The sequence below is a fragment of the Sus scrofa genome, chromosome 8 (assembly GCF_054392235.1).
Source record: "Sus scrofa isolate SSC_HxYL_T2T_F1_AM1 chromosome 8, Sscrofa_HxYL_maternal_Yorkshire_Landrace_v2.0, whole genome shotgun sequence".
In the NCBI taxonomy this organism is placed as follows: Eukaryota; Metazoa; Chordata; class Mammalia; order Artiodactyla; family Suidae; genus Sus; species Sus scrofa.
Genome location: NC_139390.1, coordinates 61,426,840 through 61,482,076, shown reverse-complemented (window position 1 = coordinate 61,482,076; position 55,237 = coordinate 61,426,840). Strand labels below are relative to the sequence as shown.

General features: G+C 42.1%; 1 protein-coding gene and 1 pseudogene across 1 annotated transcript; both read right to left on the bottom strand.

The window, feature by feature from the left end:
• Nucleotides 1-19,267: 19,267 nt before the first annotated feature.
• EXOC1L (exocyst complex component 1 like) lies at nt 19,268-36,016 on the bottom strand. The gene is made up of 3 exons (XM_013978738.3): nt 35,747-36,016; nt 26,282-26,412; nt 19,268-19,534 (listed from the first exon to the last, which is right to left on the bottom strand). The coding sequence occupies exons 1-3, from the start codon at nt 35,865-35,867 to the stop codon at nt 19,268-19,270; spliced, it is 519 nt and encodes a 172-aa protein (XP_013834192.1). The 5' UTR covers nt 35,868-36,016.
• A 15,467-nt stretch (nt 36,017-51,483) lies between these two features.
• LOC146400811 (U6 spliceosomal RNA) lies at nt 51,484-51,584 on the bottom strand (annotated as a pseudogene).
• Nucleotides 51,585-55,237: the final 3,653 nt, after the last annotated feature.

Here is a 55,237-nt window from a genome sequence, read left to right as displayed (position 1 = left end):
TAGAGTGAGGGGAAGAGAGGGATTGAGCTGACAGCCTTCCCTGGAGCCATCTTACAAAATGCTGAGATGGGGGAGAAATGGCAACAGATAAAAGGGGAGCAAACAGAACCACAAGCACAACACAAAGTTGAGGGTGATGGGGTTTGCCATCTCTGCCATTCAGTGGGAAGAATGCTGGAGAAGAGAAGCCCAGAAGCCTCTCCCTCCTTTCTCACAGCCTCAAGGCTCTATGCTCCACCCAGACAGGCAAAGGAGTTCTGCATCACACCTGCCTTCTCTTCCCACGGGTCTGGGCAAGAGCCAGTAAGGCAACAACAGCTCCTGTCAGTGCCACACCCCAAGCCTGCCTTTCCCAGTCCCCTGTGGAATGTGTCCTCTAGCTGTAAGAAAGGGAGTAGCTGTGAGGGGTTCACGATCAGGTGACCAGGGGGCAGGCCCATCTCTGGCAGGCAATACATTAAAAAGCAACTAAAGCCCTTGTCAGTTGCATCATTTGAAACTATTTTCTCCCATTCTGTAAGTTGTCTTTTTGTTTTCTTTCTGGTTTCCTTTGCTGTGCAAAAGCTTGTCAGTTTGATTAGATCCCATTGGTTTGTTTTTGCTCTTATTTCTGTTGCTTTGGGAGACTGACCTGAGGAAACATTCATAAGGGTGATGTCAGAGAATGTTTTGCCTATGTTCTCTTCTAGGAGTTTGATGGGGTCTTGTCTTATGTTTAAGTCTTTCAGCCATTTTGAGTTTATTTTCGTGTATGGTGTGGGGGTGTGTTCTAGTTTCATTGATTTACATGCAGTTGTCCAGGTTTCCCAGCAATGATTGCTGAAGAGACTTTCTTTTTCCCATTTTATGTTCTTGCCTCCTTTGTCAAAGATTAATTGACCAAAGGTTTCTGGGTTTATTTCTGGGTTCTCTGTTCTGTTCCATTGGTCTGTATGTCCGTTTTGGTACCAGTACCACACTGTCTTGATGACTGTGGCTTTTTGCCTTAAGTCTGGGAGAGTTATGCCTCCTGCTTGGTTTTTGTTCTTCAGAATCGATGCAACTGACAAGGGCTTAATCTCTAAACTATACAAGCAACTTATACAACTCAACAGCAAAAAAGCCAACCACCCAATGGAAAAATGGGCAAAAGACCTGAATAGACATTTTTCCAAGGAACATGTACAGATAGCCAATGAGCACATGAAAAAATGCTCAACATCCCTGATTATTAGAGAAATGCAAATCGAAACTACCATGAGGTACCACCTCACACCAGGCAGAAACAGCCATCATTAATAAGTCCACAAATAACAAATGCTGGAGGGGGTGTGGAGAAAAGGGAACCTTCCTGCACTGTTGGTGGGAATGCAAGCTGGTTCAACCACTGTGGAGATCAGTATGGAGATACCTTAGAAATCTATACATAGAACTACCATATGACCCAGCAATCCCACTCTTGGGCATATATCCGGACAAAACTTTCCTTAAAAAAAGACACATGCACCGCATGTTCATTGCAGCTCTATTCACAATAGCCAAGACATGGGAACAACCAAACATCCATCAACAGATGATTGGATTAGGAAGATGTGGTATATATACACAATTGAACACTACTCAGCCATATAAAAGAATGACATGATGCCATTTGCAGCAACATGGATGGAACTAGACACTCTCATACTGAGTGAAGTAAGTCAGAAAGAAAGACAAATACCATATGATATCACTCATATCTGGAATCTAACATAAGGCACAAACGAATCTTTCTCCAGAAAGGAAAATCAGGGACTTGCAGAATAGACTTGTGGTTGCCAAGGGGGAGAGGGAGGGAGTGGGTTGGTTGGGGAGCTTGGGGTTAAGAGATGCAGACTATTGCCTTTGGAATGGATTAGCAATGAGATCCTGCTGTGTAGCACTGGGAACTATGTCTAGTCACTTATGACGGAGCATGATAATGTGTGAAAATAGAATGTGTACATGTATGTGTAACTGGGTCACCATGCTGTACAGTAGAAAAAAAATTGTATTGGGGAAATAACTATTAAAAAATAATAAAAAAATAAAAATAAAAAGGAACTAAAAACAAAGCCCAGTGCAGGACTCTAGCTGAGAGGAAAGAGAACAGCTAGATCACTGAACAGAGAAGATACAAAGACTAGTGGGGGGAGCTCCCAGCATGGCAGCAGTTAGTGAATCTGACTAGGATCCCTGAGGACATGGGTTTGATCCCTGGCCTTGCTCAGTGGGTTAAGGATCTGGCATTGCCATGGCTGTGGTGTAGGTCGGCAGCTGTAGCTCTGATTCGACCCCTAGCCTGGGAACCTCCATGTGCTGTGAGTGCGGCCCTAAAAAGACAAAAGACCAAAAAAAAAAAAAAAAAAAAAAAAAGAAGAAGAATAGCAGGGGAAGAGAGAAGCAAAAAGCATCCAGGCTCTGGACTGATTTTAGTGCCATGGCAATGAGGGTTCTGCCACCTCCCCAACCCACAGGCTGTGGCAGGGACCCTTTCATCCAGGAGAAATAATGAGGTATCAGGGCTCTGCGCCATTTCAAGTTTTCCTTCAGTCAAGTCTGGCAGGCAGGGAAATCAGGGCCCTCAAAGTTGAAGACCAGCGCTGAGAATAAAGTCCAACCCGTGGGCAAGGGCAAAGGTGGTCTGGGCTTCCAGGACAGGCCCAAGGTCAAATGCGGTCTGGGCTTCCAGGACAGGCTCAAGGTCAAATATCCTGGGCTGGCAGGAGGCCTCGCACAGAATGGCATCTCTGCCTTAGCTCACCACACTCTGACAGGCACCAGATGGTACACCAGGCCGGGCGGGGGGGGGGGGGGGCGGGCCCTGAGCCCCACCTACCTTGCCAGGGGGTGCCAGACTACTGGCATCCGGGGTGCCCCCATCGCATCCATTGCTGTTTGGGGGAAAACTGGCCGGTTTCCCATTAAGAGCAGCAGGTGGAGCTCCAGAGTAGAGCTCCTGGGGAAAAGCAGTGGGAGCAGGTGGATTTAAGGGCGTCCCCCCACCCCCACCACCAGGACCAGGAAAGCCAGGGTCATGAGGGAGGGTGGGAACAGGACTTGTGCTGGGGGGCAGGCCAGGACTCTGGAGAGGAGAAGGGCCAAAAGCTGCCCCTGCCGTGTCCCCCTGTACGTGAAAGCCCCCAAGGGAGCAGGACAGTCAAGGATGGAGAGGCTGCGATCCCTCCCCACCCCCACCCCCCCACCCCCGCCCCATAAGGGGCTCTGAAATCATCCTCAGAAGGCTTGGAGGCAACCAGGTGGTGCAAACCCAGTGGGCTGTGAGGGGAGGACCCTGAGTACTTGACTTCCTTCTTTCTCTCCTTTTCTGGCCTCTTCCTTTGCAGCCGGGCCTCTTCCTTTGCACCCGGTGCTGGGCGGTGCCGTTGGGCCTCGGGAGTGGACCGGGGTCAGCGGGGGACCCCGGCTCAGAAGCGGAGGCATGGGTGGCGCGGGCCCCGCGGGGCAGCAGGCCGGGGGCACAGCAAGGAGGGAGCGCGCTCGCGCAGCGTCACTGCCTCGGGAGTGTCACTTTCATTGACCAAAACCTGAACTTGTTACCCGTTTACCGTCTGGCAAACGCATGAGCTGTATGGATAGGTTTTTATTAGTTGGAGAGGCCATGCGAGCCTTGGCATGAGATGTATAAGATTTTTCCAGCACACCGTCCTTTCAACTGCCTGCCTCAGTGCAAGGTTCTTTGGCCTGAGGTCCTAACTAGAGGGCATTTCCATTTTTAGAACTAGATAGCGACAAGCAGCAACTCATTTTCCCGCCGTTTGATGCTGGCCTTCTTCATCTTTTAGCTACTTCATAGAAATCAACTCAAAAAGGTCTTAATTTTTTTTTAAAAATTAATCTCCCAGAGCAATTGTAGAGATAGTAGAGAGATCCCGCACGCTCTCTGCCCAGCTCGCCCCAGTGCTACCATCTTGCATAACCGTAACTCACTTAGCAAAACTGAGAAATGACCTTTAGTGTAATAGCGCTAACGAAATTACAGATCGTCTTCAGATTTCTCCAGTTTTTCTACCAGTATCCTCCTTATGTTGTAAGCGCTAGTCCAGGATCCCACATTGCATTTAGTTGTCATGGAGCCTTAAGTGGCCTCATCTCTGTCCTGAGTGCAGTGAAATTGTTCCTACCTTGTGCGTCCCCTGCCGGCCCCAGTTCATATGTTAAAAGTCCTTGCCGCCAGTATCTCAGAAATGGTACCTTACTTGGAGATAGGATCTTTATAGAGGTAATCGAATTAAAATGAGGTCATGAGAGTGGCTCAAACCCAGGATGACTGTTGTCTTCATAAAAAGGGGAAATTGGTCGCAGAGACAGGCCCAGAGGGCAGCTAAGGTGATGAAGCCAGGAGAAGGCAGCCTGTACAGGCCAAGGAGAAGGGTCTGGAAGAGAGTCTTCCCTCCCAGCTCTGGGCGGATAATTAAAAAGGTCAATTAACAGAAGAAATCATAAAAAATATACACACCTTAAAGGTTTTATTTCTTTGCTTCCCTTCCCTTCCTCCGGCTCATGCTTAATTTTTTTTTTCAATTTTTATTTACTTAAGAGAGAGACACACACATAAAGAGACAGAGAGAAACAGTCAGTGAGAGAGAGGCAGAAAGACCCAAGAGTTCTTTATTTTTAATTTAATTTTTATTTTTTTGGTTGTACCTGTGGCATGTGGGAGTTCCAGAGCCAGGAGTCAAACCTGCACCACAGCAGCGACTCAAACCACAGCAGTGACAACACTGGATCCTTAACCCACTGAGCCACCAGGGAGCTCCTATTTTTTCTTTTTACCTCTGACCCCCTTCACCTGCTCTCCCACCACCAGCCACCCCTTTGCCACTGTCATCCACCAGTCTATTCTCTGTATCTGTGAGATTTTTTTCTTCCTTTTTAAAAAACTGATTCCACATATAAAAGAGACCACCTGGTATTTGTCTTTCTCTGTCTGATATTTTTGCTTAGCCTAAGGCTCTCAAAATCCTTCCATGTTGTAGCAAATGTCAAGTTTTTTTTCTTTTTTTTTCCCCAATATTCCTCTGTATGTGTGGCATTTTCTTTATCCATTCATCTATTGATGGACACTTACGCACTTAGAGTTGTTTCCTTATCCTGGCTATTCTTTTTTTTTGTCTTTTTGCCTTTTCTAGGGCCGCTCCTGTGGCATGTGGAAGTTCTCAGGCTAGAGGGTCTAATTGGAGTTGTAGCTGCCAGCCACAGCCACAGCCACAGCAACCTGGGATCCAAATCGTGTCTGCAACCCACACCACAGCTCACAGCAATGCTGGATCCTCAACCCACTGAGCAAGGCCAGGGATCGAACCCACAACCTCATGGTTCCTAGTCGGATTCGTTAACCACTGCGCACGACAGGAACTCCCTATCCTGGCTATTCTAAATAATGCTGCTGTCGCCATGGGGGTATGTATATCTTTTTGAATTACATATAATTCAAATATATAAATTTGAATTTCATTTTCTTTAGATAAATATCCAGAAGTGAAATTACTAGATAATATGTTTGTTCTATTTTTGGCTTTTTGAGGAACTTCCATACTGTTTGCACCAATTTGCATTCCCACCAGCAGTGTATAAGTGCTCTTTCTGGGCATCTTCTCCCACTCTTGCTATTTCTTGTCTTTTTAGTAACAGCCATCTAACTGGTGCAAGGTGTTATCTCATTGTGGTTTTGATTTACATTTCTCTGATGATTACTAATGTTGAGCATCTTTTCATGTACCCGTTGGCCATCTGTATGTCCTCTATGGAAAAATGTCTATTTAGATCTTCTGCCCATTTTTTAATTGGATTGTTTATTTTTTGCTATTGAATTGTATGAGTTCTTTATTTATTTTGGATATTAGCCTCTTATCAGATGTATGATTTACAAATATATTCTACCATTTAGTATGTCGCCTGTTCATTTTGTTATGGCATCAATTTTGCTATGTTTGAAGAGTGGTAACTGATAGAATATCCCTCAATTTGGATTTGTCTGATGTTTCCTCATGGTTAGACAAAGGTTCTGGATTGATGGGGCAAATAGTCAGAGGGGATGTGCCTTTCTCTGTGCATCATTTCAGGGAGGCACAACACAAATATGTCCCATTGCTACTGGTGACATTAACCTTGATCATGTTTGAGGAGGCGTCTATCAGGCTCTTACATACTATTTTTTTCCCCTTTTCATCAACAAATATTGTAAGAGAGACACTTTGAGGCTATAAAATATTCTATTTCTCCCTAAACTTTCATTCACTTTATTATTACTATGGTGTTTTTATTTTCCATTTCTCTCTTTTTCCCTATTCCTATTAGTTTTCTATATTTATTAATTTTCCTCATTCCTTCTAGCTTTATTATTATACTTTGTAGCTTTTTTATTATACTTAAGAAAGAGTTGTCCTGTTGCCCTTTATTCATTCATTTTTATCAGTATAGACTCAGATCTTACATTATTCTTTGAGTTATGTTCCAAATACTTTCTTTTTAACACATTTTTATTACTCAATGAATTTATTAAATTTATAATTGTACAATGATCATCACAACCCAATTTTATAGCATTTCCATCCCACAACCCCAGTGCATCCCTCCACCCTCAAACTGTCTCCTTTGGAAAACATAAGTTTTTCAAAGTCTGTGAGTCAGTATCTGTTCTGCAAAGAAGTTCATTGTGTCCTTTTTTCAGATTCCACATGTCAGTGAAAGCATTTGATGTTGGTGTCTCATTGTCTGACTGACTTCACTTAGCATAATAATTTCTAGGTCCATCCATGTTGCTAAAAATGCCGGTATTTTGTTCCTTTTAATGGCTGAGTGATATTCCATTGTGTATATGTACCACTTCTTCTTGATCCACTTCTCTGTCGATGGACATTTAGGTTGTTTCCATGTCTTGGCTATTGAAAAGAGTGCTGCAATGAACATTGGAGTACATGTGTCTTTGCAAGTCATGGTTTTCTCTGGATAGATGCCCAGGAGTGGGATTGCCAGATCAAATGGTAGTTCTATGTTTAGTTTTCTGAGGACTCTCCATACTGCTTTCCACAGTAGTTGCACCAACTCACAATCCCACAACAGTGTACTAGGGTTCCTTTTTCCTCCACACCCTCTCCAGCACTTCTTGTTTGTAGACTTTTGGATGATGGCCATTCTGGCTGATGTAAGGTAGTACCTCATTGTGGTTTTGATTTGATTTGCATTTCTCTAATGATGAGTGATGAGTGATCTTTTCATGTGTTTTTTGGCCATCTGTATGTCTTCTTTGGAGAACTGTCTGTTTAAATCTTCTGCCCATTTTTTGATGGGGTTGTTTGTTTTTTTGGTATGGAGCTGCAGAAGGTGTTTATAAATTTTGGAAATTAATCCCTTGTCAGTTGATTCACTTGCAAAGATTTTCTCCCATTCTGTGGGTTGTCTTTTCGTTTTGTTTAGGGTTTCCTTTTCTGTGCAGAAACTTTTAAGTTTGATTAGGTCCCATTTGTTTATTTTTGTTCTTATTGTCAATACTCTAAGAGGTGGATCTGAGAAGATGCTGCTGTCATTAATGTCAGAGAGTGTTTGGCCCATGTTTTCTTCTAAGAATTTTATAGTGTCTGGTCTTATATCTAGGTCTTTAATTCACTTGGAGTTTATTTTTGTGTATGATGTCTGGGAGTGTTCTAATTTCATTCTTTTCCATGTGGCTGTCCAGTTATCCTAGCACCGCTTATTGAACAAGCTGTCCTTTCTCCATTGTATATTCTTGCCTCCTTTGTCATAGATGAGTTGGCTGTAGGTGTGTGGATAGAATTCTGGGCTTTCTATCCTGTTCCACTGATGTATATTTCTGTCTTTGTGCCAGTACCATACAGTTTTGATGACTGTTGCTTTGTAATATAGTCTGAAGTCCAGAAGCCTGATTCCTCCAGCTCCATTTTTCTTTTTCAGGATGTCTTTGGCTATTCTGGGTCTTTTGTGCTTCCAAATAAACTTTAAAATATTTTGTTCGAGTTCTGTGAAAAATGTCCTTGGTAATTTGATAGGGACTGCATTGAATCTGTATATTGCCTTAGGTATTATAGTCATTTTGATAATATTAACTCTTCCAATCCACGAGCATGGTGTATCTTTCCATCTATTTGTGTCATCTTTGGTTTCTTTCATTAGTGTCTCATAATTTTCAGAGTACAGGTCTTTTGTCTCTTTTGGTAGGTTTACTCCTAGGTATTTTATTCTTTTGGATGTGATGGTAAATGGGATTGCTTCCCTAATTTCTCTTTCTGCTCTTTTATTGTTAGTGTATAGAAATGCCATTGATTTATGTGTATTAATTTTGTATCCTGTGACTTTGCCAAATTCATGGATGAGCTCTAACAGTTTTCTGGTAGAGTCTTTAGGATTCTCTAGGTATAGTATCATGTCATCTGCAAATAGGGATAGTTTTACTTCTTCCTTTCCAATTTGGATTCCTTTGATTTCTTTTACTTCTCTGATTGCTGTGTCTAGGACTTCCAGAACTATGTTGAAGAGTAGTGGCAAGAGCAGAGAACCTTGTCTTGTTCCAGATCTCAGTGGGAATTCTTTCAGCTTTTCACCATTGAGAATGATGTTCCCTGTGGGTTTGTCATATACGGCCTTTATCATGTTGAGGTAGGTTCCTGCTGTGCCCACTTCTAAGGGTTTTTATCAGAAATGGGTGTTGGATTTTGTCAAAGGCTTTTTCCGTGTCTATTGAGAGGATCATATGGTTTTTATTCTTCAGTTTGTTAATGTGGTGTATCATACTGATGGATTTGCAGATATTGAAGAACGCTTGCACCCCTGGGATAAATCCTGCTTGATCATGATGTACAGTCCTTTTAATGTACTGTTGGATGCGGTTTACTAGCATTTTGTTGAGGGTTTTTGCATTGATGTTCATCAATGAGATTGGCCTGTAGTTTTCTTTTTTTGTGGTATTTTTGTCTGGTTTTGGTACCAGGGTGATGGTGGCCTCATAGAATGAGTTTGGGAGTATCCCTTCCTCTGCAATTTTTTGATAGTTTCATAAGAATAGGTGTTAGCTCTTCTCTAAAAGTTTGATAGAATTTGCCTGTGAAGCCATCTGGTCCCGGACTTTTTTTGTTGGAAGTTAATCACAGTTTCAATTTCAGTTCTTGTGATTGGTCCATTCATCTTTTCTATTTCATCTTGGTTTAGTCTTGGAAGATTATATTTTTCTAAGAATTTGTCCGTTTCTTCTAGGTTTTCCATTTTATTGGCGTATAGTTGCATATAGTAGTCTCTTATGATCCTTTGTATTTCTGTGATGTCCATTTGTTACTTCTCCTTTCTAATTTTATTTTATTTTTTTAATTTCTAATTTTATTGATTTGAGTCATCTCTTTTTTGCTTGATGCATCTGGCTAAGGGTTTATCAATTTTCTTCCTCTTTTCAAAGAACCAGCTTTTCATTTAATTGATCTTTGCTATGGTTTTCTTTGTTTCTATTTCATTGATTTCTGCTCTGATCTTTCCTTCTACTAACTTTAGGTCTTGTCTGTTCTTCTCTTTTGAGCTGCTTGAGATGTAAAGTTAGCTTGTTTATTTGAGCTTTTTCTGGTTTCCTGAGGTGGGCTTGGATTGCTATAAACTTTCCTCTTAGAACAGCTTTTGCTGCATCCCATACGTTTTGGAGTGTTGTATCTTTGCTGTCATTTGCTGCTAGGTATTTTTAAATTTCCTCTTGGATTTCTTCTGTGATCCATTGGTTGTTTAGTAGCATGTTGTTGAGTCTTCACGTGTTTGTGTTTTTTGCAGTTTTTTTCTTGTTGTTGATTTCCAGTCATATAGTGTTGTGGTCAAAAAAGATGCTTGATATGATTTCAATTTTCTTAAAGTTATAGGTTGGATTTGTAGCCCAGGATGTGGTCAGTCTTAGAGAATGTTCCATGTGCACTTGAGAAGAATGTGTATTCTGTTGCTTTTGGATGGAATGTCCTATAAATATCTATTAAGTCCATCTGGTTTAATGCATCCTTCAAGGCCTGTGTTTCCTTATTGATTTTCTGTCTGGTTGATCTGTCCATTGCTGTAAATGGGGTGTTAAAGTCCCCCAGTATAATTGTGTTATTGTTGATTTCTCCTTTTAAGGTTGTTAGCAGTTGCCTTATATATTGCAGTGAACCTATGTTGGGTGTGTAGATATTTAAAATTGTTATATCTTCTTCTTAAATTGATCCTTTGATCATTATGTAGTGTCCTTCCTTGTCCTTTAAAATATTCTTCATTTTAAATTCTATTTTGTCTGATACGAGTATTGCTACTCCAGCTTTCTTTTGATCCCCGTTTGCATGAAATATTTATTTCCATCCTCTCACTTTCAGTTTGTATGTGTCCCTAGAAGTTAAGTGGGTCTCTTGAAGACAGCATATATATAGGTCTTGTTTTTGTATCCATTCACCAGTCTATGTCTTTTGGTTGGGACGTTTAGTCCATTAACATTTAAGTTAATTATTGATATGTATGTTCTTATTGCCATTTTATTAGTTGCTTTGGATTTGTTTTTGTTGCCCTTTTTTTCTTCCCTTATTCTCTTGTTCTCTCCTCTTGTGGTTTGATGACTATTTTTAGTGTTGTATTTGAGTTGATTTTTTCTTATTGTTTGTGTATCAATTGTAGATTTTTGGTTTGCAGTTATTCTGAGGTTTTGATATGACTGTATATATATATATATATAAGATTGTTTTAAGTTGTTGTTCTCTTAATTGCAAGTGCATCTCCAGTGTCCTGCATTTGTACCCTCCTCTTCTCATGATTTCTGATTTTGGTGGCATAATTTTGCATGGATGATTTTGTATCTTTATTGTATGTATACCTTACTGGTGAGCCTTGTCATTTGTGGAATTTTTGTTTCCTGTTGCTGTCTTTTCTTTTCTGCCTAGAGAAGTTCCTTTAGTATTAGTTGTAAGGCTGGTTTAGTGTTGCTGAATTCTCTTAGCTTTTGTTTATCTGTGAAGCTTTTGATTTCTCCTTTAAATCTGAATGAGAGCCTTGCTGGGTAACATAATCTTGGTTGGAGGTTTTTTTTCCTTTCATCATGTTAAGTATATCATGCCATTCCCTTCTGGCCTGCAGAGCTTCTGCTGAAAAATCTGCTGATAACCTTGTTGGGGTACCCTTGTATGTTATTTGTTTCTTTTCCTTAGCTGCTTTCAGTATTTTCTCTTTGTCTTTATTTTTGGTCAGTTTGATTAATATGTGTCTTTGTGTAGTCCTCCTTGGGTTTATTTTATATGGTACTTGTTGCACTTCCTGGATTTGTGTGCATGGTTCTTTTCCCATGTTAGGGAATTTTTGGGCTATTATCTCTCCGAATATTTTTTCTGTCCCCTTCTCTCCCTCTTCTCCTTCTGGCACCCCTATAAGACGGATGTTGGTGCATTTAACGTTGTCCCAGAGTTCTCTGAGACTCTTCATTTCTTTTCAATCTTTTTTCCCTTTTCTGTTCTGCATCCATAATTTCCACTAATCTGTCCCCCACCTCACTGATTCATTCTTCTTCCTCCTGTATTCTGCTGTTGGCTGCTTCTAGTGAATTTTTTATTTCAGTTATTGTATTTTGCATCTCTGCTTGCTTAGGTTTTATATCTTGTATTTCTTTGCTCAGTGTTTCCTGTAAGTTATCCATCTTTGCCTCCAGTTTATTTCCAATGTCTTGCATCATCTTCAGCATCCACAGTCTAAAGTCTTTTTCCTGGAGGCTGAGAATCTCCTGATCACTTAGCTGTTTTTCTGTTTTTTTTTTTTTTTTTTCTTTCTCTCTCATCTGAGTTATAGTTCTCTGTCTTTTTTATAGGTTTTTGGTGTGGTGACCTTTTTATAGATACTAGAGTTGTAGCCTCTCTCACTTCTGGTGTCTGCCCCCCTTGTGGCTGAAGTTGGTATGGGGGCTTGCTGTAGGCTTCTTCATGGAAGGGACTGATGCCTGCCCACTGGTAGGTGGAGGTGATTCTAATCCCTCTGGTGGGTGGGGCTTTGTATCTAGGTGAGATTAGAGGCAGCTGTGTGCCTGGGGGTCTTCAGGCAGCCAGTTTACTGATGGGCAGGACCTGTGATCCCACCAGGATTGTTGTTTGGCCTGGGGCTTCTCAGTGCTGATGAGTGGGGCCAGATTTTCCCAAAATGGCCACCTGCAGAGAAATGCACCCTGAAGAATATTCCCAAGAGCTTTGCTTCCAATGTCCTTTTCCCCACAATAAGCCACATTCACCCCTGCTTTCCCAGGAGGTCCTCCCAGAACTGCAGCCAGGTCTGACCCATATTCTCACAGAGACCCTGCTTTGCCCTGGGACCCAGTGCATGTGAAAGTCTGTGTGCACCTTTGAAGAATGGGGTCTGCTTCCCCCAGTCCTGTAGAGTTCCTGTGCCCAAGCCCCACCGGCCTTCAATGCCAGATGCTCTGGGGGCTCTTTCTCCCAGTGCCAGATCCCCACACATGGGGGTTTGAAAGTGGGGCTCAGAACTCTCACTCCTGTAGTTGAGTCTCTGTGATAGTTACTTTCCATTCTGTGGGGACTTCCCATCTGGGAGGTATGGGGTTGCTTATATCAATTAATCACCCTTTGTACCTCTTGATGTGGCCTCCTTTTTGTCTTCTGGAGTAGGATATCTTTTAGAAAGTTTCCATTCCATTTGGTTGAAGATTGCTCAGCATTTGCTTGTAAATTTTGTTGTTTTTAGGAGAGAAGTTGAGCTCCAGTCCTTCTATTCCACCATCTTGATCCCATCCTCCCCCAAATACTTTCATTATTTGTTTTGTTCAAATTTTTCCAGCACTCTTTCAAGTTGTCTCCTGTGTCTTTTTGCCCTCAATACCTTTTTTTTTCCTTCCCTCTTGAGCATTTCCTCATCATCTGGTACTTAAAAGTTCTGGGCTCATTTAGCAGTTTCTTGCCCCAGCCATTCTCACGGAATGCTAGCTCTTTTTATAAGAGAGCATTCACCAACTTTTGTCTCAGAATTATTGGTATAAGTATTTTAATTTTTTTCTTATGGAGTCCCCTGTGGCCTAGAGGCTAAATATTCAGCATTGTCATTGCTGTGGCTTGGGTTCAATACCTGGTTCTGGAACTTTTGTGAGCCTTGAGTGCAGCCCAAAAAATTTTTATTATGAGAATTTAAAAACATACACAAAAGTGGAAAGATTGTTGTAATAAGCTCCCATGGATTCATCATCCAGTTTCAATAATAGTCATACCATGGAGAACAGATTTGTGGTTGCCAAGGGGGAGGGGGAGGGAGTGGGATGGATTGGGAATTTGGGGTTAATAGATGCAAACTATTGCCTTTGGAATGGATAAGCAATGAGATCCTGCTATATAGCACTGAGAACTATGTCTAGTCACTTATGATGGAACATGATAATGTGAGAAAATAGAATGTATTCATGTATGTGTGACTGGGTCACCTTGCTATACAGTAGAAAATTGACAGAACACTGTAAACCAGCTATAATGGAAAAAATAAAAATCATTATAAGTGAAAAAAAGATTTTAAAAAGCTTTAAAAAATGTCATACCGCTCCTATTTTTAATTTTTCTGTTTTTAATTCCTTTAACTTATGAAATAAGATAATAATAAACAGGTTTCCTCCCTGCTTCCCCTGTACTGCCTGACTGTATATGTGTGTCATTTAGCTTAGTCCTTTCCCCCCATATTTCTTAAAGCTCAGAAGCTAAACCTAGAAGACTGACTAGATTCCCCTTCATTTTTTAGCTGAAACCCCTTTGTTGGAGTGCTGTGTACTCTTCCCACATCCCATCACAAGTATTTAAGGCTGGCTGACCCCGTTCAATGGTACTAAGATTGCTCACAGGGCTCAGGTGGAATCAGCCTGCTCCCTCCACTGTAAAGTTCCCAATAACCAGCCACCTGATGGTTTTTTAACATTCATTGGCAATTATCTCCTAGATCCATTATTTCATTGGAGATTGAAAATGTAATTTTCTTGTTCTATCATTCATACAGCATTCACTATTTGAATTCTTTAAAACTTCCCCTTATCTGTTATCTGAAATACAGTTCCCACAGAAAAGGCAGGATGTGTGCTTGAGTCTTTCCTTTATCAATTTTCAAATGTTCCAATGACAGAAAATTTTATATATATATATATTTTTTTTTTGAGTGTTGTGACATTCATGGACCTAAACATATTTGTTGTGTTTCATTCTATTACAGTTGTTTTCCTTATGATGCTCAACCTCTCCCGTCTTAGGCTGGTGGGAGCTACTTCATGTTGGCTCCTGTGTCCTTGGACTTACCCCAGTTATTTGATAGCTTCCTTTCTTCCTGGTACTTCAAGATGTCTCCTGTTCATCTTGTACATTTTCTGTCCCAGGCCCGGAATCAGTAATTTCTTTCAGTAGTCTTCATTCTTTTCAGTAGGAAGTGGTGTTCAGTGTGCATGCTGAGATGCTCGTTGCTCAGTGTCTTTGTTTCAATGCCTCAGTGGGCAAATCTAGGGAATAAGTGCTTTTTTTTTTTTTTTTTTTTTTTTTTTAGGAGGAGTTTATATTAAGATTTACAGTTAAATTTACTGTTACAGAGTTTTAATTTCTTTGTTTTGTACTTGTATATTCCCTCTGTTAAGCTTAAAAAAATCTCAGTTTCTGGAGTTCCCATTGTGGCACAGCGGGAATGAATCTGACTAGGAACTATGATGTTGTGGGTTCGATCCCTGGCCTCGCTCAGTGGGTTAAGGATCTGGCATTGCCATGAGCTGTGATGTAGGTCGCAGATGTGGCTCAGATCTGGCATTGCTGTGGCTCTGGTGTAGGCCGGTGGCTACAGCTCTGATTAGACCTGGGAACCTCCATCTGCCATGAGTGTGGCCCTAAAAAGGACAAAAGACAAAAAAAAAAAAAAATCTGTTTCTAATAACATTAACATGATAACATGTGCTAAATCTTACAGCACTCAATACTCCTGTGATAGTGTCAACATTACTTCCAGTATTACTAATAATTAGACTTGTGAATATGGTTTTAGGTTCCATGAATTTTGACAAGTGTATATAGTCAATTACCACTACAATTAAGATATTCCTGAATATGCAAATGGGCAATGGCCAGACTATATATAAAAATAGAACTCTGGGGAGTTCCCTGGTGGTCTAGTGGTTAGAACTCAGAACTTTCACAGCTGTGGCCCAGGCTAAATTCCTGGTCTGGGAACTGAGATTCCACATCAAGTCACTGCATGCAATGTCCCCACCCCCGCCAAATAGAACACTCACAACCTGCAGCATCCAGCCCAAGAAACCAACCTGGTATGTGCAGTGACCAGCCCAGAGAGTCAAACCACCTTAAAAAGCCAAATAACCCCTACAAGTAATGGCCCCAAATGACCAGGAGTTGATTAATAACCCACCTTCCCTAATTTTGGCCCCTACTTTCAATGGAGGACCAACCAGCAAAAGTCACATATGCACCTGTAAACCGTCAGCTCCATGCCCAGCTTCTAGCTAGCTCCCCCGCCTCCCCCAGGCCACTGGCCTCCAATCCGGACAAATCCTAGCCTTCTCTGTTGTCCATCTGGTACTGCTGCAGGGCCCTGTATAGTGTGTTTGCTCCCTATCAGCCCAACCTTTAATGATGGTTATTTGGGCTATTTGAAATATTTCACTCTTATACACATAATTCTGTATCTTTGCCAAGATATCTTTGGGATAGAGTCCTAGAAGTAACATCAAATTGCCGGGTTAAAGAGTAAATCTGTGTGTGGTTCTACAAGATACTGTCCAGTTCCTCTCCTATGGGATTTGTGCTCTCTTGCATTTCCAACAACAATGAATGAAAGTTAACAGTTTTCTCATTTCTAGTGGAACAGTGTCAAAGTTTTGGATTTTTTCCAATTTGATAGGTGAAAAACAGGATCACACTGCATATTTAATTTAAATTTATCTTATTATCGGCAAGGTTGAGCATCTTTTCATGTTTAAGTGTCATTTACAATTCTTTTTCTATATGTGTACTTCTGCTAATTTAAATTATAGTTGGTCTTTTTAGCTTCTCAATTTGGGGAGCACTCTATATATGAACAATATAAGTGTATTGTTACATAACTTGTGTTTTTTTCCAATTTGTCACTTGTTGTCTGATTAATTATAGTTTTTTTCATGCAAAGTCTTCTTATATTTATGTTAAGTTAAATTAATCGTTTTTCTTTATTGTTTATAGTAGTAATTGGGAGTTTTCTCCACTGTCAGTTTGTAAAAAAATTCACCCATGTTTTCTTCTAATAGACCTAAAGTAGTCCTTTTTTCCTTTTTAACAGTTTTATTGATATGTAATTCATACACCATACAAATCACACATTTAAAGTGTACAATTCAATTATTTTTAGCATATTACATTATTTTAAAAGATTATGGTGTAACATATATATAACATTAAATATGCCATTTTAACCATTACAAATATACAATTCAGCAGCATTAATTATATGTATAGTGTTGTGCTACCATCACTACCACTTATTTCCAAAACTTTTTCATTGTCCCAAACAGAAGCCCTGTAAGCATTCAGTAATAACTCTGATTTCTTTCCTCCTTCTAGCCCCTAGTAACCTCTAATCTACTTTCTGTCTCTGATTTGGTCTATTCTAGACATTTTCTGTAAGTGGAATCATACAATATCTGTCCTTTTGTGTCTGGCTTATTTCATTTCACATATTTTCAATGTTCATCCATGTTGTAGCATGTATTAGAACTTCATTGCTTTTCATGGAAGAATAATATTCCCGTGTGTGGCCATACCACATTTTGTTTATCCATTCGTCTTCTAAAAGACCCTTGGGTTGGTTCTATCTTTTGGCTACTGTGAATAATGCTGCAGTGAACATCGGTGCAAACATCTATTCAAGTCCCTGCTGTTGTTTCCTCTGGGTCTACACCTAGGAGTGTAATTGCTAGGTTGTGTGGTAATTCTGTGTTTACCTTTTAGAGGATGAGGCAAACTGTTTTCCAAAGTGGCTGTACCACTTTGCATTCCCACAAGAAATGTATTTTTTTTTTTTTTTTTAATGGCCATCCTAGTAGGTGTGAAGTGGTATCTCATTTTGGTTTTGATTTGCATTTCCCTAATGACTAAAGATGTTGAGATTCTTTTCTTATGCTTATTATTATTATTACTGCTTTTCAGGGCTGCACTTGTGGCATATGAAGGTTCCCAAACTATGGGTTGAATTGGAGCTGCAGCTGCCAGCCTACACTACAGCCACAGAATGTCGGATCTGAGCCACATCTGCAAACTACACCACATCTGAAGGCAACGCCAGATCCTTAACCCACTGAGTGAGGCCAGGGATTGAACTTGCAACCTTATGATTCATAGTCGGATCTGCTTCCACTGTGCCACAATGGGAACTCCTCTTATGCTTGTTGTATAGCTTCTTTGCAGGGATGTCTATTCAAGTTTCTTGTCCATTTTTTAATTGGGTTTAATTTTTAATTGTATTTTTGTTACTGATTTGTAGGAATTCTTTATGGTGAAGCCTTATCATATGTATAATCTGCAAATATTTTCTTTTATTCTGTAGGTTTGTCTTTCACTTTCTTGATAGTGTTCTTTGATGTAAAATAACTCTGTTGAAGTCCAATTTATCTATTTTTTCTTTTGTCGCTCTTGTTTTGATGTCATAAAAAAATCCATTGCCAAATCCAAGGTCCTGAAGATTCGCCCCTATGTCTTCTCCTAGGAGTTTTATGCTTTTAGTTTTATATTCACACCTATTTTAAGGATATTCATGTGGTGCAAGATAAGGGTTCAACTTCACTCTTTTGCATGTAGACATCCAGTTGCCCTGTCGCAAGACATGTTTCTACAATATTTTCTTATCCTCTCTGAAAACTTGGGACCATCTTGTCCTGCTTTACTTTACTCCATCTTCCTGCTTGAAAAACAGTCACAGTGATGGTAAATGACTTAAGCTTAAGAACAAAGACCTAAAGGCATAAGTTATTCATAGGGTCAGCTGAATGAAGACATAATGTGTTGGTCTAGGCATGCTGGACCTGTGCAGATTGGCATGCCATTTGCACAAACATGATATGTCCTCTAAAGAATAAGAGAAAGAAGAACCTCATGGCCCCAAGTGGTTTATGAGTGGTTGTTAGCTGAATATGCATTAGCAAAGAGAACCAAGGTGCAAACCTAGGCACCTGGGTTTCCACAGATAGGCATGCTGTTTGTGGAAGCACAGTGAGGATTCTCTGAAATGCTATGCATAGATAGCTGACGCCAAGCTTCCTCAAATGCTAATGATTGTTAAATGCCTAAAGGTCAGAATAAAAGCTTAATCAGCAACAGGCTATGTGACTTTTAAAATAACTTAAAAAAACTATATCCTGAACCTGCAACTCCCTCCTCACTTGATGTAATCCTAAAGAGTACAGTAAAGAGTGTGGTTTCTTGAGGTGGGCGCTCTTGGTCCCTGAGACCTTGAGTCCCTGGTTCCCACTTTTACTTAAGATAAATGTCTCTGTGTCTTGTTTTATGTTAACTCTTTTCCTTAAGTTTCATAGCACCCGTTCTTCAGCCCCATCCTGCTGAGCTGGTCTTGGCATTGTCCCAGCACAATTTGCTGAAGAGATTTTTTTTTTTCTCTTTGAATGAACTTGGCATCCCTGTCAAAAAATCTGTTGACCATAGATGTATGAGTTTATTTCTGAACTCTCAATTCTATTCTCTTTGTCCTTATATGTTGTCTATCCCTATGCCAGTAGGATACTGCTTTGCAGTAAGTTTTGAACTTGGGAGGTGTGAGGCCTCCCACTTGGTCCTTCTTTTTCAGTTGTTTGGCTACGTGGGGGCACCTGCAAGTCCATATGAGTTTGAGGAGTCACTTCATTTCTGCAGGAAAAAAAAAAGCCATTGGAATTTTGATGGGGATTACATTGGTCTGTAGATTGCTTTGGGTAGTATTTTCATCTTGAGAATATGAAATCTTCCTGAACATGAACAAGGAATGTATTTCTACTTATTTAGACCTTCTAAGACACTGCTTGGTACTCTTGAGTAGAATACTCATTTAGGCAAAACCATCTAACTCCTGCCAAAGAACACATAGGCAAAAGTCCCAAATATTGAATGATTGCATTAAACACATTTCACTGCAGTTCACAAGGTATCACTTTATTTCATATAAATAACGGTCACTGATGAAGGGAAAAAAATCATGACTCTCAACATTTACTTAGGGAACATTTTCACAATACACCGAGGAAGGAATGTGGTATACATATTCAGAGTGGCAGGGGACACAGGGACAGACACACTAGATTGAAAGCATAAAAGCATATTCGCATAAGGACCAAGCAGTCCTTGTTGTTGGAGGACCAGATAGAATCATCATTAATGTAGGTAGAATCAAAGTTCACAATTTGTAAGTCTTTCTTAAGATATGCATGATTGAGCTTGTTTACAGTTCGAGCAAAGGCATATTTAGAAGCACAACTGTAGGCTTCCAAACTGTACACTTTCTTGAAGTGCAGATCAAAAAATGGATTGTCCTAGAAGAGAAAAAGAGAGACATGATTTTGTTTGTTGCCAGCAAAGTAGCTGGATTTCCTTCATTCTCTCATATTCTCTTGTATATATTTATTGCTTTTAGAGTGTTAGTACCACACATAATTCCAAAATCTACAAATGAGCTTTCCAAAGCTACCGGCTTCAAACATACTGTTTCTAAAATGAACAATAAGAAAGAATATTTTTGGAGCATCTTTTTTTTTTTTTTTTTTTTTGTCTTTTTAGGGCCATACCTGTGGCATATGAAAGTTCCCAGGCCAGGGATAGAACTGGAACTGCAGCTGCCAGCCTACACCACAGCCATAGCACTGTGGGATCTGAGCCATGTCTGCGACCTACACCACAGCTCATAGCCACACCGGATTCTTAACCCACTGAGCGAGGCTAGGGATTGAACCTGTGTCCTCACAGAGAAAATGTTGGGTCCTTAACCCTCTGAGCCCCAAGGGGAACTCTGCATCTGTGATTTTTCAGTTATGCCCGTAAAATGTGTGTCAGAATGTGCAGTTATCAAGCCTTCTCAGGGCAGTAAATTTGAGAGGATGGATCGGGATGGAAAAAGAGAATAAACCCACTTATAGACTTCCACCGGGAGAAAAGGTTTCTCTTTTCTCTACTAGGAAGTTGGTCCCTCGTGCTATTTCAGTAGTAGAAGGGGGAAATACAGAATGGCTACTTAGCTTTTGGAATCAATAGATCACCAACTTGCTGACTGTAAAGTTAATAGCAAGAAATTACTTTTAAATTTGAAGGCAGGAGCTCCTGTCATGGCTCAGCGGCAACGAATCTGACTAGCATCCATGAGGACTCAGGTTTGATCCTTGACTTCACTCAGTGGGTTAAGGATTTGGCATTGCCATGAGCTGTGGTGTAGGTCACAGATGAGACTTGGATCTGGCATTGCTGTGGCTGTGGTGTAGGCCGGCAGCTGTAGCTCTGATTGGACCCCTAGCCTGGGAACCTCCACTTTTGTGGGTGTGGCCCTAAAAAGACAAACAAACAAAAAGAATCAAAGGCAAGGATCATTAAATCATTTGGCCCAAACTGACAAATTACTAAAGACTGACTCATTGGATTGCTTCAGGCTCTGTGCTTCTAGTGGAGATGTTTGAGGGGGAAAGAGTAGGCATTATATCTGATCTTGGTCCTACCTGTTAAAATAATAATAATCACTACTGTTACTAATAGCAGTAATAACAATGACTTGCGTTAGAAAGTGGTTTTCAGTTTACAAAATGCGTTCACATTCATTATCTAACTTCTAACTCTGTTTGAGGGCAGAGGTTTTGAATTATTTATCTTTTGTGTTCTTGGTGCTTATCTGTGGTAAATACTAAGTTCTCAACAAATGTGTGTTGAACTGATCTGAATTCTTCCAATAAAAAGAGAAGTGGAGGTAAATGTTGCCCTAAATGGTAAGGAGGCAGAGAGAGACCAAAACACGTATTTGTTACCATGTGGTGTGTAAAGTTTACATACAAACAACTTACATGCTTGCAATTTCTTTTTTAAATAGGAAAGTTCTTGCAAGATGCAGGAAAAAGAACTAGGGTTTTGAAGTCGGACAACTGTTTTGACTCTGATGTAGTGGTGGGCAAAGTGTTTATCGGATTTGGCTCTCACATCTTAGATAGGGTTGCTATGAAGTTTGCATGAGATGAATCACATAAACTGTGATACTGGTGTGGAGCTTAATGAATGACATTTCTCGTTCCAAAATCTGCCCTCAAAGACTGTGATACTGGTGTTAATACAAGCTTGCTTTACACTGTTAAACTTGTTTCTAAACAAAACAACACATTTAAAAAAGAATAGACAAGGGTGATGTGATTTTAAGTGCAGTGTTCCCCTAGTCACACCTTAAAAATATTTCCCAGCTGTCACAATTGCAGATGCGAAGACATGGCTGAGGAAAATCTCAGTAAAAGGAAATCACACCCGTTTGATCACCAGACACCAGTCACTCTCTCTATGTACCTTCCCCACCAAACCACTGACTTCTTATCATGTAGACAGTATCCTTCTTGCTTTTGAGATGTTTGGAGAGGCTTAGGTTTTGCTGTTAGCCTGATAATTGAAGCCTCAGCAGGCATGAGCATAGACTAAAGTCTGTCCGTCTGTCTGTCCCTCACTGCTTCCCTTTCTTCCTTCCTTCCTCTTTCTCCCCCTCCTCTCTCTCTCTTTTGATAGAGCTAAAAGAGAACCTCACAGTTCATTCAGTAACCTCCTGTTTATAACAGATTAGAATGTAATGTAATGTGATGGTGAATAATAGCTTCCAGAGGGGTGAAGCCCAGGTCACACGTGAAGTGATTAGCAGAGCCACTGCAAGAATCATGCTCTCCATCGGCCCAGCCCTCTTTCTTGCCACGTCATCCTGTCTCCTGTTGCACCCTGTCAGTCTCTAAATCCCCAGTCATTTTGATTTCTGCTTCATAAAGTGCCTTCAATCTCAATTCCCTTCCATTTGAAAGTTGACAATTTTCTGGCTTGAAATAGATCTATTTAAAACTGTATCATTGCTACTGAAAAAAAAAAAAATACATGCTGACTCCTGAGGATTTGGTTATAAGAGGGAGGAGAAGTGGAAATTCCCAGAACAACTGAGATATTTTTACTTCACCCACAGAAATGTTTAGAAGAACAACTCTTTGGTTTTTATAGGTTTTCTTCAGACAATTTAATATTTTAGGTCCTAAAGTGATGAGAAAAATAGAAATACTCAATTTCTCTTTTGTATCTGGTTCACCATCAAAGATAATGATCTTCAAATGGGAAAGAGAAGAATTAAAGCCCGGAAAGGTGAGGGGAAAATAAGAGCAGAGTTAGCCGCCTGCCATGAATGCAGCTGACGGCTTTCTCACCCCCAGGTACCGACCGAACTTGTAGAAAGTAATATGACATCAGTAATGTCTGAGAAATTGAGTAAAAAATAACAAAATGGTTAAAAAAAAAAGAGGTGGGATGTTTAATTCCTTAAAATACAGATCAGGAAACTTGACATTGATTTCTGATAAAATTTAATGCAGTATAGAAATTTTGGCAGATACATAAAAGTATATGGAAGAAAAGAATTAAAAAATTTGTAATCCTATCAAACTGAGATAATTATCATTAAAGTACTTGTTTGTTTCTTATCTAATATACACATACCTATATATATAATACTTACATATAAGCATATATATGTATTAAAATTTAAGATTCAGCTTTCATTTTCTAATACTATGATAGATTATGCAAAATGATGTAATATTATAGAAGTTTTGAATTCAGCTAACTTTTTTTTTTTTTGTCTTTTGTCTTTTTAGGGCCACGCCTGAGACATATGGAGGTTCCCAGGTTAGGGCTTTACTAGGAGCTGTAGCTGCCGGCCTACACCACAGCCACAGCAACGTGGGGTCAATGTCTGCAACCTAAGCCACAGCTCACGGCAACGAGGGATCCTTAACCCACTGAACAAGGCCAGGGATCAAACCCGCGTCCTCATGGATACTAGTTGGGTTCATTAACTACTGATGGGAACTCCTCAGCTAACTTTTTTTTTTTTGTCTTTTTGCCATATGTCGCGGGCCACTCCCGCGACATATGGGAGGTTCCCAGGCTAGGGGTCTAATCGGAGCTGTAGCCACCAGCCTACACCAGAGCCACAGCAATGCAGGATCTGAGCCGCATCTGCGACCTACACCCCAGCTCATGGCAACGCTGGATTATTAACCCACTGAGCAAGGGCAGGGATTTAACCCTCAACCTCATGGTTCCTAGTTGGATTTGTTAACCACTGCGCCACGACGGGAACTCCCTCCTCAGCTAACTTTTTAAAAATTTATTAAATGATGAAAAATTTTGTTCTGAGGTATTCTTTTGATTTTTAATGGTGGTATAATGTTCCAGCATATTGAGATGCAAAAATATATTTATTTCCTAAGTGTCGAACATTGAGGTAGAATCTATTATCAGAAAAATGCTCTGTGTGGTTACTTAGGAAAGAAAACAATGAAATCCAGCATATGTTTTCACCAGGAAGTCATGCCAAACTCCCCAGGTTTTAAAAACAGGATTCCTAGTTAATAAGACAATAGCAGATAATATATGTTGATTCCAATAATGATCTTAAGGGCAAAATTTAGATATTCAGACTGACACAGCCTGGGGCCTGGGACTCTCCACTGCAGTGGCTGCAGTGCTGACACCTGGACAAACACTTCCTCCAGCAGCCAAGTGCAGAGAACTGTAAGGCACCAAACAAACAAACAAGCTGTGTGCATGCAGTTTGGGCAAATTATGTACAACAGGATACACAAACCCTCAAAAAGACCACTTCTGAAGAGCTGAGAGCTAAAGTGGGGGACTTGCACCCCCCTGCATGCAACCAGGGGAGGGGGGCAGACCACTGAGGCCACCCCTCCAGCCCCCCTCAATATAAGGAACCAGCTTGTCCCCATGGAGCAGGCAAGGGAAGCTGCTGCTTGTGGTCATGTCCCAACGGAGCAGGGGCCTCAAAATAAAGCCTTGCCTGACTTTGTTGTTTGGCCTCTTAGCAGTTTCTACTGATTAAGGAAGGCCAAAACCCAGGTCGTTAACAAGATTAGATAAGTAAGTCCGTAAGGCAGAATTAAGTGCTTATATCCACGTAACACCACTGTGTCCTCAGAGCCTGGCGGGCCTGGCATGCCGTACGTTCTCAGTAAATGACTAAATACATGAAGCTGTGAGATGGTAAACCACCAGGCCAAAGAAGACAAATTAACAGATTTCTAGGTAAAGTGTAGCTTCATCGCTGAATAGTTGTTTGACCTTGGGCAAATCAGTTAATCTCTTTAAGTCTCATTTTCCTCATCTGTAAATCAGGAGTTCTAACAAAGTTTTGTGATAATTATGTAAAATTATATATGGAAAGAACTTTGTGTGGTTTCTGGCACCTGAAAAGAATTTCCTGAGTGTGAACTGGTAGCAGGTACACTAGTAGTGGTAGGTATAGTGGTAGTAATGATAACTTGTCAATTACCTAGAGGCGTGCACGTAGTCCTGCCTGCTTCATCGTCTTTTATTATTGACCGGTGCTCATTTAATCTGCATCTGACTGCAGTGAACAATAAAAAATCAAAATGTAGATTTGGTAGCTAGGAGCAACAGGCCAAACTATGGCATTTAGTAGGATTACGTATAAATGAGTTTTGGAGTTCCCTGATGGCCTTGTGGTTAAGGATCCAGTATTGTCACTGCTGTGGTGTGGGTCACTGCTTTGGCATGGGTTCGATCCCTGGGGAACTTCTACATGCCATGGGTGTGGCCAAAATAATAAGTGAGTTTAAATTCTAATTCATCCAACAGTAACAGAAATATTTATCGAGCGCCTGATATCTATCAGGCAGAAGGCTGCAGTAAAAGATGAAAAGTCATTGTTGCAGGTTTTTAGGAGCTGTCCATCCAGATGGAGACAGAGTAAGCCAACATTGGCAGTTTGTGGAGTACTTACTCCACGATGCAGTAGGGCCGTGGGGCAGAGGACACCAGAGGACTTTAGCCCTGGGGGTGGGGGTGGGGGCTGGGAGTGGGGGCAGGGCTGGGGGCTGGGGTGGTCAGGCATTCTGAGCCCCAAGAGTCAGTAGTGAAGCACTGTGGCTGCGTGAAGTTTAAGGAGGAATGACCAGAGATAAAGGAGTCGGCTCCCCTGGGCCTTTATTTGGATTTTATTCTGTGTCCATAAAAGGAATGTGGCAGATCTGGTTAAACGTCATTTTATGCCCCAAAGACCTGAGGTCTGAGTTAAGTGTTTAGTAGAAATAAGGAATTCAGATCAAGGAAATACAAACTGGCCACAGTATAGTATACTAAAGTATAGTATATAATTCTGAAAAAAAAAAAAAAAAAACCCAAAGCATCTCCAAGGAGAGAAAATGGCAATTAGAGAAGGGTGTGGAAGGAACATAGGAGAAATTGCAGCAGTGTTTCAATTGTCCGGTCCTGTCATCTTATTGGGCCTTGGGGTGAATGCTGTTTAAAGAATGAAATGGGTACACTTAACCTAGAAAAGAACAAACTTGAGGGGACATTATATTGTCTTCAAACATTGGAAGGGCTGCTATGTGAAAGGAGGGTTTGCTCCAAATGGCAGAGCTAAGATGGATGGGTGGGTGTCGTGGTGAAGCAGAGTCTGGTTAAACAGAGATAGGAAATGTGAAAATAAAGGGTGGCAATCCACAGATGGAATGGATTTCCTCACGTGGTAATGAGCTCCCTACCAGGAGGAGAGTTCAAGTTTATGTGGAGAGATAAACGTATACACCCTTCTCCCACCTTCTACACTGACTGTAGGACTTCCAGGAGGTTTGGATCCTTCTGGAAGGTCAGCTGTTTAACTGACAGTAAAATTTGAAGATGAAGGAAGGAATCCCCACAACTGGAAGAAGAAATTGGGCTTCAGAGTGAGGACTGGTAGGAAAGTCAGCTGTTTAAAGTTTCAGACCTGACTGTACAATTGTGTTTCACCTGCTAAGAAGCTCTTGGGAAAGATGCTTTTAAATCTAATAGGTGAAATTCAAATTTAAACTCATAAAAACAGGACAAACAAACCAGCAGGTTGTCCTGGCAGATTAAACCATACCACTTAAGAACAATATGTCATCTTCACACTTAGCACGTGCCAGAAATACATGAAGTAGGATATTGAAAATAAGGCCTCCAGCATATTGATCCCACAGCTCCCTTATAAAAATGACACTTACTGTATCTGCTTCTTTTCCATCGATCATCTGCAGATCGTTCAAAGACCACTTTTTCGTTACTTCGTATTTTTCATCTAAACCTACTCTGTAGTGTTTCACCATAATGATTTTTACTTCTTCATTTTTGGTCACTGTAGGACAGAAGAACACTTAGTTTACATAGACTTTTAGAAGATAATCAATTATTCATCAAGTCATACTTTTCAGTATTTATGCACCTCCTTCTCGTATAGTGAGCTTGAGCATACTTTATACGTACACTCCAGGTGTGAACCCTGAGGTATCTGAACCTTCAGTAAGTATCCCCTCCAATCTGCTCAGTGTGTGAACTTTATTTTTGCTACAGTTGTGGTCATGTACAGCCGCAGTGATGTCTGTCAGATGGAACCCCGAGCTATGTGCTTTCAGCTATGAGCTTTGTGGTGGAAAATGGAGTTCAGCTCAGGGCAGGAAATAAGAGGCTTAGTGTTAGCATACAACCAGTGCCAAAGTGTTTACCAGAACAAATTGGAATTTTAATTTATGACAATAGAAGAAAATGAGGTCAGGCAAGTAAACAGTTCTGCTCACACAGCAAATCAGTGTTGAGGCACCATTCAAATACTACTGTGCACTTTCTCCTAAAGCTGCTGTGAGATTTTTGATGTAGAAGTGCTTGCAACACAGCTACTGTTGATCCATGTAGTGGTGTTGAAGATTTTTAATCCTCTCTAGTGTGTCTCCAAAATCCTGGTATTCAAAATGTGCTCTTGAGACAAAACTTTTAGTATTATACTTCAAAAGGTGTGGGAAAATCATTGCTTATTTTCTGTTAACAAAATGAGGGAAATAATTTCCTAGCCTTAAAATCATTGTCTTTGGTCTCATATGAACACATTGGAAGGATTAACATTGGAAGTTCCGTGGCTCAGTGGTAACAAACCCAACTAGTTAGTATCCATGAGGACGCAGGTTCAGTCTCTGGTCTTGCTCAGTGGGTTAAGGATCTGGCGTTGCTGTGAGCTGGGGTGTAGGCCAGCAGCTGTAGCTCTGATTTGACCCCTAGTCTGGGAACTTCCACATGCCACAGGTGTAGCCCTAAAAAAAAAAAAAAAAAAAAAGGAAGGATTAACATTAATGTTAGAGCTCCTGAACTGAAAGTTATTACTGAGTTAAGGAGAATTTCCTGGGTATCCACAATTTGCCTGACAGAACTGTTACAAATGCCTCAGAGGTACAAGTATGAGACATAGTCCCTGCCCTGTAGAAACTTATGGTTTTTTTGAAAAGACAAGCCTAATACATATGTGTCATATAAAATATACATTTTAAATGTATACAGGTGTATTGTAAAGAGTTGGCAGTGGCCACTGAATATCTTAAACTTTCTTTCAAGATGGATGATGTTGGAGTTCTTGCTGTAGTGCAATGGGATCGTCAGCTTCTTTGCAGCACCAAGGATGCAGGTTCAGTCCCCGGGGCCAGCTCAGTGTGTTCAAGGATCCAGCATTATCACAGCTGCAGTGTGGGTTGCAATTGCAACTTGGATCTGCTCCCTGGCCCAGAAATTCCACAGGCTGCAGGGCGGCCAAAAAAAAGGTGGATGATATCACTTGGAGATGTTGTCAGCTTGTTCTGCCTTCTAAGAGCAAGACTGGGGTTTTAGAAAGTACCACTTTGGCTTGCCCTCCTAGTTAATATTAAAACAATGTTATTACACTATAACCATAGAGATAGAAAAGCGATATGGAGCAGACTCTCTGTCCACCAAGAGTTCGGAGAAGGGAGAGGCCTGGAATAATTAAGGAATTATACATGAAGAAGAATTTGAGATAGAGCTTCAGAGTTAGTCCAGTTAGGAAAGGCAGGGATGATTGAAGGTGTTCCAAGAAAAAGGGGCACATGATGAAATTAGTGGAAACTAGAAGCTGGGCTTCCCCAGGTAGGATTAGGGAAAGTGGACCGAGTGTATAGACTGATTGGTATTAGGATCCGGTGGACAATAAGATCAACCAGGGTGTGCAAATATTATGAAAAGTGACAGAAACCACTGTGGACTCGTGGTGTCTAAGCCGCTCTCTGGTGGGGGACTGGGAGTCCGGCCTGGACAGTGAGGGCTCCAGAGCTGGGGCTGGCTGAGGGGTAGCATCCTCTGAAACATGGCTGATACTTAGATGAAGGCAACCTGGGGAACCAAGAGCTCGATGGATCTGAGTTGTCTCCTAGAGAAGGGGTCTGAGCAGGCACACGGATCTAAGAGAGCGCTGTGGCCGGGTTTGGTGAAAGCTCGCGCAGTCCTAGGCAGCAAGTCTCTCTCCCCCTTGAACAGGAGGGTAATACAGTGGTGCCCTGCTAGAGGAGGGTTTTTCTGGAATCACTGGTGCCCAGGATAGTTGAAGAAGGAAAGAAAGAGGAGCTGGAGGCCCTAGAAGAGGCAGTGCATCTTAGTGGGCTCTGGCATTAGACATTCTGGACTCAAAGCATGACGCCACTGCCTGCAGTGTGGTCTGAGCTAGTTATGTCATCGCTGGAGAGTTAAAGCTCAGTTTTCTTCCATTGTAAAGTGGACATCAGAGTGATACAGCACATAGGGTGTCAAGATTCAAGATAAATTATATAAATGACTTAGGATATTATTATTTTTTGGGCTGCACCTGTGTCATATGGATGTTCCCCAGCTAGGAGTCGAATTGGAGCTGCAGCTGCCAGCCTACACCACAGCCACAGCAATGTGGGATCCAAGCCACACCTATGACCTACACCAACAGCTCACCACAACACCAAATCCTTAACCATTCAGTGAGGCCAGGGATCAAACTCACATCCTCATGGATACTAGTTGGGTTTGTTTCCTCTAAGCCACAACAGGAATTCCCTAAATGACTTAGGATAGTGCCTGGTTTAGAGTAATTGTTTTTGGTTTGCTTTGCTTTGTTTTATGAGGCTGTTCTTGGAATCCAGGCATAGGATGTGGGCAATGGAAACAGAAATGATAAATCTAAGTAAGATTTCAAACGAGGCATTGACAACACTGGATAGAAACGACGCTGGATGGAAACCAAAATAGGCAGGTCTGGAGGGGGAGCTGGGTGGATGGAAGAGGGAGTTTAGCTTTTGACATACAGATGAGGTCCATAAACGATCTCAGAAGAGGAGGAGATGGAAGTTTACAGTTTAGGAGAGGAGATAAGACTTGGGGCTTTTCTGTGTGAATGGGTTTCCAAGACTCGGTTTATTGGAGAAGCGCAGAGGGAAGAGGTGAGACAGAGTGGAGGGAAAAAAGGTGCCAGCCTAGAAGTCTGAGCAGCGGCTGTCAGAAAAGAGCCGAGGAAATGCAAAGCCCAGAGAATTTCTGAAATTTGGAGACAATCCCATGGCATGCTTTGCTGGGTAATGATTCAAGTCAGTCCAGACTCCGACTTGGGCAGAGCAGTGATTTCTTTACTGAGGCACCTTCTTCAGACGGGGGAGGCAGAAGACTGGCCGAGGGCCCCTTCCTGGACTAGCTAGTACTGGGGGCCAACCGGGGGCCACTTCCTGCGTTAAGTGTGGCTCAGGAAAGAAATAGGAAGAGAATAAAGGCTATGATTTAGATCACAAATTCCAGGAGCTTGGAGGAGGAGGGGTTGCACCTTTCTGAGGACAAAAGGTGTGTCCTGGAGGGACCTAGTGGGGATGGTCTTAACTTGGGAAAGAAAACTGGTTCGGAGTCTGTGAGTCTCCTGACATTCTGCAAAAGTTGGTGGGGTTCTGCCCATGGACAAGCTTCTCCAGCCCTAAAAAAAGATCTACTTCCACTGGTCTAGATGTTAGCTTTGGGAAGAGGAAGAGGAAGAAGAAAGAGAAGAGAAGCCATCAGGCTGGGCTGTTGAAGTGGACGCGTGGTTAATTCTGTCACACTTAGGAAGGCCGGGATATTGGAGGCAGTTCCTTCTGCTAGTGGACAGTGGTCTGCCCAGACCATTCTGGCGCTGGCTACTTAGAAGTGGGAGCAGATGGGGAGGAGGAAACTGACTACAGTGTAAAAATGTAATTCCAAGCAACTCGTCCTCCTCAGCTAGTTAGGACAAGCAGCTAATTGGCTGCATTCCCACTGGTTTGTTTCACTAATCTAATAAATATGTGCGTGCCCCTTTGGCGCAAAGCCCTGCGCTAGGCAGTGAAAACGTGAATCCCATGGGGCACCGTTCCTGCGCTCGCAGAGACTCGAGTTGGGACTTGAGAAGGAAAGTGCCTGTGGCAGAGGGTGGACAGTGTATAATAGGAATGTGGAAAGGGCCAGCTTCAGCCCACTAGGGTCAGAGGAGCTTCTGGAAGGAGGTTATCTGAGTGGTAGAGGGTTGGGGAGTTAGCAGTACAAAGAAAGGCGTCAAGGTTCTTTGAGAACAGCGCGCATTGGACGCATAAACGCTGGCATCTCTCTTCCATGTCCTGCCGCGTTAGCATCCTCTGCGTGAGGTCTGCGGGTGAAGGGATGGCAGGAAGCGGGCTCGGCAGGGCTAGAGGTCCTGAGGGGCCTAGAAGGCTAGACGAAGGGGTTCAGAGATTATCCTGAAAGCCGCGTGTGGGGAAGTTTATGGAGGGGGGAAGGGGTGTCACCGAAGGACTTTGAGTGAACGGTCAGGCTTACATTTCAGAAAGTTTTCTCTGGGGGTTCTGTAAAAGAAGTGTGGGAGGGAGGGAGTAGAGAACCAGATGTCAAGATGGTCACATCTACAAGCTATCAAGTTTTCTTACATTAATGGTCACTGGTCCACCAACAACAAAATAAGAAAATAAAAAAGCATGCTTTAAAAGTCAATCTTTTGATACCATGATGCAGCACAGAGACAGTGCAGCCTCCTGAATTTGGCAAAACAGTCTCCTCTGTAGCTAAAGAGGTTCCAAGAATTGTCTTTAGCCAAGAGTCAAAGAAATCTGTTCAGGCTGGAGTTGACCCAATCTGTAATTTCCATGCTTGAATTCTGCTGCCAGCTAAAATTAAATGGCCATATCCACATTAATGCAGTGGCAAAGTGGAAACTTATCCCATTGTTTTAAAACAGAAATATGTTTATACAGTTGAAATGTTAGCGTTGGTTTCAGTAACATCAGATGTGCCACTGATTTAGTGATAACTAGACACTCGGGGAATTTCAGAATGAACCTGCTCCAGTTTCACTATTTCAGTTAGTGATGACAATCTTAACTTCATATCAGCCATTTATTCTCACTTTTAATTTCAAGATAAACATTGTCATTATAACTCCCTCTCTTATCATGGTAAAATAGTCACTATTATTCATGAGGCTAAGTGGGGAGATTGGCCAATTGAACCAATATAATTTGGCAAAAGTGGAAAAATAGCTCACAAGTAAAAGGCACAGAAATACTTTAAATAAATAAACTACTGTCATTTTTACAATCCTGGTGTTATATAATTGTTTTTATCATTGAAATTAAATAATAGGGAAAAATTCCCATGAGATATCAAAGATAAGAACTCTCAGTGAGAAGTTACCACTGTGGCTCTGTGGATTAAAAAAGGGTCCGGGGTGGCCACAGCTGTGTTATAGTTGCACCTGCAGCTTGGATTCAGTCCTTGGCCTGGGAACTTCCATATGCTGTGGGTGTGGCCGTTTAAAAAGGAAAAAGGTCTCAGTGAAAATGTTTTAATGTGTTAGTGATGTCTTGGGGCCATTGAGAATGCTATTGTTGATTTTATCAAAAAAGTAACTTTGAAAAAATTTTCTAGAAATATTTTTTATGAAATGCATTTTGGGACTATACTGGGGACTATAGGTTTGATGTCTGTGTCCCCCTCCCCCAAATTCTATGTGGAAATCCTAACCCGCAAGGTTACTCCTCAGGAGCTGAGGTCTATGGGAGGTGATTGGGTTGTGGGGGCTTTTGGGAATGATAGCCGTGTCCTTATAAGAGACCCTGGGGAGGTGCCTTTCTTTTCTGCCTGCAAGGTTAGGTGACCTCAGGGAGGCCGATCCCCACCACGGACTCTACACGCACCAACACCTTGGTCGCCCAGCCTCCAGAAGTGTGAGGGGTTAGCGCCTGTGGTTTAGACACCACCTAGTCTCTAGTGTTTGGTTTCTTTTTCTTGTTAACACTCTTATTGTTAACATTTTTCTTCCTTATTTAACACTCTTATTGTTATAAGTGATTTGACAAAACTATTCGGTTCTATGGTTCACAGAGAAGTTCTCTGTTGGCATCAAAATGTAATACGTAGAGAGAATTTATGCATACTATTTTCATAATTTTAGCAAATGCCATTTATTTTCAAATTAACTTCTATGAATGGGGAGTGTTTTTCTAAACATGAGAATACTTAAAAAACCTGTATCCTTTCTGAATATGTATACAACTTTTATTTCTAAAATATATAATATATAAATATACATACTTCTATGTTTACTTATATTTTTGAGATATTTATTTCAGTATATACTATTTATATATATATACTTTAGCATATATTTTCACAATAGATACATTTTTTCTGTGTATTTTAGCGATGCAATCCTACCTTTATCTATTTGGAGTGGAGTTTATCAGGTCTGTTTTTTCCTAGTTAGGATCTGGCAGGAGAGTGCTAGGTACAGATGTAGGTGTTAGTATTTCTGTCTCAGAGGGTCCACACCGAGGCCAGACTGCTGTCCCATATCTCACAGCTAGTGGGTGGGTGAGGACAAATTGCTTCACAACAGAGGCCTGACTGTTAGCACTCCGAGGGCCGTTACAGCACGCCTGCTTCCTCCTGCCACTTATGGCCAACGCCTCCTATGCGGTTTCAAATCCTTGAGAATTTCTTTAGCTCACCTGCGTTTTCATCATCGCACAAGTGACTTGTCCCTTTCTTGTTCCCGCACATAATACAGCCCCTCCTTCTTCATAAGAAGATGCTACTGTTAACTGCCAGGGACAGTGGTGCCCTGGGCTCAGGGAAGCTACTTCCAAGGGGAAATGACCGTGTAAACCTGGAGGTTGGAGGGGATTGAGGTGCCAGGAAGTCCCCAGTGTACATCCTAGCAAACTGCAGAGCGTGGACCATAGAGCAGCAAGGTGACAGGAATCCCAGTTGTCTGCGTGTGAGACCCCACAGCTCTGCTCAGATAAACTCAAGGTTTAACTTTAAACATGTGTTCATTAGTCTGAAAAATGCATGATGGGGTTTGACTACTCTAGACTCTTGATTCTCACAAACTGAGAATGGCTGGGTTGTGGGAGATAAAGAGGAGACCATAGCTGTGCCTGTTTACTCCCAGAGGGTGGCCACCACTCAGACGGTGGCCACCACCTACCTCCAGAACTTCGAGGTGGCCTGTTTGTTCCCGGCAAGGGAACTTTTCTGAGTAAAACAGCTGGAGTCAGACATGGCAGGCCTCACATGGACATTATTTTCAAGTCTTTCTGTCTGAATGCATTTGAAATGGTCATAAGGAGATGCAGCAGGAGCTCCCTGTTCCAGGGGGTTCAGTGGCGTCATTGCTGTGGTGCAGGTTTCAGCCTTGGCCCAGGAACTTCTGCATGCCACGGGTGTGGCCAAAAAAACAAAAACAAAAACAAACAAACAAACAAAAAAAAAAACAAAAAAAAGAAAAGATGCTGCTTGGGGGAAAAGTGCTCTCAAATTGACAGGATATGAAGCTAGTCAGTGACATAGCTTATAAGTGTAACCTCTACCTCGAGTATCACAATCTGGTCTTCTCATGTCTGAGAAAACTTGTTTTTTCCTTGCTTCTTACCTGACAGAACCATTGAATTTTACTAATGAAAGAGATCACTTCCTTTACTTGGTTGTTTTCCAGGTGAGAACCCTGAACCCTAAAGAGGTTGTTTTCACACACGTGGATAATATCCCAACCCCTTGACATTACAATCCTAGTTAAAAGGGTTCCTGCCATTTAGGAAAAAAGACAGCAAGTGACCTCAGCCCAGGGTGGCTTTCTTGGAACTTGAGGATGCTGGGGAAAAAAAAACACACTCCTTTACAAAAATTTAATTCTGGGAGCTCCCCCCCCGATGCTAGATAGGACAAGTTTATTTAATTATATGATTGGAGGGTGCGTTAATAAACGTATGATAAATTAGATATAAATAATCCCTGGTAAATAATATGCATTATTGTGATTATTTTATTTTTCATAAGTTTTTCTTTAAAAAGACTTATACACTAATGTTATGTGATGAATAATTGGCTTTATAAAGTAGGATTTTAATAGGCATAAAATTATTAGATTTTTAACGTTGGAATAAGCACATTCTCTAATATCTTAAGTCAAAATACTTTAAGATACAGTGATTTGATGGTTTAAATATAATACAGTTTATAAAACTGTTTCTTTTTGCCTTTTTCTGTAATTTGATTTTTCCCTTGCTGATATGCCAAGCTGATATGCCACTTATAATTTAGACAGCAAAATACACTAGGTAAAGTTTAGATAAATGTTGCTATTCTTATTAAGTAGCTATTAGCATACTTAATAGGAATTATAGAATTTTAAAGAATTCTTAGCACTTTACTTAAAGATATTCTACTTTCCTTCCAGTCCTCCCTCTTGACAACTTTTAAAAGTTCTTCTAAGCAAATTAACGGGAAGGGGATTATAACAACTTTTCTGACCATGGTGAATGGTGTGCCTTAGGAAGCAAAGTCTGCAATGAAAACTTAGAATTTCTAAGCTCCTTTCTCCTAAGCCCCTGAAAACTATGAAAAAACATGGATTGGGAAAAGCAAATGCTGTCTCTTCAATTCAATAATGGCACAAGCATGTCTGTCTAAATTCAGCACAAAAGTTACAGGTTAGGTAAACCATGGGCCAATTTCATGAATTTTTAAATTTTAAAATATGAGTGAAAATCTTTATTTTAGTTAAATACTTCAGAGAACATTTCTTTATCCTTAAACTTCCATCTTCATGAACTAATTTCTACCATTAAAATATCATTTCTGTGAGAAAGAATTTTTAAAAGATCATTTCTCTTTTCAAAACAAGCCACCAGGAAGTCTAATTAAGCCTCGGATACAAATCTCAGGTCTTTTTTTCCTTCCTAGCATGAAAAGAAAGAACCCTGGTTGTCCAGAACGTCTGGAAATAGAGCTGTATAGCTCAATTATCCAATATGTTTAAAAATATACAGAGAGCTAGCTCTCTGTTGAATTTTTTAAAACGAGCTCTTAACGCAATAAAATTGCATACCATGCAAGTGAATTAAATAAAAGATTGGAGACTAAATAATCAAATCAGGAAAAGTACGTGCCCAGTTTCATTTCTGAACAATTAACCAAAACATTCTAAATACAAGAATTTTTTGTCTTCCCTTTTAGTACTTGAATCCAAATTCTCAATCGTGGCAGAATTCCATCACAAGATGATAACCTGTGCCGTCACTGCAAAGGAAAAGAAATACCCCAAAATGTCCCTCTACCACCCAAGCCTCTTGGGGTTATTTACATTTTGAAATATTAACAGAAAAAAAACAGATTACCTGACACACAGAGGTAATACCTATCCTGGACTGAAAACTCTATTTCGATAAATTCGTACAGATTCTGCGAGAGTGGCTTAAACAGTTTCTTCTCCAGGTCCTCCTTTACCAGTGATGACATCTCCTCCAGTGCCACCTGGCCTGAGGTCTTGGCTCCAGCTCACACTTTCTCTCCTCCTCTGCCTGGATTTTTTGTTTTGGTTTGCAGCTTCTTGCGAGTCCTGCCACCTCCCAGCCCTCACTCTCCGCTTCTCATCCCTAGCCAGACCCAGGCTCCTGAGAGCACTTGGTGCGGTCAGACCCCTGGCTGCGTATCTGCCCAGTGGCAGTGACGGCGGCGGCGGCAGCAGCACCACCGCCACTCTCCAGCATCCGGGCTGGGGCGGCTGCTCACGGAGCTTTCCTGTGGTTTGTTGATGGGGAACATGTTGGTGAGCCCCAGCAGGGGCACTTGTGGAGTGGCCCGGCTTCCCTGGCTGTAACCTCCCCCAGGCGTCAGCCTGCAGAGGAGGACCACCACTTCAGCTTGATTCCATTATGTAAATCAGCTGTCTGGCTCTATTGATTATGATCATCTTCCATTAAGAACTTTGCTGTCATCTCAGGAGACAAGCATTTGTGCTTGCTTCTAACACTTCCAATGTTTCTTTCTCTCCTGTCTTTCCCCTCCTGCAGTTCATTCAGGCCTGTGTTTCCACGAGAGTCAGCATCAACTCCCGGGTCCGAGTTATTTTTAAAATGGGCTCACTTTAATGGTGTTCATTCCTTTACTCACGAAGAAAGATTTCCTAGGTTCCTATTGGGGCAAAGCATGATCTCCGTTTCTTGGGAGGGCGAACTTCCTGTCCTCAAGAAGCTTATAATTGAATAGAGATGAGTCCACTCCATGGTTATCATGAATGTTTGAAAGTGATAAATGGCACAAGAGACAGCAGAGTCTAGAAACCGTGTTTGTCCCTGGAGAGTATCCGAGATGTGCTGGGGAAAAGATCTGGAACTTGAAGGATGAAAGTGTCCAACTGGAGTACAGGAGGAGCATGTTCTGTGGCAGGAACTTGGCAGATGAAAGCTCCCATGAGCGAACCACAGAGGGTGTTGGGAGGGCCAGAAGTAGTCCAGTTGGCCTAAGTTATGTAATGGCTGGAAGCAAAAGACAAGCGTGGAAAGGTAGGCTGGGACCAGCCTGCGAAGGGCCATTCAGGATTAATCCTCTGGATTTTATTCCATGGAAGTAGAGAGCCAATGAACATTTCTGGGCATTCGTTCATTCGACAAATATTTTTCCAGGGCTGATTTTGTGCCAGGCTCTGTTCCAGGACTGGGAATACAGCAATGAAAAAAAAAAAAAAAGGTCAATTTCTTGCTCTTGTGGAGCTTTGTGGGGTAGATGGAAAATAAACCGAGTTGGGGTCCATCCTAAGCTGTAGGTAACAGGATCTGTGGCATGTGCTGCAAAGAGGGAAGACTGTGAACAGTCTATCACAGTAGTAAGAGGTCTGCAGGTAGATGTACCCCAAGTTTAGCTCAGGCTTCAGCGGGAGGTGTCCCAGGTGCTTCTCACTTTCTGATCCTTGGACTTCAGAGCCTGACTTTGCATCCTCAAGGTGCTGTTCAGCTCCAAAGACAGGAAGAAAGAGGGACAGGGGTTGTCCTTCTCTTTTTGTGAGAAGCAAACTTTTTCTCGGGAGCAGCCAACAGACTTCCCTTTACATCTTATGAGCCTTAACTGCATCACATGGCCATCCCCAGGAAAGCAAGAATTTGTCATTTTTGATCCTATCATAGGAAGGAGGATTTTCTAACAAGGAAGAAGGGGTGGGAATGACCATAAGCAGGTAGCCACTTGTGTCTTCTATGGCTGGTCTGAAGAAAAATGGAGGTGTTCCTTGGTGGCCTAGGGGTTAAGGACCTGGCATTGTCACTGCTGTGGCTGGCATTTGATCCCTGGCCTGAGAACTTCTGTATGGCCTGGGCATGGCCAAACCAAACAAACAAACAAACAAGCAGACAAAACAAAACAAACAAAACCAATGGCATGTCTGTGGCCAGGCTGAGTTGTGGGGTTCTGGCTGAGAGGTTTCCTTTTCTGAGCCTGTTTCCTAATCTGAAGAATGATCTCTAGGCTCTTTTCCTACTTTAAAATCTGCTATTCTGATTGTGATTCTGGGAATCTATTAAAGTGATTTGGGTAAGAGGAACAGAGAACTAGTATTGTGCTTTCGGGTTTGGAAAATGGAGAAGAGAGGACGAATAAAGATGTACGTGAGTGATACAATCAATTAGCTGTGGCATCTCACCGGATGTGAACAGCAGGAGGTGGAGTCAGTACTACACAGCTGCTTTCCATTTTCACTCAGGGAATGAGTTAACAGGCTCACGTCACAGGAGGGAGGTATTCAGAGCTTTTTTACTTAAAAAAGGCTGGTGTGACAAGACAACTCATCAGTCATATTGTCATTGAAATTTAATTAGATGTTCATTTATGTGATTCTTTGTTTTATGTTTTCTCCCTACCTTGACTGTAAGTTTCAAGAAGGCAGGAGCTGCTTTTCCTGCTGACAGATACCCAGGCTGCAGGATGTAATGCCGGCTGCCAAGCGCATCCTAGGCATTCTTGCGTTCGTTTGGTCACTCAGTTTATTTGTAATTATTTACTAAAAGAACAAATAAGTGAATCAAAGAGTCTTAGAAGAACTTTTTTTTTTTTTTCTTTTGGCATAGTTGATTTTGCAGTGAAACATTCTTACAGCTGGAGTGGAGGATTGCCAGTGTCTTTTAGCTGGTCTAATAATTAAATTGACACAAGACACATAAACAGGGAAGAAAACACCAGTTGAATCCAACACATGGAGGTCTCAGAAATGGGACCCCCAAAGGGGCCAAAGCAAGCTATTTATGTATCATTTTTAGAAAAGGAATGATTACTTGTGAAGATTTAACAAAACAAAGGGGCTTGTGCTTGGGGTCTCAGACTGATGGAGAAGTGATAAAATTTGTCTCTACAGCTTTCTTAGCCTGGAATTCCCTAACTGGGGTAAGGATTTCTTTTTATCCTCCTGGTGTAGGGAGAATATTTTCACATGGGAGATTTACTTCCCACTTTTAGGAAGACAAAAGAGGGTCAGAGTGGAGTCTTTAAACATCATTTTCTTCTACTGGCTGTTTCTCAAATAACTTTATTTCAAAACTAATTAATAGGCCACTGAGGCATATTTGGGGCAGCCTGCCCTGGGCCCCAATATCAGTCTCACCCATCACTCACCCTATTCAATATCCCTTTGCTCTTGTTGCCAAGAGTGTGTGGACTGTAGTTGTGAGAGTCTCCAATGTGCTTCTGAAGGAGATGCTCCAACTTCTCCAGACAGTCTTTCTTTTTGTCTTTTTAGGGCCATACCTGCCACATATGGAGGGTCCCAGGCTAGGGGTCAAGTCAGAGCTACAGCTGCCGACCTACACCACAGCCACAGCAATGCCCAATCAACTGTGTCTGTGACCTACACCATAGGTCATGGCAACGCCGGATCCTTAACCCACTGAGAGAGGCCAGGAATCGAATCTGTGTCCTCATGATTACAAGAGACTGGATATAGCTGCCTGTGCTGTACAGTAGGACCTCATTGCTTATCCATTCTAAATGTTTAGTTTGCATCTACTAACCCCAGACTCCCAGTCCCTCCCAGCCCCTCCTGCTTCCTCCTGGGCAATCACGAGCCAGTTCTCTATGACTGCCAACACAGTTCTAAAAAATTTTACATTATCAGAGTTTGCCCTGTGGGTGTAATGGGGTTGGCGGCACCTCTGGAGCACTGGGACACAGGTTCAATTCCTGGACTGGCACAGTGGGTTATGGATCTGGCATTGCTGCAGCCTCAGCTGCTTCATAAGTCACAACTGCATCTTGGATCTGATCACTGGCCCAGGAACTCCATGTACCGTGGGACAGCCAAAAAATAAAAATAAAAAAAAAATTAAAAAAAAGGAAGGAAAATTTATGTCCTTGAAGTTCCTTGGTGGTGCAGCCGGTTAAGGATCCAGCATTGTCCCTGCTGTGGCTTGGGTCACTGCTGTGGTGTGGGTTTGATCCTTGGTCTGGGAACTTCCTCATGCTGTGGGCATGGCCAAAAAGAAAGAATTTTTTTTTTTTACATTCTCTTGCAACCACAGAATTATTTATTTGCTGAAGAAACTGGGGAGTCAGTGTCTGTAAGTAACAGGATGACTGTGTTCAAATGACACTCTGATTCTCCCTCTCACACAGTCACAGTTCTAGGAGGGTAAGTCTCCACAGGGCTCAGGCAGCTCACTGGGCTTCTGGAATTACAGGCTTGGACTGGTTGGGAATGTGTGGAGCAGACGTCTGCTCCGCTCAGGGCTGCTCTGCAGCTGCCTGTGGTTGGGCTGGTAAACACTATGAATACGGGCTGTGTCTTTTTCAGACGCACAGCCCAGGCCCTTTTGCTTCGGCAAAAAGCTATCGTTGTGTCTGCCCTCCCATCACAAGTCCTGGGGGCCCCCAGCAGGGGAGAGGGAATACTGCTTATCAGCAGCATGTGGAGTGAATGCTGTGTGGGGGCCTTTGCAATACACGTTGTTCAATCTTCTGACAAAGCTAAGTGGCCGGCATGCTTATGCCCTCTTAGGAGGCAGAGTCTCCTGTGGAAACACGGCAGCATCCCTCAGGCTCGACATGGAGGAGGACACATCTTGTTCCACATGTGCTGATAAGCCTTCTCTTGAGGTAAAATGGAGTTGTCACTACCTCGTCATTCATAGACTCTGAGCGTGATACCTTTTAATGTGTGATTATATACCAAATGGAAAATGCCAGTCTTAGACATTTGTTTGTATGAATCAGGACAACGTTGGTATCATAATATTTAATCTTTTCTATGTAAAAATTCTATTACTATATCATATTATATTTTACTTAATCCAGCATTAATCAAGGCATTTTCCTGGTACTTGTAGTTTAGGAATAGTGTGAGTCTCCACATCCCTGTGTTCAAGTCCTAACAGGAGCAAGTCCTGTGAGAGGTAATGAGGTCATGCAGGTGGAGGCCTTGTGCTTGAGATTAGTGTTCTTCTATGGGACCCCAGGGAGCTCCCTTGTCCCTCCTTGAGGCCCTCACCAGGCATGGAATATGCTGCTGCCTTGAGCTGAAACTCCCCATCCTCTAGAGCCCTGAGGGGTAAACCTGTTGTTGAAGCCACTCAGTGGATGGTTTTGTTACACTGTGGCAAGACTGGCCTTGAATGCCTGTGGTCCTGTTCTAGGATCTGCCTTGAACACACCAGGCCATCCTGCCTTATTCAAATCAGACCACGAGTAGCAGTTTAAAAGCTCTGCAAAAGTGTAGAAACATCTCAAAGGACATTTATTTAATTTGTAAATAAAGGTACTGTTTTCTTGTCTCAGCCTTTTTTCTATCTGCCTTTTCATGTTTAGACCTTCGCCTCAGCCCATGCTCAGAGAGAAGTCAGCGGTGCAGGGCCAGTAAGGAGAAGATCTCATTAGCAGGTGCCCATCAACACACAGCTCAGGTGCAAGCACAGCCCTCTGCCCACTGCTCTGATGGGCTGGTCCACATAGGATGGTGCTTAATCTATGGTCCATTCAAACCCGCCTTCTCTGCCTTGCTCTCCGAGCATGAAGCTGGGTCCTGTAAAAACTTCTTCTTCGCCTTCTCGTGGATGGGAAGTTTAATGCTAAACTCCATCAGTAGAGGCCAGCGCAATGACCCTGCAAGGCAGCAATGGCGGGTTCCAGTCCTCCAGCATCACTGCTGTTTAGGGTGGGAGCTGAGCAGGTACATGGGGAAGACTTCTAGCGGTGCCTTCCAGTTGTGCTCTCCTTCTTAGCAGTCACTGTCCCCCTGACAAAACTGGCTCTGTAGCCTGTCCACACCCTCACTCAGCTGCTTCTTTAGCTGGCCTTGGCTGAGTCCCCACCACAAGTTTCTTGACCACGAGCAGGCTCCTGGCCCCTGTATTAGTCCTGTCCTTTCAAAGAGGCCTGAAGGTCATCCTTAGTCTTTGTTTGAAGCCATTGTCCCCAAACACAAACAGGTTATTTTGACCTAAAAAAAAAAAAAAAAAAAAAAAAGTGGGGTCATGCGTAGAGATAAATAGATGTAAGAGACAGATGAAGATGGAGAGCATTCTGGGGATGGCATTTGATCCCCTAGATCCAGCCATGTCTGAGGACAGCTTTCTAGTCATATCTTCAGTAAATTCTCTTTTTTCCCCCTTAAGCAAGTTTGAGTTAGTTTTCAGCCTCTTTAAACTGAAAGAACACTAATTATGATAGAAAAGTTGTTTTGCCGCAAAGGAAGTAACCACTCTTATTCATTCTTCATTTTTGGTTTTCATAGTATCTCTAATTATTTTATTTATTTATTTATTTATTTTGTGCTATTTCTTGGGCTGCTCCCGCAGCATATGGAGGTTCCCAGGCTAGGGGTCTAATCGGAGCCGTAGCCACCAGTCTACACGAGAGCCACAGCAATGCAGGATCCGAGCCTCGTCTGCAACCTACATCACAGCTCATGGCAACGCCGGATCGTTAACCCACTGAGCAAGGGCAGGGACCGAACCCGCAACCTCATGGTTCCTAGGCGGATTCGTTAACCACTGCGCCACGACGGGAACTCCAGTATCTCTAATTTTTTAAAGGATCACTTATTTATTTAACTTTTGTTCACAGTCTCCCAAAGGCAGACTCGGAGGGCTGACTGCTTTTGGCCCCCCAGGACTGAAGTGGGTGGGGCCCGCATGCACAGTATTCACCTGGGGGTGCTCACCTTGGTCTGAGGGACTCCCTGAGAAAGTGACCACCACCGAGAGGATGCAGAATTGTATATTAGTGTTGTTCAACTCCAACACACTTGATGAATCACAGAGGGACTGTGTTGACTGGAACACTCAATAAAACTTGGCTGAGTCTTTCTTACTATGTACAAAGGATTTCGATGGCTGTTAGGGACATAAGACTAAGCCAACGCCCCTCCTTCTAAGGAGATTGTATTAACCCTGAGTTGTCCGTTCCCTGTTCTGTTGCTTTGACACCTGGGGCTTTGCTGACCAGAAAGGACCACACCCTCAGCACCATCCTTACCCGGCTGCCTGTCATAACCCCTCTGGGCCATGTACCTGACATCTAGGACAGCCACTGGCCCCAGAGCCTGCTGGAATGAATCAAGCTAGCCTATCCTCAGCCTGCTTACCCTGCCTTACTTTTTCCTTCCCGTTCCTGTTCCTTCCTGTGGAAACCCCATAAAGACCCTTGCTCAAGTTTCTCCCATTCCCCACCACCACCTCCTAACAGACCCTGGAGCTTCTTGGGGTGGCCCTCACCACTGTTTCATGGCACGCCCCCTCCTCTTGGAACCTACGAATCTCACAAACCATCTCGTCAATGGAAATTGTCTCTTGACCTCTTGATCTTACTGAATCTCCAATAGGCTAATTCTACGCTACTTTCAAAACAGAGACCATGTTAGAGAAATGTAAAAAAATTTTTCCTGGTTCCGACCGATCTAAAGCTCATTGAAAACAAAGGCCATGCCCACCTATTCACCAAGGTATCCTTCAGTGACTCAGTTACTGTTATAACTACCCTCCAGGAATTTCCAAGCATGGTCCATCTCTAACATTGATTATATTCCTTCCTTCCTTCTGATTTCTACCAGCTCCACTCCACATCTGGCTCTTACTGACAACTAACTAGGCTCATACTTCTGGGCACTCCCTTCATCCTTTCTTTGTTCAGGTTTTTGTTCATGGTCAGTTCAAATGGTACCAGAGCCACGAAACCTCTCCTGACCTTGTCAACCAGGTATAGGCTTTCTAATTCATTAACCACCACATTGAATTGTTTCTAATTTAACTGCCTGCTCCACCTCCTGCTCCAGTTATCCATGGGTTTTTTTCATATCCAAGTGTTTCATAGCTGTTGAATGCGTAGAAAAATACTGTATTCTAAATTCCTTGAAGTCAAGGACCATGTTTTACTTCTCTTTGTGTATACTGGAATACCTACAATAACATCTTGCTTATAGATGATCTAGTGAGTTGAGTAAGACTGTAAGGTAGGTGGAATAAGTAGTGTTAATTAACCCATTTGATAAAGAAACTGAGGCTCAGAGAAGTTAATGCTCTTTCTAAGGTCACCAAACTAGTATGAAGTAGGGTAGCCACAATTTGAATACAGGTACTGGAGTTGCATTGTGGCTCAGTGGGTTAAGGACTCAGCATAATCTCTGTGAGGATGCAGGCTCGATCTCTTGCATGGGTTTAGGATCTGGCATAGCTGCAAGCCATGGCATAGGTCGAAGACATGGTTCAGATCCTGCGTTGTTGTGGCTGTGGTGTAGGCCAGCAGCGGCAGCTCCGATTGGACCCCTAGCCTGGGAACCTCCATATGCCACAGGTATGGCCATGAAAAAAAAAAAAAAAAAGAAAAAGAGAAAAAAGAACCAACTTTGCCACCTTCTCCAGAGTATTTCTCAGTGCCCATCATCACAGAGGCAGCTGGCACACCCAAGTCACTCTCACGTGCCAGGAAGATGAGGATGTCATTGAGAAGTCCTCTCACAGAACTTGTTCTTTGTTATAGATACTATTCCGGTCTAAATGTTTAGGTCTTCCCCAAATTTGTGTGTTAAATCCTAACCCCAATGTGATGGTATTAGGAGGGGGTGAGGTCATAAGAGTGGAGCCCTCCCGATGGGCTTAATGCCCTTGTAAGTGGGGGCTAAGAACAGGCTCACTCTCTTTCCTTCATGTGAGATGCAGGAGGTCAGCAGTCTGTAGGCAGAAGAGGGCTTTCACAGGACTTGACAGAGAAATGCTAGTTGATAAACCACCTGGCTTACAGCATTTTGCTATAATGGCCCAAACTAATCGTGACATAGGATTTTGAAATCCTCTTGATTTTCATAAGATTAGATAGAAATGTGTCATGAGCTTTATTTACAACAGAGACTTGGATATGTCTCCAGTATTGATCTAATGAAAGGGGACACTCTAGAATAGCATTGCTTCCCCAAATGAGGAACTGGTAGCTATGAGGAATATAGCATTGTTTTCTTGAGAATGACACATTGTAAGTTGATCTGAATCTCTTTGATTTCCCAGAATTTTTACTGGCTGGGTTTATTCCACACACCACCCCTCCTACATTGGCAGTATCTCATGAGCTATTGATAAATTATTAAGCCCTGATGCAAACTCAGGGGCCAGGATTAGCCATAAAACTGTGTATTCATCAGGGTCTAGTCAAAAGTGCAAAACAAAACAAAATAAAACAAAACAGAAAATAAATAAAAGTACCAAACACAACAGTTATTTTGAAAGATAAAATTTAATACAAAGAAATGTTGACTAGATTTATGCTTTTAATGGAAAAGGTAAAAGTCTGGCATGGATGCAGCAGGAAGCAACCACCAACCCTAGGACTAGGTAAACAAAGGGAAGAAGTTGAAATTAGAAAACTTAGATACTTCAAGGAGAGGCTCCCTGGAGCTGAAAGTCAGGTGTTTGTGGAGGGGCGCATTAGGCTAGTGTGTTAAAAATGTGTCTGGGATTGTTTCTAATCAGGTCTGGTTGGGACATGTAGACAGAGTGATTTTCATGCAGGGGGATGTTGGTTCTCATAGGTCTCTGGAAACGAGGCACAACGTCGCATGCAGGGCCCCATGGGGGAGCACCAGGGTGGGTCAGGAAGCAGGAGGAGAAGGAGAAAGCCTGGGCACGTGTTTTTACCGTGACCACTTCAGGAAAGGCGGGGCAGGCACATCAAAGAGTTCAGGACTGGGTAGTTTGAATAATCTTGGCTCTGGGCTACAGGAATGGTTCCTAGCTATTCTGTACCCAGCTCTGGAGTGATACAGGCCTGTGGAAATAGGGGCTTGGTGTGTGAGAGCTTGACAAAGGAGGTGGTTGGGGTGTGGAGCCTGAATTGGCTGGTTTGCTCATGGAAAGTTGTTTGTCATCTCTAGAAATGGGCTAACCCTTGGAAGGGGAGGCAGCCCTCTGGGGTCTGCAAGGCCCTTACAGTGTCAAAGCATCATAAAATACAGAAAATAAAGACCATTATTAATATAGCTGGGCTGGTGTTTCTGAGTTCCAAGTCTACCAGCTGCTGTCTTAGGCCTTTCTTCCCATAAATTAAGCCTTGTCCCTCCTTTTGGATCAGAGAGGGTGGCTGACATATATGTTTCAAAGAGGAGGGAGTTTCTACTCTACTTGTGGAACTTAATAACAATGCAAAGATTCTGTCCTGAAGGGCAGCCTGAGTATTCTAGTTATCCTGGAAGAGCACACCCATCTCCTCACCTCACACGGAGACCTTCTCTTTCATGTTCTAGATTCATGACTAAATGTCACACCTCTGCTGATAGCAGAGAAGCTAAACCAGTTTTTAAACTGGAGAACAGATGGCCTGTTATGGGCACGACCTTCCACATCTTCTGTGCTCGCCTCATGTCCCCTCTCCTCATTGCTGGGACTCAGATCTCAGGAAAAAAATGTTTGTCTACAATAATTGCCAGCTGAGTCTGTAAAAGGATATTTTTAAATTGTAAGAGTTTTTATTTTATTTTTTTGCTGCACTTACAGCATGTGGAAGTTCCCAGGCCAGGGATGGAACCCATGCCTCATCAGTGACCTGAGCAACTGCAGTGACAACACTTGATCCTTAACTATTAAGCCACCAGGCCACTGCAAGTTGTGAGAGTTTTATTTCTCCAAAATTTAAACTTTTATGATGTGAGTTAGATGTAGGCTTTCACTGGTGGGCACATTGCCAAGGTGGGGTGTGTGTGGGGCAGATGGGGAAGGTGGACCATCACTGCACTGGCTCCACTGGGAAAGAGAACACAGCTGGTACTTTGGCCTCAAACGATGTCTCCCACCTTTTGTGACCAGCTCTGTGTGGACTATAGGCTGAATGGACCCACACTATGTTGAAGCAGTTCCTTGCTGGAAAAAACGGAATTTATCTGTCGGTTCCCTCCTCATGACTCTCACTGGTCAAGCTCTACCCCTTTTTTGTTGTGTCCTTGACCCATCTGGACATGCAGTGAAATATCCACATCCCATGCTCCATGCTATGTCTGCAAGGCCGTACTTGGTGCTGGAGCTGCCTGGCTCCCATGTGGTGGGTATGAAGGGGGCCCGGGGGCCTGCAGACTGCCCCTTAGAAGGAGGGGGCCGTCCCCAGCATTGGGAGAGGCAGTGGTGGCAGCGGCCAGGGCTTTCAAGTGGCAGGTGGCCAAGAACCAACGTGAGGGAGCACATAATGGCATCTGATATAGAAGGTGGAGGGTAAGGAGGAAATCATGGGTTGGAAATATTTGTAAATAGCCACGAAAGTAACTGGAGACGCAGAGTCCCAGAAGGACACGGCTAGAACATGGGAGCATGGAGGCAGAGGGCTCTATCAACACCTGGGACCAGAGTGGGGGTGTGTGTGCGATTACAAGACAGGGAGAGAGAGTGTGTGTGTGTATGTGTGCATGAGCAGGTGTATGCATAAGTGTGTGTGCGTGCAAGTACGAAAGAGAGAGCGAGCGAGGTGGGGAGGGAGAGAGAGAGTGTGTGTGTGTGTGTGCACGAATGTGTGTGTGCGAGTGCCAGAGAGAATGTGAGTGTGTATGTGTGCATGTGCAGGTGTGTGCATATATGTGTCCTCATGCAAGTTCCAGAGAGAGAGAGAGAGAGTGCATGTGCGCGCACGTGCATGTGTGCACCAGAGAGAGAGTATTTGTGTGTGTGTGTGTGCAGGTGTGCACATATGTGTGTGTGCGTGGGAGTGCCCGTGAGTGTGGATGCACACGTGTTGGGGTGGGCAGCCCTGACTCAGGAGGCGGGAGTCCTGCTCCTAGCTCCCTGTTTCTGACCTGATTTTGGATTAGTTTCTTCTCTCTGAGGCTCTGTCGCCTTGTTTAGAAATGAAAGAGAATCAAAGCTGACATTTTTCATTTTCAAGATCCATGTTTAGAGAAATGATTTTGCAGAAGTAATTTACATGGACAGTCTTCCCATTTCACTGCATAAAAATGAATTGTAGTCAGCCGGTCTGATTAAGGCCTGAATCTGTCAGCAGCCAGCTGTATGGTCATGTGTAAATCACTAGACATCTAGCTCTGGGCTTCAGTCACCTTGGCTGTAGTCCCAGTGTTAGCATGGATGAGATGTGAGACCTTGGGGACATTACTGGACCTCTCTGATTCTTTTTCTTTATCTGTCTAGTGAGCAAATGCACATGAAATGTCTAACATAAGATTACACACTCAAAAGTTCATTACCATTTCCTTAATTTTTTTTGTCTTTTGTCTTTTTTAGGGCTGCACCTGTGGCATACGGAGGTTTCCAGGCTAGGGGTCCAATAGGAGCTGCAGCAGCCACTGGCCTACACCACAGGTGCAGCAACACCAGATATGAGCAGTTCTGCAGCCTACACCACAACTCATTGGAAGGCTGGATCCTTAACCCACTTAGTGAGGCCAGGGATCGAACCCTCCTTCTCATGGTTGCTAGTTGGATTCATTAACCATTGAGCCACGATGGGAACTCCCCATTTCTTAATTGTTAAAGAGGTGGTTAGACTCTTAAATCCCTGAGACATACTTCAGCTTTAACTTTCCATGATTCTGTATCTGATTCTCACTTAATCACTGCAGATGCTTTAGGAGCATGAATTATGTGTGCAGTCTGTGTTGCCTGAAGGCAACATACGATTTGGCTGAGACAGTCATGTAGGATTAGAGACCATACATGATAATGTACACTGTTGTCATAAGCAGTCCTATCTTAAAAGCATGATATATTTTACTGAGAGCTTCAAGACTGATGACCTATCAGGCACATTATTCTGGGAAAAGGCACTTTGTCAGTATTGGAGGATATGCTTATGACAGGTCCTTACACTTCTTTTTTTTTTATTATTTTTTTTCCCCACTGTTCAGCATGGGGATCAAGTTACTCTTACATGTGTACTTTTTTTCCCCTCACCCTTTGTTCTGTTGCAATATGAGTATCTAGACATAGTTCTAAATGCTACTCAGCAAGATCTCCTTGTAAATCTATTCTAAATTGTATTTGATAACCCCAAGCTCCTAATCCCTCCCACTCCCTCCCTCTCCCATCGGGCAGCCACAAGTCTATTCTCCAAGTCCATGATTTTCTTTTCTGTGGAGATGTTCATTTGTGCTGGATATTAGATTTCAGATATGTGATATCACATGGTATGTCTTTGTCTTTCTGACTTATTTCACTGAGTATGAGAGTCTCTAGTTCCAACCATGTTGTTGCAAATGGCATTATGTCATTCTTTTTTATGGCTGAGTAGTATTCCATTGTGTATATATACCACATCTTCCTAATCCAATCGTCTGTTGATGGACATTTGGGTTGTTTCTATGTCCTGGCTATTGTGAATAGTGCTGCAATGCATATGTCTCTTTTAAGTAGAGTTTTGTCCAGATATATGCCCAAGAGTGGGATTGTGGGGTCATATGGAAGTTCTATGTATAGGTTTCTAATTTAAAAAATTATTTTAGAGATGCTCATTAGTATGTGTTCAACTGATAACTAACAGAGTATTGTTGGAGGAAGTGTCCATGTAGAGTTTTATCCTGAAGTCTGAAGCATGGTAAACTCTGTATCATTGTTTACTGGAATGATTCTTTAAATGATATCATTCTTTTCTAACAGGAAAAATTAACATTATAATTAATATTAAACCAGTGACTTGAATTGAATTGCAACGGAGATGTTTTCTGTTGTCATAAAGGTTACCATGGTTAGATTTTAAACTCAGTACGAAATGCTCCATACAAGAAATAATAACTCGCTACATAGTACAGTCAAAGCTAACATAGCATTGTGAGTCAACTATATTTCAGTTAAAAACAGAAAGGATATTATCTATTTTATCGATAGTAAAGCCTCTCCAGCCTTTTAGAGCAACATTGAATGCAGAATTCAAAATTCCTGTTCAATCTGAATTACAAAGATAGAGAAGCAAATATGGAAAAGTATGTTATTTCAAAAGTGTGTTTGGATTAGAAAAAAGTCCGTTTTTAAAAATGATTCTAGGCAAAATGGAAAAATCTGTAGTATCATGCATTCAATAAAACATGAAGAAAAGTAATTTAAGAAGGCTGAAGGCAGGACTCCCAGGAATTTATTTTAGGATACTCAGAAAGATGCTATTTGAGGTGCAATGTGCTCTGATGGCCAAGACGCTGCCCTCTGATGTAGAACATGTGGTTCTGCTGCACCTGACGCGCTGTTTAGGTGACCTTGGCCAGGGCGCTTCTCTTTCCATGATTTGGTATCTATAGAACTGAGGGATTAAAACATTTCAAACTTATTACGATTGTTGTTTAAAGCATTATCAAAACTTTATAGGCACATAATTTAAAGATGGTTTTACAAAGCTTGTTTGAAATACAGCACCCCTTCTGCCGCCAATTCCCATTCTCAGAGGAAAACATTTCTAGGTCTTACAGCTGTTTCTTTTAGTATTTTCCTCTGTGTCTCTAAATTATCTGCTTAAATTGCTTGTTTTTTTTTTTTTTTTAACCTAGTCCACAGTGGTGAAAGGGCTGAGCCCTAAGCACTAGACCACCAGAGAACTCCCTAAACTGCTTGTTTTTAAAATTGTGGTAAAAGATACATAACCCGAGATTTACTATTTTAGCCATTTTAAATGTACAGTTAAGTGGAATCAAGTATATTCACAGTGCCATGCAATTGTCATCACTATCCATCTTCAGAATTTTTTCATCACCCCAAACAGAAAGTCTATACCCATTAAACAGTAAATCGGTAAATCACCCCCCTCCCCGCACCCCAGCCAGGCTTCATTAACCTCCCTCTGCTTTCTGTCTCCATGGATTCAACTCTTCTGTGCACCTCATGTAAGTGGAATCATACAATACCTGGCCTTTAGTGTCTGAATTATTTCACTTGGTGTCCTATCCTTAAGGTTTATCCATGTATGTGTCAGAATTTCCTTCCTTTTTAAGGTAAATAATACTCTGTTGTTTCTGATGCCCTGTTTGTTTGTTTGTTTGTTTGTTTTTTTGGCTTTTCAAGGCTGCTAGTGAGACATACGGAAGTTCCCGGGCTAGGGGTCAAATCGGAGCTGCAGCTGATGGCCTACCCGACAGCCACAGCAATGCAGGATCCTTAACCCACTGAGTGAGGCCGGGGATCCAACCTGCATCCTCATGGATCCTAGTTGGGTTCCTCTGAGTGAGAACTCCCCATTGTTTCTATAGACAACATTTTGTCTGCCCATTTATCTTTCAACGTTTGGGTCGCTTCTACCTTTAGGCTATTGTGAATAATGCTGCTGTGAAATGAGTGTACAAATACCTGTTTTTGAGTCCCTGCTTTCAATTCTTTAATTCTTTTGAGTATAAACCCAAGGAGGAATTGCTGGATTCTATGGTAATCCTACCTTTAATTTTTTTGAGGACCTGTCACGCCTGTTTTCTACAGTGACTGTATCATCTTACATTCCTACCAGTTGGGAGCAAGAATTCCAATTTTGCCACGTTCTCACTTGTTCTTTTCTTTCTTTTTGAAAAATATAGAAAGCTCTGGGAGTTCCCTGGTGGCTCAGCAGATTAAGGATCTTGCATTGTCACTGCTGTGGTTTGGGTTACAGCTGTGGCAAGGTTCGTCCTAGCCTGGGAACTCCCACATGCAGCAGGTAAGGTTAAAAAAAATATGGAAACTTCACCAACCTGTGTATCATTCTTGTGGGGGCTATGCTGATCTTCTCTGTCATTCCAATTTAATAAATGTGCTGCTGAAGTGGGACTTTAGTGTTTTTGCTTTCTATTTTCTAGAAGATTTCCTTAATTTTATCTTTCATTGCTTCTATTGAGTTTTAATTTCTGCTATTATATGGGTAATTTCCAAGAACTTTTGTTTTCCTGAACACTTCTTTTTTCTTTCTTTCTTTTTTTTTGTCTTTTTAGGGCCATACCTGCAGCATATGGGGGTTCCCAGGCTAGGGGTGTAATCCGAACTGTAGCTGCCAGCCTACACCACAGCCACAGCAACTCGGAATCCGAGCCGCATCTGCAACCTACACCACAGCTCACAGCAACGCTGGATCCTTAACCCACTAAGCGAAGCCAGGGATCGAACCTACAATCTCATGGTTCCTAGTTGGATTCGTTTCCACTGTGCTACAACAGGAACTCCCATGAACATTTCTTTTTTAAAAGAACATTTGGAGTTCCCGTCATGGCTCAGCAGAAACAAAACTAACATCATGAGGACAGGTTTGATCCCTGATCAAAGCTCTGATTTGACCCCTAGCTTGGGAACCTCCGTATGCCAGGGGTGCGGCCCTAAAAAGACCAAAAAAACCCCAAAAAAACAAAAAACAAGACACATCTGGTGAAGGACTGTTATGGATACGCATAACAAAATACTCTTAATTAAAGTTCAACAATAAAAAAAAAACTCAATTAAAAAAATGCCCAAAGACCTTAATTGACACCTCATCGAAGAAGATATACAGGTGACTTCTAAGTGTATGAAAAGATACTTCACATCATATGCCATCAGGGAAGTGCAAACAAACAACAATGAGATAGGACCACGCACATATTAGTGTGGACAAAATCTGGAACTACAACACCAAGTGTGGACAAGGATGTGGTGCAACAGGAGTTCTCACACACTGCTGGTGTGAATGCAACGTGGTACAGCCACTTTGGAAGACAGTTTGTTTTCCTACAAAACTAAAATATTCTTGCCATACAATTGAGCAATGATACTCCATAGCATTTACTGAAATGAGTTGAAAACTTCTGCCCACATAATAACCTGAATAAAGTGTTTACAGCAGCTCCACACCTAATTGTTAAAACTTGGCAGCAACTGCAGTATCTTCTGTGGTGCATCCAGACAACAGAATATTAATCAGTGCTAAAAATAAAGAAGCTATCAAGCCATGAAAAGACATGGGGTAATCTTAGAATGCATGTTACTAAGTGAAAGGAGCCAATCTGAAAGGACTTCTTACTGTGGGATTCCAAGTACATGGCATTCTGGAAAAGACAGAAGTATGGAGAAAATAAACAGATCAGTGGCTGCCAGGGCTTGGGGTGGGAGTTGGTGGCAGGGCAGATGAACAGGCAGACATGGGATTTTTAGAGCCGTGAAATACTGCGGCCAAAGCCACAGTGATGGGTATGTGTCATCATACATTTGTCCCACCACAGGGTGAAGGGCACCAAGAGTGAACTGAATGTAAGCTATGGACTTGGGTGATTGTGATGTGTCAATGCAGGGTTATTGTTGGTAAGACAAGGTACTGCTCTGGTAAGCGATGCTGATATTGGGGAGGCTATGTATGTGGGGTATGTGAGAAATCTCTATAGCTTCCTCTCAATTTTGTTGAAAACTTAAACCTGCTCTTAAAAAATAACTTCTTATTATAAATAAATGCAATGTTTTTTAAAAAAGAATAAGATGTTCTTTTAATTTTTTTTTTTTTTTTTTTTTTTTGTCTTTTCAGGTCGCCCACGACATATGGAAGTTCCAAGGCTAGGGGTCGAATTGTAGCTGTAGCTGCTGGTATACACCACAGCCACAGCAACACCAGATCTGCGACCTACCCCAGAGCTCACAGCAATGCCAGATCCTTAAACCACTGAGTGAGGCAAGGGATTGAACCTGTGTCCTCATGGATGCTACTCAGATTCACTTCTGCTGAGCCATGATGGGAACTCTGCAGATGTGTCTTTGGCAAATATTTTCTCCCAGTCTGTGGCTTGTCTTCTCATTCTCTTGATATTGTCTTTCATAGAGCAGAAGTTTCAATTTTATTTTTATTTTTGTCTTTTTAGGGCCACACCCACAGCATATGCAGGTTCCCATGCGAGGGGTTGAATCAGACCTGCAGCTGCCGGCCTACACCACAGCTCACAGCAATGCCGGATTATTAACCCACTGAGTGAGGCTAGGGATCAAACCTGCATCCTCATGGATACTAGTCAGATTTGTGTCCACTGAGCCAGGAAGGGAACTCCAGAAGTTTCCAATTTTAATGAAGTCTAGCTTATTGATTCTTTCTTTCATGGATTGTGCCTTTGGTCTTATGTCAAAAAAGGCATCACAGTATCCAACATTATTTAGCTTTTCTCCTACGTTATGTTCTAAGAGTTTTATAGTTTTGTGTTTTACATTTTTATTATGATCCATTTGGAGTTACTTTTTGTGAAGGATGTAAGATGAGTGTCTAGATTCCCTTTTTTTTTTTTTTTTTTTTTGCTTGTGGAGGTCTAGTTTCTTCAATACCATTTGTTGAAGAGTCTGTTATTCTCTGTCTTATGGTCTTGAGTCCTTTGTCAGATCTGTTGACTATATTTATGGGGGTCTATTTTGGGGTTATCTTTTCTGGACTATTTGTTTATTCTTTCACCAATATTTGTCTTGATACTGTAACTTTATAGTAAGTCTTCTTTTTTTTTTTTTTGGCCATGCCAGTGGCATGTGGAAGTTCCTGGGCCAGGGATTGAACTTGCATCACAGCAGTAACTCCAGACACTGGATTGACGAGACTGGATCCTTAACCCACCGTACCAAAAGGGAACTCCTGTAGTAGGTTTTGAGGTCAAATAGTACCTTGTTCTTTTTCTGTGGGTAAAATAACTTTTCCTTCTGTCTGAGTACTTTTTTTTTTTTTTTTTGTCTTTTAAAGGCCATACCCACAGCATATGGAAGTTCACAGGCTAGGTGTTGAATCAGACCTGCAGCTGCTGGCCTACACCACAGTCACAGCAACACAGGATCCAAGCCACATCAGCGACACAGGATCCAAGCCACATCAGTGACCTACACCACAGCTCACAACAACACTGGATCCTTAACCCACTGAGTGAGGCATTGAACCTGCAACCTCATGGTTACTAGTTGGATTTGTTTCCACTGAGCTACGATGGGAACTCCTGTGTGAACATTTTAATTACATTCATTTAAGGCATAATTTTGCCTACATGGTCTCTTTTTCTCCAAGTTGGCTTTTCTCCCCATTCCTTTGTATTAGTTTCTGCCTTTTGTGCTACAGGCTTTCCTGCAGCTATCTGGGGATCCTGGGCCATCTGCTCACACTGAAGCCCCCCGACCTGATTGGAAGTTCTGGACTTTTGAGTATGGGATTCACTGAACAATGATTTTCCCAGAAAATTTTGGGGTATCTTCTGATATTATTTTGGACTACTCATGTTCTCTAGAGATATTGTCCAGTTTCCCGCTTGAAAGATACAGCCCTGGCTCCCTTCATTCCAAGCTCATCAAGGAAATAAATTGGGGAGGGGGTGTGTGTAGGGACTTCTCAATATTCAGTATGAAAATATTCTGTTAATACTTCTGGGTTCAGTACTCTCCACTGGGCCAAATGTCCCTGAGTCCAGAAACTCTGTTTTTTGTTTGTTTGTTTTGTTTGTTTGTTTTTTT

Bases quoted from the DNA above. Each gene is read 5' to 3' on its own strand.
- EXOC1L (XM_013978738.3), bottom strand. From the start codon at position 35,867: ATGTCATCACTGGTAAAGGAGGACCTGGAGAAGAAACTGTTTAAGCCA. The intron at 26,413-35,746 runs GTAATCTGTTTT...TCTGTCCTACAG, and splicing joins GTATTACCTCTGTGTGTCAG to TGACCAAAAATGAAGAAGTA. The intron at 19,535-26,281 runs GTAAGTGTCATT...TTTCTCTTCTAG, and splicing joins ATGGAAAAGAAGCAGATACA to GACAATCCATTTTTTGATCT.